General features: G+C 44.3%; 1 protein-coding gene across 1 annotated transcript; it reads left to right on the plus strand.

Annotated features, from left to right (window-relative positions):
- The first annotated feature begins 9,656 nt into the window (after positions 1–9,656).
- On the plus strand, positions 9,657–36,994 carry LOC126199628 (uncharacterized). Its single transcript, XM_049936554.1, has 3 exons — positions 9,657–9,747; positions 23,213–23,347; positions 36,671–36,994. Exons 1-3 carry the CDS (start codon positions 9,657–9,659, stop codon positions 36,961–36,963), a joined length of 519 nt encoding a protein of 172 aa, XP_049792511.1. The 3' UTR covers positions 36,964–36,994.
- Positions 36,995–72,089: the final 35,095 nt, after the last annotated feature.

The following is a 72,089-nucleotide window of genomic DNA, read 5'->3' on the forward strand; positions in this document are numbered from 1 at the left end:
CTAGTGTATATTTAATTTCAGATAAAATTTTCAGTCATAGTCCAATGCCACCAATTTCTCTATCTCTCGGCTGTATTGCTTTAAACTTCGGCATTACATTAGGAAACGAGGGTGCCAAGTAGAGACGCCTCTACATCGTCAGGATGGTGTTGTGGACCCTGTAGTGCACCTTTTACCACTAATAACACATGATTAGCAAGTCAACATTTATTCGCTCAGATATACAGTTCTGTCCCCCCTCGTCGCTTTGGCTGGCCACTCACCAAAGTGCTACAACAGCAGTTTGGTTGAAAGACTTACGAGCTGCGGTCGGCCTGTCTACAGGCGAAGCTGTAGCGAGAGATTATACCCCCCCCCCCCCCCCACATACACACACACACACACACACATTGTTAGAACGTCATCCATCCCATTCCAGAAGATGACGATGACATATGATGACCTATTGGGATGTAACATACTGTCGGAAGTTATGTAATTGGCTGACCCTGCCCCACTGAAGATGTAGATCTCGACACCTGGAAGTGCCTGTAGCACTGATCAGGAACAGCCACCACCTTCACATCCAGCAGTGACGATGATGTTAGTGCAGTAAGCACTGTGAGATGTACTGGCGTTGGAAGACCCTCAGTCTGTCCATCAGTGATGTGGATGTAGGCGGCCAATGCCAAGTCCCACGAGCGGCAGGGGCAAGTTACTTCGATATCGTCATCTTAGGAACGGCAACCAGCATGTTCAAGAAAAGTGCTTTAACATCTAACATGAGGATGTCACTACACTGTATCAATCATTGAATCGAGTGCTCCGGTATTAACGCCATACATCCTAATGACCAACTGTATTCAGAGCAGGAAAACCGCGGTATTTATGGAGACATGTGGGAGATAATAACGTAAAGCTCTGTTCGTTATGACCGAATGTAGCCCGCTTCTTTAATTTTGTTCAGTGGCCCTCGTTCTGTTGTCGCCTTCCTTCAAGAGAAGAATGACATCTGCATTTTTCCATGAATTTGGAGTCTCTCCTTCCTGAGACATCTATTTTATCTCACTCGCGACCTGATCTTCTCCTGGCGCCTTACAAGTCTTGGGTTGCTTCAGAGCCGTTTCCATTTTATTTTTATCGATAGGTTCCAGTTCTTCCGATCCCACATTTATAACAAATGTTCATGATTCATCATGCGGCTTTTGCTTGTCAGTGACTCACTGTAGAGCTGGTGAAGAAGGTTCTCGACAGTTTTTATAATTCTGTCTGTTTCGGTAACAACTTCTGCTCTGCCATTTCCAATGTTGTGAATGACACGATTCTCATTTTATGTACAAGAACGAAGGAGTTTCGTGTTAATACCGATTTTGATGGTCATCTCCATCAGTCTTGTGTTTTGCAGCAACTAATCTCCTCTGATCGTCTTCATTACGGTTTTGTTGATGGCTCTAGTTTTTCTTGCATCTCTGTAAGTGTTTCACCTTTCTTTTGTAAGTTGTTCTGTTTCGAGCACAATTCTAGGATTTTTCTGTTATATACTTAAATTAAATAGGTCATGTATCTGAAATATATTAATTAATTACCCTCCAAAATAATGAATTAGGAATCCAGTGACTATTAAATAGAACAAGAGTTGCAATTACTTCTGTTCGTTCTGTTCAAGTTATTCGTAAGATATTTGACAAACAATGACAATATTACTACACACATCAAAGAAAGTTTTGCATCACCTCGGTTCAGAGAGTTCCGGAGCCTGTACAGATAATTAGAATAGAGATCAACATAAACATCATTTCCGCCCTTTTTATTGTACATGAAAACCACACATTGCATGTTGTACCACCATACAGAGAGACCTTCAGAGGTGGTGATCCAGATTGCTGTACAGACCACTACCTCTAATACCTAGTACCACGTCCTCTTGCGTTGATGCATTCCTGTATTCGTCGTGGCATACTATCCACAAGTCCATCAAGGCACTATTGGTCCAGATTGTCCCACTCTTCAACGGCGATTCGGCGGAGATCTCTCAGAGTGGTTGGTGGGTCGCGTCATCCATAAACAGCCCTTTTAAATCTATCCCAGGCATTTTCAATAGGGTTCATGTCTGGAGAACATGCTGACTACTCTAGTCGAGCGATGTCGTTATCCCGAAGGAAGCCATTCACAAGATGTGCACGATAGGGGCGTGAATTGTCGTCCATGAAGAAGAATGCCTTGCCAATATGCTGACGATATGGTTGCACTCTCGGTCGGAGGATGGCATTATTGTGTCGTACAGCCGTTACGGCGCCTTCCATGACCACCAGCGGCGTACGTCGGCCCCACATAATACCACCCCAAAACAGCAGGGAACCTCCACCTTGCTGCACTCGCTGTACAGTGTATCTAAGGCGTTCAGCCTGACCGGGTTGCCTCCAAACACGTCTCCGACGCTTGTCTGGTTGAAGGCATATGCGACACTCATCGGTGAAGAGAATGTGACGCCAATCCTGAGCGATCCATTCGGCTTGTTGCTGGGCCCATCTGTACCGCGTTGCATGATGTGGTTGTAAAGATGGACCTAGCCATGGACGACGGGAGTGACGTTGCGCATCATGCAGCGTATTGCGCATAGTTTGAGTCGTAACACGACTTCCTGTGGCTGCACGAAAAGCATTATTCACCATGGTGGTGTTGCTGTCAGTGTTCCTCCGAGCCATAATCCGTAGGTAGCGGTCATACACTGCAGTAGTAGCCCTTGGGCGGGCTGAGTGAGGCATGTCATCGACAGTTCCTGTCTCTATGTATCTCCTCCATGTCCGAACAACATCGCTTTGGTTCGCTCCGAGACGCCTGGACATTTCCGTTGTTGAGAGCCCTTGCTGGCACAAAGTAACAATGCGGACACGATCGAACCGCGGTATTGACCGTCTAAGCATGGTTGAACTACAGACAACACGAGCCGTGTATCTCCTTCCTTCCTCGTGCAATGACTGGAACTGATCGGCTGTCGGACCCCCTCCGTCTAATAGGCGCTGCTCATGCGTGGTTGTTTACATTTTGGGCGAGTTTAGTGACATCTCTGAACAGTCAAAGGGACTGTGTCTGTGATACAAGTGAACATCCTCAGGAGTTCTGGGAACCGGGATGATGTAAAATTTTTTAAATCTGTGTATAATAAATCTTTGTCACATCTGACAGAGTGTTTGGGGGATAGAGATTCTGATAATTGCAAAACTGAAATAACTGCAGTCCAAAGTCCGCATAGTGATTGTTGTGATTTTAATTGTAGAGGCAGATAGTACTACAGAAGGAAAGACATTGCACCTGTGGTCGGAGTTGAAAGCAGACTGTTCATTGAATTTAAATGCAAGCGAAGCGAAACGAAAGACTAAGAGTATAAAATGACTTTAGTGTCCCTACACATTATCTCGTGCATGCGGCTGTATCTCACTAAAGTAAATTGTAGGTGGAGGCTGAAGTGGCTGCAGAATCAATCATCAAATGATCCTTGCCAATGGCAAAGTGCGTATCAGCATGAAATTTCTTTTTAAGTCCCTCAGTACATCAGCTCTGGTGGCAGCAGGTCAGTAGAGTCTATGTGTAGAAATTGAGGCTCCCAAAAATCAAGTCTCTTGAGGACTAAGTAATTCCTGATCAAATGGTTACTGGAAACCTCTCATTGCCTCATTTTGCATCTCTTACTGCATTCAGAACGGCTGGGCTTTGGATCTTCCGAGTGCCAAACAGTAAATATGCTCATCATAAAACGCTTATGCCCTTTTCCTAGGCTACCCCTCTAGCCTGTTAACCAGTAACAAGGATTTTATCATTTAGCAGAGAAAAAGCTTGTCTCACTCTCTCCCTCCATCTGTCTCTCTCTCTCTCTCTCTCTCTCTCTCTCTCTCTCTCTCTCTCTCTCTGTGTGTGTGATCAGTGAGGCAAGTCCCCGTTGGCACAGTCGAGCTTCTCTTTCTGACCTCTGTTTTATTCATTTAAGCCAATCACTGCAGTTCTTATATTGTGTTAACGTCAGGGATCCAGCGGCATCTCACGCTTTCAAACGCCCAAGACTGCAGCTTCTGATTCCATTTTCAAGATGTTTAACTGTGGCATCTAGTGCTTTCCAGAAAAAACATCAGCTTTCTAATTTTATGCACAATAGTGCCTTCTGCTAAAAAGCGTTCCTCCTCTGTCGACTCCTAGATTGTAAGGTGGTTGAGGCTGGGGGACTTGTACCACAGCAGATCCTATCTGTATTTGTCTATGTTACTCCGGGTGATGCTGAGGTAATTAGATTAGGAAATGAGACACTTAAAGTAGTAAAGGAGTTTTGCTATTTGGGGAGCAAAATAACTGATGATGGTCGAAGTAGAGAGGCGTTTCTGAAGAAGAGAAATTTGTTAACATCAAGTATTGATTTAAGTGTCAGGAAGTCGTTTCTGAAAGTATTTGTATGGAGTGTAGCCATGTATGGAAGTGAAACATGGACGATAAATAGTTTGGACGAGAAGAGAATAGAAGCTTTCGAAATGTGGTGCTACAGAAGAATGCTGAAGATTAGATGGGTAGATCACATAACTAATGAGGAGGTATTGAATAGAATTGAGGAGAAGAGGAGTTTGTGGCACAACTTGACTATAAGAAGGGATCGGTTGGTAGGACATCTTCTGAGGCATCAGGGGATCACCAATTTAGTTTTGGATGGCAACGTGGAGGGTAAAAATCGTAGAGGGAGACCAAGAGATGAATACACTAAGCAGATTCAGAAGGATGTGGGTTGCAGTAGGTACTGGGAGATGAAGAGGCTTGCACAGGATAGAGTAGCATGGAGAGCTGCATCAAACCAGTCTCTGGACTGAAGACCACAACAACAACAACAACAACATCTCCGGGTGTCCCGCGTCGACATTACAAAAGGCTGTCTGGTGGCCTGCAAAGCATTGACCTGCGCCTCTCGCGGCGTGTTCTTCAGCGTAACAGCTCCAAGGGTGGCAGCCTATGTAACTCCCCTGGCAGCCCGGGTTCTGCTGCAGCGCTCCAAATCTGCTTTCAGCGTCCTCTCATTTATACAAGGCACCACAAATCTGAATGAAACAATACAAGAAGAGTAACATTACGTTAGTCAACTACTAACAGTCACAAGCACTGTTACGTATCACATTCCGTGGCATCGATTAAATATTCTGATCTAATGGATCTTCCATTAATTTCCTCTTAACACAAAACTTTTCATAAAAATGGCACGATTCCCCACAGCTCAATATTGAAGTAGAAAGGGAAACTGTTGCACATCACAAGTCCCATGCGGGAACTGCGAGCACCAACATTTGACAATCTTCGCTCTGTCCCTCAGGAATCACCATCACTCTCTCCCCGTCCTGACTTTTGGTTGTGGAACTGCTTGCAGTTACAGCATTTTTGTTGCGCTCTTAAGTCCAAAGACTGGTTTGATGGAACTCTCTGCGAGTTTCTTCATCTCTGCACGACCACTACAACCTCCATCCAGTTGTACCTGCTTATTATGGTCAAGCCTAGGTCTCGTTCTACAGTTTTTACGCCCTCACCCTTCCCTCCTTCGTCAAATTAATTATCACTTGATGCTTTTCGATGCGTTCTATCCGCCTGTGCCTGTATGTCATTTTTTTCCGATTCCATTCCATACTTCTTCATTAGTTATCAAATATGTATAACTAATCTGCAGCATTTTTTCCGCAGCATAACATTTCAAAATCTTTTATTTTCCTCTTGTTTGCAGTAACTACTTTCGACGTTTCACTTCCATATACGACTACTCTCGAGACAAATAGTTGCAGGAAAGACTTCCTGACACTTAAATTTATATTAGATGTTAACGTATTTCTCAATTTCTGAAAATCTTGCTATTACCATTAAACATTTTATATCCTCTTTACTTCGATCATCTGCCGTTGTGCTGCCCAAGTAGGAAATATCGTCTATTACTTTTAGTGTCTCATTTCATAAACTCCAGTTAAAAGAGCACAAACGTCAGCTGATGTCGTTGCCCTTCTTCAAAAAATGTATTGGACATCAAGTTTTGGGATTAACTGTCGGAATCGTCTCCAGTGTCCTACGGTGTGTAGGGTCACGTGCGGCAGCTGGGCTCACGAATGATGTTTGCCACAAGGACCGCTTGGTTACTAGCTGCTGTACAATGTTCTAGGCAACAATTTTGTCATCAACATTATCGTTATTTTAACTTTCTGCGCACTCCTTTGAAAACAGCGTCATATTACTGACACAACACGAATAGTTAGCTTTGTTGTTTAGTCTGCTTCATATACTATCTGGACATCGTTATGTAATGCGGAGTTGAGCAATAGGAGCCAGTAAAGGTGGGCCCGTCAGTATAAAAGGACACGGGGAGTACTTTGTTGTCAGTAAAGAAGAAGTAACAACAGAACTGGCTGCTCAGCAAAGTGACTTCTAATGTGGACTGGTCACTGCATGTCACCTGAGTAACAAATCCATCAGAGACATTTCAACCCTTCTAACTGTTGGTAATGTGATTTTGATGTGGAAACGAGAAGAAAGAACCACCTAAACCAATAACAGGCAGGTCTCGTGTAATGACGAACAGGGACTATCGAACATTGAAGAGAATGCTTGCAAAAAATTGCATGTGATTGGCCAAAGGAATCACTCGTGGATTCAAAAGTGGTACCAGTAGTTCAGCTAGAGAGCTAACACGATGGCAGTGCGTAAGAAGTTGAGAAGAATGCAGTACAATTGTCGAGCAGCTGCTCAAAAGGCACACATTTCTGTAGTGAATGCTAAGTGACACTTGAACTGATGTAAAGAACGACGCCACTGGGAAGTGTATGACTAGAAACAAGTGACTTGGAGTCTTTAATCACGCTATCCATGCGGCAATCTCACGGAAAAGTTTGGTTCACGAATGTCTGGAGAACGTTATAAGCAATAATGTGTAGTGCCATAGTGACGTACGGAGGAGATGGTGATAAGGGTACGGAAGTGCTTTTCAGGGATAGTGTGTGGTCCTCTCATTGTACTTAAGAAAATGCTAAATGCGGAAGGATATGAACACAATTTACAGCATTGTGTACTGCGATCAGTATAGAAGCAGTTCCGAGACGATAATTGTTCGTATCACCTTGACAATCCACCCTTTCGTAAAGCAGTATCAGTGAGACAATGATTTAACGACAATAACATTCCTGACATGGACTGGTCTGCCCAGAGCCCCGACCTGAACCTAATGGAACACATATGGGATGTGCAAGAACATCGATTTCGCTCCAGACCCCCAACGTCAAACTTCACAACCTTCTCTGGGTTCGGCTCTTTCGGAAAAGTAGGCTCTCAATCCTCCACAGACATTCAGATACCTCACTGAAGTGTCGCTAGTGGAGTTAAATCCCTCGTAAAGACGAAGGTTGGATACATCCCACACAAATGTCTATTAACAGGTGTCTGGATACATTTGATCACATAGTGCATATCTAGGTATTCCTCGAGGAAATATCTGCTGGTTGTGGCTTCAGGATTTCCTCAACCGAGACGTTATAAATGAGTTGTATATGCCGGCGGCTGTGGCCGAGCTGTTCTAGGTGCTTCAGTCTGGAACCACGCGACCGCTACGGTCGCAGGTTCGAATCCGGCCTCGGGCATGGATGTGTGTGATGTCCTTAGGTTAGTTAGGTTTAAGTAGTTCTAGGTTCTAGAAGACTGATGACCTCAGATGTTAAGTCCCATAGTGCTCAGAGCCATTTGGACCATTTTTTTTTTAGTTGTGTTTTTCTTCAGTGTGAAAGTTCTCGAGGTGAAGGTCGGATGAAGACATTATAGTCACAGACGGCTGCTAGTATTCCTCGTGCGACAAAAAAAATGGTTCAAATGGCTCTGAGCACTATGGGACTTAACATCTATGATCATCAGTCCCCTAGAACTTAGAACTACTTAAACCTAACTAACATAAGGACAGCACACAACACCCAGCCATCACGAGGCAGAGAAAATCCCTGACCCCGCCGGGAATCGAACCCGGGAACCCGGGCGTGGGAAGCGAGAACGCTACCGCACGACCACGAGATGCGGGCTGCGACAAAACGCAGAAAAGCTGTAATATACCGTGATACAGTTACTAAAGAGAAAACAGTCTCCGATTTTTTCAGAAATGTAATTCATTACAAATAATTTCATGATTAGTTGAAAATGAACGAAGACAGCCACTATCGTCTGCCATAAAAACACTGAGGTGACAAAAGTCATGGGATATCTCCTACCATCCTGTCGGACCTCCTTCTGCTCAGCGTTGTACAGCGACTCGACGTGGCAGGGACTCAACAAGTCGTTGGAAGTCCCCTGCAGAATTACGGAGCCAAGCTTCTCTATAGCCGTCCATAATTACGAAAGTCTTGCCGGTGCAGGACTTTACGCACGAACTGATCTTTCGACTGTGTCCCATATGTTCGGTGGGCGGCCAAATCATTCGCTCGAACTCTCCAGAATGTTCTTCAGATCAATTGCAAACAATTGTGGCAAAGTGACATGGCACATAACAATCCCATCAGTGACCGGAAAAAGAGAAGTCCACGAATGAACACCAGTTAGTCGAAGATAATCATTTCCAGTCATGATCGGTTCCATTTCACGTAAACACAGTCCACCATTACGGCGGCACAACCAGCTTGCACAGTGCCTTGTTAACAACTTCGCTCCACGGCTTCGTGGAATCTGCGCCCCACTCGAACCCTACCATCGGCTCTTACCACCTGATATCGGGACTGATATGACCAGGCCACTCCAGTCGTCTAGTCCAACGGACATGTTCACGAGCCCAGGAGAGGCGCTGTAGGCAATGTCGTGATGTTAGCAAGGCACTCGCATCGGTAATCTGCGGCCACGGCCTTTTAACGCCAAATTTCGCCGCATTGTCCTAACGGATACGTTGGTTGTACGTGCCAGACTGATTTCTGCGGTTATTTCACGCAGTGCTGCTTGTCTGTTTAGCATTAAGAACGCTACGCAAACGCCACTGCTCTCGGTCGTTAAGTGAAGGCCGCCAGCTACTGAGTTGTCCGTAGTGAGAGGTAATGCCAGCAATGTGGTATTGTCGGCACTATCTTGACATTGTGGACCTCGGAATACTGAACCCCGAACGATTTCTGAAATGAAATATCCTATGCATCTAGCTCCAATTACCATTCCGCGTACAAAGTCTATTATTCTCGTTTTACGGCCATAATCATATCGGAAACTTTTCACATCAATCACCTGAGTACAAACGACAGCTCCGCCCCTTTATTCCTTGTGTACGCGATAGTAGCGCCATCTGTATATGCGCATATCGCCATCTCATGTGTTTTGTTACCTCAGTGTAGTAACTCCCTACTCGACTGGAACCGGAAGAAACCCTAATACGTGGAACAGTGGCAAGTACCTTGTGCCATGTACTTCTCGGTGGCTTACACAATACAGATGTAGACGTAAATTTCGAACGACGGAGCAAAATGTCTTTTGTATTCGGCAGCAGCCTTGCACGCGGAATGGCGCTGTGTATTTTGGTCGTTAATCAAGGGATCAGCAGTAATCCGTAGCGGCGATCAGTCTGCGCGACAGGCGAGGCAATCAGAGCCCCGCGGGGGAGCCGTGGCCGGCGTATATAAAGGGGTGGCGCCCGCCCCCGGGGGCAGACTCTGCAGCCAGACATGGCCGGAGCTGCCGCCCCAGCCGCCGCCGCGCTCGCCGCCGTCGCCGTACTCGCCGCCGCCTCTGCCGCCTCCGCCGCCTCCAGCCACGGTGAGTCCTGCCGCGGGAGCCCACACGCGCCTTGCCGTGATAGTCCCTTCAAGGCACCGACTGAGGTAATGAGGTGTCTCGAACGGAATGACAACCTCTTTGCCAAACAGTATGGATTCCGGAAGCATTGATCATTTGAAACCCAAGTCCAGCTATTCTCACAAGACATCTGGAAGTCGTGGATCAAGGTAGTCTGGCAGATACTAGCGAAAAGCATTTTCTCAATATTACACCTACGCTTATCGTTATCGAAAGTACCACTGTCTGTGGTATCAAGCGAAATTCTACATCTACGTCTATAATCCATAAGCCATCTTACGGTGTGTGGGGCAGGTTACTTTGTTACCATTGGCACTTCCCCCTTTCCCTGCTCAAAGGAAGAATGATTGCTGGTAAGCCTCCGTGTGGGCCGAATTTCTCTAATTTTGCGGTCTTTTCGCGACATTTACATAGGAAGAAACAATATATTGGTTAATTCTTCTAGGTATGTACGCTCTCTGAACATGAACAATAAACCAAACAGTGATGCTAAACGCCTGTCTTGTAAAATCTACCACTGGAGTTGACTGAGCATATACGTGATGCTTTCGCAATTACTACTGGAGACTAGAAATCTACTCTGTAGGAATCAGCATGGGTTTCGAAAAGATCGTGTAAAACCCATCTCGCGCTATTCGTCCACGAGACTCAGAGGGCCATAGACACAGGTTCCCAGGTAGATGCCGTGTTTCTTGACTTCCGCAAGGCGTTCAATACAGTTCCCCACAGTCGTTTAATGAACAAAGTAAGAGCATATGGACTATCGGACCAATTGTGTGATTGGATTGAAGAGTTCCTAGATAACAGAACGCAGCATGTCATTCTAAATGGAGAGAAGTCTTCCGAAGTAAGAGTGATTTCAAGTGTGCCGCAGGGGAGTGTCGTAGGACCGTTGCTATTCACATTATACATAAATGATCTTGTGGATGACATCGGAAGTTCACTGAGGCTTTTTGCGGAAGATGCTGTAGTATATCGATAGGTTCTAACAATGCAAAATTGTACTGAAATGCAGGAGGATCTGCAGCGAATTGACATGGTGCAGGGAATGGCAATTGAATCTCAATGTAGACAAGTGTAATGTGCTGCGAATACATAGAAAGAAAGATCCTTTATCATTTAGCTACAATATAGCAGGTCAGCAACTGGAAGCACTTAATTCCATAAATTATCTGTGAGTAGACATTAGGAGTGATTTAAAATGGAATGATCATATAAAGTTGATCGTCGGTAAAGCAGATGCCAGACTGAGATTCATTGGAAGAATCCCAAGGAAATGCAATCCGAAAACAAAGGAAGTAGGTTACAGTACGCTTGTTCGCCCACTGCTTGAATACTGCTTAGCAGTGTGGGATCCGTACCAGACAGGGTTGATAGAAGAGATAGGGAAGATCCAACGGAGAGCAGCACGCTTCGTTACAGGATCATTTAGTAATCGCGAAAGCGTTACGGAGATGATAGATAAACTCCAATGGAAGACTCTGCAGGAGAGACGCTCAGTAACTCGGTACGGGCTTTTGTTGAAGTTTCGAGAACATGCCTTCACCGAGGAGTCAAGCAGTATATTGCTCCCTCCTACGTATATCTCGCGAAGAGATCATGAGGATAAAATCAGAGAGATTAGAGCCCACACAGAGGCATACCGACAATCCTTCTTGCCACAAACAATACGAGACTGGAATAGAAGGCAGAACCAATAGAGGTACTCAAGGTACCCTCCGCCACACACCGTCAGGTGGCTTGCGGAGTATGGATGTAGATGTAGATGTAGAACCTGTAACGAAACGTGCTTTTCTTCTTTGGATCTTCACTACTTTCTCTGTCAGTCACTGTCTGGTATGGATCCAAGACTGACGAACAATATTAAACCCTATCAATGAATGTTTCGGATATTATTAGTGCATAGAATAACAACTACACACACCAGAAATCTCTCAGACTATTTAGTCACAAATAATTAGTACCTGTATATAAACGAACAGGAGGAATACATAAAACAGCACACCTGCAACGTACTTTAGGATAAATTGCCAGCAAATGTAAGCGGAGAAATGACAAGGGTGCGTGAACGAGTGACATTTACCTTTTTAGGTTCTGTGTACTCATAGTCCAACCACACGTTTTCGACCTGCCCTTGGTTTGCAATCGTTTTTACGCTGCACCCCAAATAGAGTGGCTTAGTTAATCTTTACGTAACCCAACACAACTCAGGAAGAGGTTCATACACCACGAAATAAATAACATGCTGATCTCTTAAAAACACACTATATTCTTGAGCTACTATATCCTCTGACAAGTTTTGATAGCAACAAGAAGTATGCACACATCCAATAGCCACACATCAGAATTCACAGAACCTCTATGACAGGCGCTAATTCTACTTGACAAGAAACACTTTTAAATTTATCTCACTAGCGACTCCCGTTTAAAATCACGATACTATTTCTGCTACCCCGCGGGACTTGGAAATCGAAACGCCAGGTTGGTTCTGAATCTGCTTGGTAACAAGGCGCGCGATATTCTCCTGGACCAGGTCATCCGCGACGATTTCATAAAACAATCGAAAAGCCCACAACAAATAATAAACATCGCCCGACTTGCCGAAAGCAAGATAGATGACACAATGACGTCACGTAAGCTTCCTTAAATTACGCTGCCAATGTCTAAGTCGGTAGGTACAGTCAAAATCAAAGTGCCAAGTAGGTACTACCTGACCTATTGTTCATATTCCACATTGGTCAACATGAAGTGAACAATTCCAAAGCTTGTTGTGTCACTGAGCTGAAACTGTCATCACCTAAAAGCCCCGTCTCTCTCCAACGTTCGACGAGTTCTGCCTCAAACAATGGTCCGCTACCTCCGTTTATAACTTTACTGTCTACTATGACATCAAACGCTTCACTTTTCCTAATATTTACACTTCTGATGTTATTAACGGCTACACTGGTTCCTCCAGTGATAGATCATTCGTAATGCAGCCTGAAATAGTTTTACAATCATGTTAATGTCTTAAAAAATGTAGCTTTCTTTTTCTTCTCCGTGGCTCCAGGGCTTGAGACGAGACCAACCGCTTGTTGCACAGAAGTGTCTGCCCACGCAAACTTCGTCTTACTTTCAGTTCCTTCCCTTCGTATCCATACGCCAAGACTTCAGGACCCCCTCCGACGTAGCGCTCTGGTACCTCCATCGGTGACTTGCGGTTTACCGGGACCTCAGCGGACCACTGCGGTACAGTGGTCGGCCAACGTTCTCTTCAGCGAATCCTGATCCTAGTACTCAATTAAAACATTAATATCTACCGAACCAAATGTTGGATTACGATGCAGTTTGCACCAATCAGTCCCAAATTAGAGAAAAACTTTTTGTTCTGCCTTACGGCAGGTCTTGTCATGGGGGGAAGCCTCGTCAGAGAGGGCACCGCATGAGTGTCTAGGGAAGTGATTCCAGTGGTGGTTTCCCGTTACCTTCCACTGATGATGATGAAATGATAATGAGGACAACACAGCACCCAGTCCCTGAGCAGAGAAAATCTCCGACCCTGCCGGGAATCGAGCCTGGGCCCCTTGGCGTGACAGACCGCCGCGCTGACCTCTTAACTGTCGGGGCGGACTCAAAGAGATCACACATTAATGATATGCTCCACTATCCATCCTTCCCTTAATCTGCTGACTTGACTACGAACTTAGTGCGAATTGAGCGTGGTCAGTGAGAGCACAGATCTCAGCCACGTCTTAGGCCAACAGCCGTTTACTGTTTTTTCTGACATGTCACCAGAAAGATGCGCCCTCTGCCAACCAGGTACGAATTCATCACCCCCACTTTTAAAGTGGCTACGATTATAAAAATTATAGCAATAAATTATATTATATGATTTAATATCCTCGCAATTACAATAATAATTATTATTATTATTAAAATATTATACTATTGCAGATATATAACACTATATAATTACATGTAGGTTGCGGTAGGTACTGGGAGATGAAGAAGCTTGCACAGGATAGAGTGCATGGAGAGCTGCATCAAACCAGTCTCAGGACTGAAGACCACAACAACAACAACAACAACACATAATTACATAATATTATATAATTATAATTTATTCTACTCGATTGTATATTTTTATTATTGTTATTATTATTACTATTATTATTATGTGATTGTATCAGTGGTTGGTGCATCGGTTTCGTATAGCATCCGTCCAAAACATTTTAAGAGAGAGAAAATCCTAGGACGTTCTGGTCTTACGTTAAATCAGTAAATGGCTCGAAACAGCATATCCAGACACTCTGGGATGATGATGGCACTGAAACAGAGGATGACACGCGTAAAGCTGAAATACTAAACACCTTTTTCCAAAGCTGTTTCACAGAGGAAGACCGCACTGCAGTTCCTCCTCTAAATCCTCGCACAAATTAAAAAATGGTTGACATCGAAATAAGTGTCCAAGGAATAGAAAAGCAACTGGAATCACTCAACAGAGGAAAGTCCACTGGACCTGACGGGATACCAATTCTATTCTACACAGAGTACGCGAAAGAATTTGCCCCCTTTCTAACAGCCATGTACCGCAAGTCTCTAGAGGAACGGAAGGTTCCAAATGATTGGAAAAGAGCACAGGTAGTCCCAGTCTTCAAGAAGGGTCGTCAAGCAGATGCGCAAAACTATAGACCTATATCTCTGACGTCGATCTGTTGTAGAATTTTAGAACATGTTTTTTGCTCGCATATCATGTCGCTTCTGGAAACCCAGAATCTACTCTGTAGGAATCAACACGGATTCCGGAAACAGCGATCGTGTGAGACCCAACTCGCTTTATTTGTTCATGAGACCCAGAAAATATTAGATACAGGCTCCCAGGTAGATGCTATTTTCCTTGACTTCCGGAAGGCGTTCGATACAGTTCCGCACTGTCGCCTGATAAAGTAAGAGCCTACGGAATATCAGACCAGCTGTGTGGCTGGATTGAAGAGTTTTTAGCAAACAGAACACAGCATGTTGTTCTCAATGGAGAGACGGTAAAGTAACATCTGGCGTGCCACAGGGAAGTGATATGGGACCATTGCTTTTCACAATATATATAAATGACCTAGTAGATACTGTCGGAAGTTCCATGCGGCTTATCGCGGATGATGCTGTAGTATACAGAGAAGTAACAGCGTTAGAAAATTGCAGCGAAATGCAGGAAGATCTGCAGCGGATAGGCACTTGGTGCAGGGAGTGAAAACTGACCCTTAACATAGACAAATGTATTGCGAATACATAGAAAGAAGGATCCTTTATTGTGTATGATTATATGATAGCAAAACAACCACTGGTAGCAGTTACTTCTGTAAAATATCTGGGAGTATGCGTGCGGAACGATCTGAAGCGGAATGATCATATAAAATTAATTGTTGGTAAGGCGGGTGCCAGGTTGAGATACATTGGGAGAGTCCTTAGAAAATGTAGTCCATCAACAAAGGAGGTGGCTTACAAAACACTCGTTCGACCTATACTTGAGTATTGCTCATCAGTGTGGGATCCGTACCAGGTCGGGTTGACAGAGGAGATAGAGAAGATCCAAAATAGAGCGGCGCGTTTCGTCACAGAGTTGTTTGGTAAGCGTGATAGCGTTACGGAGATGTTTAGCAAACTCAAGTGGCAGACTCTGCAAGAGAGGCGCTCTGCATCGCGGTGTAGCTTGCTGTCCAGGTTTCGAGAGGGTGCGTTTCTGGATGAGGTATCGAATATATTGCTTCCTCCTACTTATACCTCCCGAGGAGATCACGAATGTAAAATTAGAGAGATTCGATCGCTCACAGAGGCTTCCCGGCAGTCGTTCTTCCCGCGAACCATACGCGACTGGAACAGGAAAGGGAGGTAATGGCAGTGGCACGTAAAGTGCCCTCCACCACACACCGTTGGGTGGCTTGCGGAGTATAAATGTAGATGTAGATGTAGAACAACATGGGCTGCTTGAACTAGGAACTGTACACAACAGGTGTGCATTCGACCAGTCAGCTGCGAACAGGCAGCTCCAAATAGTGTACGTGTCTGAAGTATGTCAGTACTGCTGGTTCATAAGCCATAATGGAGAACATCTCTAAATCAAGTGTTCAAGACATTCTCCAGAATACTTGAAGAAGAGAAAAGTCTGTGCAAAGTTTGTCCTGTATACCTAGACTTCCGAACAAAAGCGACGACGCGTGGACGCCTGCAGTGAACTGACTGAAATGTAATGTCCAGATATATCTTTTCTAGAGAAAATAGTCCGGTCCCGGTAGCTGAGTGGTCAGCGTGACAGAATGTCAGTCCTAAGGTCCCGGGTTCGATTCCCGGCTGGGTCGGAGATTTTCTCCGCTTAGGGACTGGGTGCTGTGTTGTCCTAATCATCATCATTTCATCGCCATCGACGCGCAGGTCGCCGAAGTGGCGTCAACTCGAAAGACCTGCACGAGGCGAACGGTCTACCCGACGGGAGGCCCTAGCCACACGACATTTCATTTCATTTCTAGAGAAAATAATTACGTGTGACGAGATTTGGTGTTATCAATAAGACTCTACCACAAAACGACGAAGTGCAGAAATTCAGATGAAAGGTGAATGCTTTGAAAAAGTAAATGACATTTAAGTCAGTGTGATGCAGGAGTTGAACAAAATCCCAAAAAAGCACTTTTCTGACATTTTCAGATGGTTGTATGAACGGTCTGCGTGTTGTACTCAAGTGGTAGAGGGGGGGGGGGGACTACATTAAAACTAGAAACATTAAAATCGCCGTCTTTACTTTTCCTTTTTTTATGAATCTAATCCCGAAACCTTTTATGCTCACTACCAAGAAACGGCGTTTCAGAGGACTCCATCATTTAAAATGCAGTCGACCAAAAATTTGAGAAATATGTGAGTCGCGCAGTTGATTTAAGGATTTAATAGCTACAAACTCTCACAACTTTGTCAAAATCAAAATTTGCGAAATATAAAATCGAAGCGCCCATTCACCATTATCAGCATGTCACTTAGCGCTACGATTGTGTACAAATATCTGCAGATTATTGTTATATGAGCATGTAAATGAGGGGAACGCAGTCTCAGTGCGTCATTTCCGTCTTCAACCTGGCAGTCAGCCTTTCTGTCTTCTTAGTTGAGATCGGGCGGAGGGGGAGGGAGGTGTTACTCAACGTCAAGTTCAAAAATGGTTCAAATGGCTCGGAGCACTATGGGACTTAACATCTATGGTCATCAGTCCCCTAGAACTTAGAACTACTTAAACCTAACTACCCTAAGGACATCACACAACACCCAGCCATCACGAGGCAGAGAAAATCCCTGACCCCGCCGGGAATCGAACCCGGGAACCCGGGCGTGGGAAGCGAGAACGCTACCGCACGACCACGAGATGCGGGCTCAACGTCAAGTGATTTGCGGTCCTACTGGCGTATCTCGAAACTCCTCAGCAGCCGGCACGGGCACCTTCACGTGACTGAAATGTTTCCTACTAGGGCTTAGGCACGTAGGCAAACAAATACAAGGTGTTCTGTGTTAAACATAGCTTTTTATTTTCTAGAATTCACTGCCGTTGTCAAAATTCTTCAGTTTTCCTGTTACTGGATTCCTCGAGAGTTATTCGACAAATTTTGAAATTGATAGATGTAAACCGTAAAGTTTTATTGAAAAGCTTAATTTGGAGGGGGAGTTCGTGACCTCCACAAATACCCTCCCCTTCGCGCCCGTTGCCATCAGCAGTGGACGGCGAATCTTTGACAGTGCTAGCCACTCGTGCTGGCGAAACAACAGAAAAACCAATAAACGACCGTCGACCAAAGATCCTGAGACGAGGGCCAATAGGCAATATGTCAAAACAAAGATGCTTCAGGTACTCTATCTGATCATAACTATCTGGGCTCCTCTTATTGCACATTAATATAGGGTGTGTCCACTCTTTGTCTTCATAACTACTAGAGCTCTGCTGGAGATATTTGCAATGAGATACTTGAACATCTTGTAACACCCCACCCGTCACTTATCTGGTTTTGGCGTGTGTTCACCCCAGCTAATTGACTAACAGATCAACAGAGAGTGCAAAACTGCCGCAATATCGGATAACGCAAAGAAAGTAATAAGACCCTGTGACTCCTGATTGAACTGCGGTGGCAGTGTTGACATTAATTCATTCAGAATTGATCACTTTTAATTAAAAAGGGGTGCACATTGATGTTATATGACGCTATTGAACACCAGATGCAAAAGTTGAACATAAAATTAATTAAGAAAGTGACTTGGGATTTCAACTACTTGATTGAAAACAGATGCAGTCGCTTATCACAAATTTATTTTAACTCACGACCTTCAATCATCACATTATATGACTCTCCTACCAGGCAGTGGTAATAAATTGCGTTTGCGTGGAGTAAAGCTCGATAACTCAAAAGTAATTCCTATCGACTGACCCAGGCATAATGCGAAGTGCGAGAAGAATTCTACAGTACACGGCCCATGAAACCCTCGTGGAAACTTTGCCGACATGATCCAACAAATTAATCAGTGGCCGGAGCGGGCGCAATATCACCGAATACAGTGTGGTGGAGCGTCGTCGTTGTGTGGACGTCAGCCGACCTCGTGGTGCTGCAAGCGTGCACTTGTCTATTCACTCCTTGCTATCTTGCTCAGTACATAGCTGAACCAAAACTTTCTATCTCCAAGCTCAATCGTTCCATTTGCTAAGTCCTAAACTGCAGAGATGCTCACTCTTTCTCAGGCAAACTGAGTAAAGAACGCCACGTCCGCACTCTAGGCAAGCTGGGAAAGGAAGACCTCTACGGAGACTTCTCACAGTCCGCTCTTTGCCTCGGTTTCCCCTCCAGCAAAATCACTTACGCCAATTGCAGCGCAAGTCGCGTTAATTATGCATCGCTTCCCAGTGCCGACCAATGCCTGCTCTGGGAAGTGAACAAATTACCACAAAATTTCCCTTCCTCTCAGCTTCTGCTATTTAGCTCCTCCCAGGCAACCCATCAAGGTTAGCGTCTGCACAAACACCAATTTTTCCGGAATTCTGACTCCCAGGAGAGTACTTCAAATTCCTTGGTCCTACGTTCCCATCAGAGGGCGGCGTATTTCATGCTGTCGCTCTTCACCTGATTTACTTCAGGCTCTGCGGACCGTGAATTCAGTGTGAAGTTGCTATAGTCACTAACATGCATATTTTGGCCTCTGTTGACCGCTCCACCGTAGCTTGCACGGCTTTGTCGCATGTTTCACAGAAAACGGGACGACGGACATTTATCAACAGGCGAACAAGTTCTCCATCTGTTTCCCGGTACACCAGTATGGAGTCGGGGTCAACAACCCACTCACTGTCACTCATCTTAAGGCGGCTGGAGGCCGCGCCGCATCACCGCTTTCTCAGAGCTTGAGCTGCCCTAAGCTGCCTATTGTCGCTTCCCTTCGCCGTTCCCCAGCTGGCCACGGTCAACTCTAAATGTTTCCCTGGGGTAAACTAGCGTCCAGTAAATCGACTCGTTTCCACAAAGTTTTCATGTCGTGTGAATTACTTTAAAACCATCACCCGACATTAATTATTCCAATACGTCCATACTATACCCTCTGCAAGATGCATTGTGCCTTGTCAATCATTTTTTGTTCAGCCCTACTGTTCGCTCAACGTCAGTTAAGTGATCTTTAATGACTTCATGTAAGGGGCATAGTTCTTGCTATCTTACAATCTGTGGAGCAATGGCAACCCATTCTTTCTCAACAGCCGAAGTGATGTTGGAGATTGGGGTCTGGAGTGAAGCTGACGTTCCAACTCATCCGAAAGCTGTTCCATTGGGTTCAGATCAGGAAACCGGGCAGGCCAGTCCACTTCTGGAATAATATTGTGAACCAATGCCTCACGTTTAAGATACTACTTTACGATGGGGAGCATTGTCATGCTGATACAAACAATCATGGTCTTTGAACTATTCCTCCATTGTACACAATCCCCAATACTGTAAAATTTGTCCATATCCTTCCGCATTTAGCGTTTTCTTAAGTGCAGTAGGGGGAACCACACTCTAACCACAAAAGACACCCCCATACACTAACACCACCTCCTCATTATTTCAATGATGAAACAACACATGATTGCAGATAACGTTTTCCAGTCACTCGCGTTTTGACTTGAGATGTGAATAGGAATGGTTCAAATGGCTCTGAGCACTATGGGACTCAACTGCTGAGGTCATTAGTCCCCTAGAACTTAGAACTAGTTAAACCTAACTAACCTAAGGACATCACAAACATCCATGCCCGAGGCAGGATTCGAACCTGCGACCGTAGCGGTCTCGCGGTTCCAGACTGCAGCGCCTTTAACCGCACGGCCACTTCGGCCGGCCATGTGAATAGGACCTTTGGTTACAATTTCTCTGTACAGTTATTATAATGCGATGAAATTTTATTGATGCAGGTGGCCTGCAACAGCGACTTGTAACAGTTTACATCATGGTACAACATTCCTGCTACTTATGTTCGCTAAGTTTGAAAATGGCCTATGACCGAAACTAGAGCAGTGTGCAAAATAAAATATGAATTTCAACCAAACCGTTCCATCGGATTTCTCCATCATGGACTGTGCGGCTGGTCCCGGCGGAGGTTCGAGTCCTCCCTCGGGCATGGGTGGGTGTGTTTGTCCTTAGGATAATTTAGGTTAAGTAGTGTGTAAGCTTCGGGACTGATGACCTTAGCAGTTAAGTCCCATAAGATTTCACACACATTTGAACTTTTCTTTATTTCCACATACATAGCGGGATAGCGTGATCCATATCACTCGTTTCCAGTCGTTCAGTGTCCAGTGGCGTCACTCTACACCGCCTCAAGCGTCGCTTAGCACTGGCTATGGAAATATATGGCTTGTAAGGAGCTGTTTGGCCATTGTATCCCATTATTTTTAACCCTCCACGCACAGTCATTGTGCTAGCTGGATTGCTGGTAGCACTTTAGAACTCACAAGTGATTCCTTCCGCTATTTTCATGTGACTTTGTACAGCCAGCCTACACGATGTTCGACGGTCCCTGTCTGTCAGCACATGAGGTGTGCAGGGTCCCGGTGTAACTGGGTGCTCCTTCATGTTTCCATTTCACAGTCACATCACCAACAGTCGACTCGGGTCATCTTCTACATCTACATCTACATCCATACTCCGCAAGCCACCTGACGGTGTGTGGCGGAGGGTACCTTGAGTACCTCTATCGGTTCTCCCTTCTATTCCAGTCTCGTATTGTGTGTGGGCTCTAATCTCTCTGATTTTTAACCTCGTGGTCTCTTCGCGAGATATACGTAGGAGGGAGCAATGTACTGCTTGACTTCTCGGTGAAGGTATGTTCTCGAAACTTCAACAAAAGCCCGTACCGAGCTACTGAGCGTCTCTCCTGCAGAGTCTTCCACTGGAGTTTATCTATCATCTCCGTAACGCTTTCGCGATTACTAAATGATCCTGTAACGAAGCACGCTGTTCTCCGTTGGATCTTCCCTATCTCTTCTATCAATGCTGTCTGGTACGAATCCCACACTGGTGAGCAATATTCAAGCAGTGGGCGAACAAGTGTACTGTAACCTACTTCCTTTGTGTTCGGATTGCATTTCCTTAGGATTCTTCCAATGAATCTCAGTCTGGCATCCGCTTTACCGACGATCAGCTTCATATGAGCATTCCATTTAAAATCACCCCTAATGCCTACTCCCAGATAATTTATGGAATTAACTGCTTCCAGTTGCTGCCTGCTATATTGTAGCTAAATGATAAAGGATCTTTCTTTCTATGTATTCGCAGCACATTACACTTGCCTACATTGAGATTCAATTGCCAATCCCTGCACCATGTCAATTCGTTGCAGATCCTCCTGCATTTCAGTACAATTTTGCATTGTTAGAACGTATCGATATACTACAACATCATCCGCAAAAAGCCTCAGTGAACTTCCGATGTTACCCACAAGGTCATTTACGTATATTGTGAACAGCAACGGTCCTACAACACTCCCCTGCGGCACACCTGAAATCAGTCTTACTTCGGAAGACTTCTCTCCATTGAGAATGACATGCTGTGTTCTGTTATCAAGGAACTCTTCAATTCAATCACACAGTTGGTCTGATAGTTCATATGCTCTTACAATCTTTACAAGATTTGGAGTGTCTCTGATGGAATTGTCATTCAGGTGTCATCTAGGGACTAGTCCATGACTGAAGTCACTGAGATATGCTGAGCCGCGCGGAATGCCCGCGCGGTTAGAGGCGCCATATCACGGATTGCTCGGCCCTCTCGCCGGAGATTCGAGTCCTCCCTCGGGCTTGGGTGTTCAAAAATGGTTCAAATGGCTCCGAGCACTATGGGACTTAACATCTGAGATCATCAGTCCCCTAGAACTCAGAACTACTTAAACCTAACTAACCTAAGGACATCACACACATCCATGCCCGACTCAGGATTCGAACCTGCGGCTTGGGTGTGTGTGTTGTTCTTCACATAAGCTATTTGAAGTTACTTTAAGTAGTGTGTAAGTATAGGGACCGATGCCCACAGCAGTTTGGTTCCTTAGAAATAATAATAATAACAATGGCGTGTGATGAGGTCCTCCCGTCGGGTAGACCGCTCGCCTGGTGCAAGTCTTTCGATTTGACGCCACTTCGGTGACTAGCTTATCGATGGGAATGAAATGATGATGATTAGGACAACACATTACCCAGTCCCTGAGCGGAGAAAATTTCTGACCCAGCCGGGAATCGAACCCGGGCCCGTAGGATTGATAGTCCGTTGCACTGACCACTCAGCTACCGGGGGCGGATTCCTTTGGAATTCACACACATCTGAACTTTTTTTTTTAATATGCTGATCTTACCATTCTCCTGTTACTGCTTCTCAACTGACAACACAGTATTCGTGCGCGTCGGTAGTTGGGAGGTCAGCAGATTCCTAACCAGAGAAGCCGGAAGGGAAATTTTCTCCGATTGGAAACTTGGTGTTGTGTGGTCTTTATCTTCGTACTGTCTTAACTGACACGAAAATCGCCTGCATGGCGTCATATGAGAAGTCTAAGTCTATGTAAATCCGTACTGGAATACATCGTCGTCCCGATGAATGTTCTGAATTGTCGAGACAAACTGTCGCCCCTTCCACTATTGAGATGGTGTAAGGGTGCGTCCCGAGAGCCAATTTTAAAAATAAAAATTAAAAAAGTAACACAGTACTAGCCACATCCTTTTATACTGGCGGGTCCAACACTTGTGACACTTAATTGTCAATTCCACGTTATATATTTTTGATCAGATACTGTATGTTTTATTACACGTATTCTTTCTTATTTTCTTACAGTTTCATCTGAATACTTCGTGTGGTGCTTCTGCGAATAGTTTCGGTGGTGTTACCTAATGGCGAAAAAACCTGTGATCAAATCGATATAATGTTCTCAGGAACGACGGACGGTGGACGTCCCCGCGTGACGTGGGACTGGGTGCAGGCTTCGCCGCGCATGCGCCGTGATGTCCTGGGAGACATGATGCTGGCGCACGTCATCGAACACCCTTGGATTATATTTCCCCTCGCAGGTACGTGCCCACCACCTCAACGTACCACGTGTAACTCGGTATGTGAGCAAATTACATCCTGTCAGATAACTGACACAACTGCTACAGAAAAAATATAAAAACTAATGACTTCTGCAAATTAATTGTATCAGGAGACATTTCATCACATGTAACCTGTAATAATAATAAAAAAAGAATTAATCTTCAAGCGACCCATTCAAAGTGCTGGAATGTATTGCCTGTTGGACTGCTTGTGCTCCTGTTTAGATCTTCTTCTTGTTTTTCTTCTTCTACTACTGCTTCTTCCTCTCACAGAATTTTGTGAAAAGCATTCGTAAATCACAATATCCTCTTAAGAAAACTAAAATATTACAGTGTAACAGAAAATGTTGCAAAATGATTCAGATCCTATATCTTTGATAGGAATCGAGGGTGACAATAGAGAACAGACGTGTATTAAGCTATCAGGCATCATCAAACGACGAACTAACTACAAGGTTCGACCTTAGGGTCCTTATTTTTTCTCGTATGTCAGTGACCTTCCATTAGTAGCGTTACCAGATGTCAAGTTTGTTTTATTTGCGCATGACACAAACATTGCAAGAAGTAGCAAATCAAGTTCAACTTTAGACAGATTGGTTAATGAATTTTTCATGCACTTTAATAAGCGGTTCATAGCCAATTCTTTGCCACTAAACATTGGAAAAACACACTATATGCAGTTCAACAGTTGTAAGTGGTTTCGCAGCAGTTTCACAGCTGCATATGCCTAAAATATGGTGACAAGGAGACAGAAAAAGTTGAAAGTGTCGAATTCTTGGTAGCTTGATAATGAATTCAATTGGGAGGAGCATAGGACAGACCTGCCGGATTGCCTAAACAAATCTCTATTTGCAAGGTGAATTTTGTTAAAGATATATGGTATAAAAATAAAATAGCTAGCATACAATGCTTAGTTTCATTCTATAACGTCGTATGACGTTATTGTTTGGGGTAGCTCATATAAGCGAGGTCAACTTATCTGAGTCCAAAAACATGTAATACGAATTATTTGTGGTTTAAACTCAAGAACATCCTGGAGAGGCTTGTTTAAGGCACTAGGTATATTAACATTGCTTCTCAATGTATTTATTCGTTAGTGAAATTTCTCATTAAAAACATGTGATGTTGGAGGTATAAGAGCAGATGTTTCTATTGGGGTTGATGACAATGTATTGAATAACATTACATCAGTATGTATTTCATTTGCAAACTAATAAATTATGGCTATTACGAGTAGTGTGTTTTTAGGTTGGTTAGTATGTCCAAGTACATGTGGCACAAGCAAACCCTTAATATTTATTTCCCCCTGGGCAGTAGATCAGATATAGAAGTATGGGCACGTGGATGCAAACCCACTGTTTATACTGACAGGCATAGTGCACTTCCCAGTGCAGTTTAAAACATGCCGAAACTATCACATAGTATATTATGTGATGTGTTTGAGCGAAAACTGTTACATGCAGAGAGAAAACAACTAACTCACGAAATTAAGTACACATTAAAGTACCTATGTCCTTGATACCCTGTGTATCTGCTTCTCAAACCACCAACTCAGTTCATGGAATCAGTACTAAAACCAAGAATAATCTTCACAAAGATTCAAAGTCACTTACGTTGGCCCAAAAAGGAGTCCATCACCCAGAAAGACACATATCCAGTAACTTCCCATCGACTACAGAAAAGTTAACTACTAATAAAATTCAGTGTAAGTGGAGCTTAAAGAATTTACTTGTGGCCAACTCCTTCTACTCCAATGATGAATTTCTCACCATAATCGACTAACATGTATGTGTTACTAATAATATTAAATCAAAGCGAGTGTTACATACAATTTGACTAGTGTAAAAATTGATAGCAGTAATGTGATCCTTGTAAATAAACGTTGTAAAAAGATTTTTTCTGTTTAATGATGCATATCTACAGTTTCTTCACAATTATCATATGCACCTAAGTGTGTTGAACAATTAACATGTTTTGTGACAAATTTTTATTACCCTTCAAATGAAAATATGTGTAAGATTTTTTCTTTTATTCCGCATCCACGCGGACCATTTCACCTGAGATTTACGGAAGGTACATTAATACAACTGTTTTTCTTTGTAAATATTTATTGTGTATTTTTGCTTGTTCACATGTTATACATCCTGGAGGACCTCCTCACTAAGGATCTATTGAAACGCAAAGTACATCTAATCTAATTTCCAAATGGCCGAAGTTACGTACAATCCTTCCACTATCATCGGATTCCAGTAAGGTGAAGGGAGATATCCGCACGCCGAAACGAAATTGTATTTGCGTCAGCTGTGTCTCTAACCGCTTTTACAACATGTGGCCCGAACGATCATATCATAGACAATTTCTGTCCTCAACTGTTAGGCCTGAAATTCCAAACCTAGCGGCTGGCCTCCCATTCCTGTCCAGGTATCCACATTCGGATTTTCCGTTTATGGGAAAGAAAGAACGGCTTCGTATAGGTAACGGAGGTTCTAAGGAGCTTCGAGCGCTGTGTATACTAGACTTCCCTATACAGAATGCAGCAGCTTGCAATAGACGTGGCATCCCCATTACCGTTACCGATTGCGTAATAACATCTCACCAAAAATGATGTATGAACTGCGTGAAATTTCAGCACATTCAGTCCTAACCTATGTGAAAGTACTGCAAGATTACAATATCTGCAGTAAATTCCAATGCTCCGAAGTCATCTTCCATTTGATTCAGTGATAAGTAATTAAACTTTGAAGCTGTAAAATAAAAGATAATGTTACCCTTATTCAGACTCTAGAGTACGCAGTAGTTTAGCTCAAAACCCCACTCACGAAAAGAAATCATTGGAAGAGTCATGCACTGCTTGTTGTATCATATGACGTGGGAACACTACCCCAGGGCGTCAGCCGAACAGACATACCCCTGAAAGCGACGCCAAGAAGTCGCGGTGGTGACGGCAGTAGACGCTGACAGGGTAAAGGCTAGGTGAGCGGTATTCAGTTAGATGAAGAAAGAATGATACTGATGACGGTGTTAGGACAGGCTAATAAGGGTAAAAGACAGTGCTGAATATTGACTAGAGAAGTGAGAGAGCAAATTTAATTTTGACGGAGTGCTACATAGCTTGCACAGATTGTGGAAGAGGTAATTCCAGTCTAAACAGTTGGTGTATCAGTTGAAACAATAAGCCATAATGTAAAAAGAACAAGTGTAGATCTCTCTTATTTAACTGAGTCATTTAAGTACAAAATATCGCAAGAAATAATCGACCCAACACAACGCAGCGTGAGCACACCGAAAGGTAACAAAGAGCCGAATAACACTGTATGTGTGAAAAACGTTTCGACAGACGAAGAAGACGACGGAGAAATGTTACTGATTTACATACCGCAGCGTGTTGAATAACTCTCCTTGAAGTCAGATTCAAATCGCAGAGTGGTATAACTTTCCTTGAAGTGATATTCCAACGGTAAACGCAGTCAGATAAGAAAACATGATTATACGCATAAATTCTGTCGCGCAAACAGTAAAATTCAACAGGCAGTTGTGGAGACATTCTTGTTAACATGTGCCAGTGTCAGATGGCAAGCAGCTATACGTAATTGTTAATCAATACATTCACAAACAGTGATATAACTGTTGTCGTCATAACGACAAATAGTAGCTACATTATAGGGGAGATTGTTTTCATTTGCAAGAACACGTGTTCCATGGTAAAAGGCTTTCTTCTGTTTCAAGGTTCAAGATGGTGCCCGAACGAACCAGTGTTGCTTAACTGTCAACATGTAGAGTTGGTTCAGTTTTCTCCGCATTTAAGACCACCCTTCTGTTCAATGGAACACCCTCCATCCCCACCCCCGGAAGAACAGTGTCATAATTTAACTTTGCTAATTAATGAACAATTATTAGTTGCTCCACGATGTGCATTGTAACATGCTTGACTACTCCGTAGCATGCTGCCCACAGAGTGGTCTAGATGAAGTTTCTCGAGCCTATCCTACTCTTTCACAGCGGTCGTCTTGAGGTCAACCAATGTGTGAGGAGGGTTTCTGTGACGACGCATTGTGAGTTTCAAATAGCCCCAAGCGTGCTCAGTCGGGTTCACTTCAGCTCATACCGCATGCTATCGTAGGCCATCCCATTTGGTATATTTCTGGCGTTTCGAGGAAGGTGCTCATGAGGTGGGCGTAATGTGCTCGTAGAATTATCCTCTTCAAAGATTAACCAATGGCTGAAATATGCTGTGTAGTGCTAGACAATAGTTTGGAGGATCCTGCCCCAATACTGCAGAGCCGTCAAATTATCCTAATGAAACGGAAAGGTAGACAAGTATCCAGGCAATTAAATGGAGTTTTATGGAGCCCACATATTAGATCAGAAACGAAGACCAGAATACTTAATTTCAGAAAGTGTAGCAACGTATGGAACAGAAACAGTTATTTAAATAAAATAAATTTTCAATTAGCAGTCTTTTAAATTGGACTAAAAAATATAAAACAGTTTCTCCTAGCCCTATACAGATTCCGAACCCTGTACAGGTATTTCTGAAAATTTGTGATTGTGAATTTTTAATAGCTACGAAAATACTTGCAAAATTTATAACAAAAATCTAGGGGCACGAGCAACAGATTATGAACAGGATGTGAAATATTCATGCACTAGTCCCACGTTTTTCGCTTTAAATCTTACAAGTATTTTCGTGGCTATTAAACATTCACACTCACAAATTTTCAGAACTATCTGTATTGGGATAGGAATCTGTATGGGCCTATGAAAAATTGTTTTACACTTCTTACTTCGATTTAAAACGTGTTATATTGAAAATTTATTTTTATTTAAAAATTTTTTTCTGGTTTTTAGTCTTATGCGTGCGAAATTTCTTAGAGGATTTTAAACATATTGATGAGATTATGAAAGAGACTTACGTTTAATTTCGGGTTGATTTTAGTTTCTTTTCACCTTTTGATATATGAAATAGTAAAATATTACACCTGCCTACTAATAATATATCAATCTGTTTAATTGTTACTTTCTTGAAACAGAAAATAAAGAAGCTTGCAAAATTAATTTTATATGATTTTTTACAATATTTTTATTTCAATACTAGTTTTACACTTGCATCTTTACCGTTGCATGTTATGTCACATACACTGCACACATCTCTTCCCCCCCTCTCTCTACACCACTAATCATCCCCCTCTCTTTGTCCACCTCATCCACCTCATCCATTTCCTCTCTGCCGCACTCTGCCCATCTCCGGCTCCCTCTCTCTGTCCAACGCCTCCTTCCCCTCTCTCCTTCTCTCTGCATCACCTCCTCCCTCCATCTCTTTGACCATATCCCGGCCCTCCTCTCTGTCCATTTCCTCCCTCGTCCACCCCCTCCCCCCCTCTCTCTCTCTCCAATCCCTTCTGCCCCCCCTCTCTTCCATTTTCTCCTCCCCCTTCTCTCTTCCATCTGTTCCTCCCCCCATGTCTTTGTCCATCTTTTCCTACTCCCTCCCTCTGTCTCTGTCATCCACTGTCCTCTTGCTCATCCATCCCCTCCTCACCCCTCTTTCTGGCCAGCTTCTCCTCTTCCCTCTCTGTCTGTCCATCTCTTCCTAGCCCTCCCTCTTTGTCCATCTTCCTCTCCCACCTCTATCTGCCAATCTCCTCCTCTGTTTCTCTCCATCTCATCCTCCCCCCTCCCACCATCCATCTGTCCTCACCCATCTCCCTGCTCAGCTGGCCGCAAGTATACCCCCTGAAACGCATTCCGATACTACCCACAATACAAACCAGTCTTGCAGGATAGCCTAATGTCAGGAGCTACCAACCGTTTTCACCTCACTCACGTCCCTGCCGAACAGGCCGACAAGAAAGCGATTTAATATTGCATTTTTACCTACTACTGAGATATGTTTGAAATGTCAGACCTCTAGCTCATCAGGAAATTATATTAAAATCAAATGCAAAATTTACACTGAACAGACAAACAGGAAAGACACTTAATAAAAACGTCAAACAGGAAAACAACTGAACGAATTAAGAGGAACTTATTCTCAATGTAGATGGGATTTCGGAGGTTTTGCTATAAGTTGACACTTCGAGATAAAATTAAAAATTAAAACATACACAAGAATGAAACTTGGCACAACTGTAATGCATACAATCCAAACAAAACAATTGAGGTGGTATGGGCATGTATACAGTTTGTTGAGGATTGATGACCTAAGAAGACGAAGAAATGTCAATGAAATTCTTGTCCTTCCTCAGTAAGGCCACTTGCAATAGTGGTCAAAACGTCGGACGGTTTACACATTGACGTTGCGGTCATAGATCCAGAAGAATTTTATTGATTGTGATTATAGCCGCGGAAGCCTGCTCTTACAAGATGGAATGCACTAAAACTGCTAGAAGAAGAAGACGAGGACGCTCTTAAACAGAGCGGGAATGAGGAGCCAGAAGAGCTATGTTAGAGAGAGACATGTGCTTGCGGGGAAGTTTGGTAATGTAAGACACAACTTTGGAACGTATGTTGCGAGAAACAACTATAATGTTGATTTATATTGCAGTTAAGAAAAAAAGGAAAGCTGTTATGACGTCATGGTAAACTGAATTCTTCGCCGGTGTATGTGGTCGCTCTTTCTCGTGAATGCCTTACCATGTGTAGCACTACATTGTTCCTTTTATCTGTCACAGTACTCCATTACATTTAACGTAATTTTTCTGCCAGTACTGCGGATTACAGTCGAGGGAATTGACGGCGAATTGTGGGAAGGACCAGATACTTCCTCGTGGTCCACTTTTGTGAATAATATTATTGAGTATCAATACACCGCACACTGGAATGAACACTGCCGTACACAGTGGTTGCTGTAATGCTATATAGCTTGGATGCACGACATTGTTTCATAGCAAAGGTTAGCAATGAGCGGATACAATTTGTATCCGCTCAAAGTCACTCGACTCTAACACAGCCATCGCTCCCAGAAAATTGTCATATTATTATCTGACAAAGCGTAACGTAGACCCTCGAGCTAACTTGTTCACGTTACCAGATACAGCGGCGTTACACTACCAAGTAGAGGACGTTGTTGCCTCGCATTGCAAGAACCGAAAGTGATCACGAAAATGTATTCACAGGCAGTTACAGAGGCTTGCTGTTAACAGCACTTTTATTGACAGTTAGAAGCGGTAGGGAGGGGCTATGCTGACGAAAACGATAACTGAATGTGTAAGCAAAATGTGAAAGTTGAGTAAGTCAGTGGTGTGCAAATTTGGGCAGGAGGCACATGTTGATGAGCAGAGTGAATTTCAAGTATCTGCCACAAAGAAGATTTAGCAAAGTACACACACTAAATATCCCATTCACAATATCAATAAATGTGTCATTCAGCAGCAACTGCTTCGAGATTAGCAAAAATACAACGAAATACCAACTTTGCGAAAAGTTCACATATTTTATGCGACAAAACTGGACTTCAAGGCTAGCAAGAAAATTCTGACGAGGAAACTGCGTGACCTCGATTGCTCAGAACCGCATGAAAATGTGCTTAGAGTACAAGTTGCTCATCGCAGAAACAGCGGTTCGAGCAATTAGCAGTCAGAACTGCGCGTCTCAGCACGCGAGACATTTGAATGATGAGCTATTCAACGCCTAAGATATAAACATTATTAGCCAGCCGCAGTGGCCGAGCGGCTCTAGGAGCTTCAGTCGGGAACTGCGCGACTGCTACGGTCGCAGATTCGAATCCTGTCTCGGGCATGGACGTGTGTGATGTTCTTAGGTTAGTTAGGTTTAAGTAGTTCTACTTTCTAGGGGACTGATGACCTAAGATGTTAAGTCCCATAGTGCTCAGAGCTATTAGAGGAACTTTAGTACCATGAAGAAGCAAAATATCGATGTAACAGGACCAAAAGCAGTATTTCAATGTAGTGACTTCTTGCTGTGTATTCCTTTGCTTAAAATAATTGCGCTGTCTGAACAGCAAACTTTTTCTAATGGTCTGATAGCGTCACGCAGCTATTCAGTCTTGAAAGTGCAGGTATGAGTTCTCAAAGAAAGGGCTAAAGCAAAGTGAAACAGAACAATATGTACATATGACTAAAACCACTTTTTCACATTCAGCATCACTTCTGTTAATTCCCCTATAGAACACGTGTCGGGCCAGCTCGGACTTTAACTCCCTCCCAGTACCAGCAATCGGGATATCAAGAACCAGTTACAACAGCTGTGGTCCGTCTAGCATCAGGAAAGGATACAATGGCTTTATGGGAAGCTTCTCAACCGAATCAGTGCATGGATCCAGGCCAGGTAGGGCGCCGCGGCATATTGATGATTGGGCTGATACTGCCAATTCCTTTGTAAATTTCTCTTGATATTGTAATCACTGAAATAACATTTGATACCGTCTCAATCTGCGGAGTTTCATTTCGTTACCTCCTCCACTTCTAGACATCTCTCAGTAGCTACTGCAACCTACATCCTTCTGAATCTGCTTAGTGTATTTATCTCTTGGTCTCCCTCTATGATTTTTACCTTCCACGCTGCCCTTCAATGCTAAATTTGTGATCCCTTGATGCCTCAGAACATGTCCTACCAACCGATCCCTTCTGCTTGCCAAGTTGTGCCACAAACTCCTCTTCTCCCCAATTCTATTCAATACCTCCTCAGTTACGTGATCTACCCATCTAATCTTCAGCATTCTTCTGTAGCACCACATTTCGAAAGTTTCTATTCTCTTCTTGTCCAAACTATTTATCGTCCATGTTTCACTTCCATACACTCCAGACATATACTTTTAGAAACGACTTCCTGACACTTAAATCTATACTCGATGTTAACAAATTTCTCTTCTTCAGAAACGCTTTCCTTGCCATTGCCAGTCTACATTTTATATCCTCTCTACTTTACTACTTCAAGTGTCTCATTTCCTAATCTAATTCCCTCAGCATCACCCGACTTAATTTGACTACATTCAATTATCGTCGTTTTGCTTTTGTTGATGTTCATCTTACATCCTCCTTTCAAGACAAAGTCCATTCCGTTCAACTGCTCTTCCAAGTCCTTTGCTGTCTCTGACAGAATTGCAATGTCATCGGCGAACCTCAAAGTTTTTATTTCTTCTCCATGGATTTTAATACCTACTCCGAATTTTTCTTTTGTTTCCTTTACTGCTAGCTCAACATACAGATTGAATAACATCGGGGAAAGGCTACAACCCTGTCTCACCCCCTTCCCAACCACTGCTTCCCTTTCATGTCCCTCGACTCTTATAACTACCATCAGGTTTCTGTACAAATTGTAAATAGCCTTTCGCTCCCTGTATTTTACCCCTGTCACCTTTAGAATTTGAAAGAGAGTGCACTCTAAGATAAAGAAAACGACACACCGCGAAGGAATTAGGCGAATGGGACAGAAATCGGTAGATATGATGTACCAATAGAGATAAGCAAATGATTGCAGTTTCAGAAAATTTGATAATTTATTCAAGAGAAAGAGTTTTACAAATTAAGCAACTTAATGACGTGTTTGTCCACCTCTGGCTGTTATCCAAGCAGTTATTCGGCTTGGCATTGATTGATGGAGTTGTTCGATGTTCTCCTAAGGGATACCGTGCCAAATTCTGAGCAACTGGGGCGTTGAATCGTCAAAATAGCGAGATCGACCAAGGCAGGGTTTAGCAACCACGAAGGCAAACAACAGAGACACTCGCTGTGTGTGGGCATATCTTGCTGAAATGAAAAGCCAGAATGACTTGCCATGACGAGGAACAAAACGGGATATAGAATATCGTCGACGTGCCGCTGCGCTGTAAGGGTGTCGCGAATGACAACGGAAGGAGTCCTGTTCTGAAAAGAAATGGCTCTCCATAACCTCACTTCTGGCTGTCGCGCCGTTGGCGGGCGACACTCAGGTTGCTATCCCACCACTGTCCGGGGCACCTACACGTACGTCTTCGGACTGGAATCTCATTTACTGGAGTATAATTGTCTTAGTGACGATCCTCGCTTCGAAGTGAGCGACGATGAGCAGCGAAGACTTTGGAGATGCCCCGGACAGCGGTTGGATACCAACATCACTGTGGCCCACCACATGACAGGACAACCAGGAGTAATGATTTGGGGTGTTATTCCATTTCATTTCAGGACCTCTTCGGTTGCCATCGGCGATAGCCTTACAGCAGAGCGGTACGCTGACGACATTCTACGCCCGATTTTGTTGCCCTTCGTGACAAGCAATCCAGGGCTTACATTTCAGCAAGGTAATGCCCGCCCTCACACGTCAAGTGTTTCAGCTACTTGTTTCCGTGCTTGCCGAACTCTACCATGGCGAGCAAGTCTGGCGTATCTCTCCTCAATTGAGAACGTTTGGAGCATTATGGACAGGACTCTCCAACCACCTCGTGATGCTGACAGTCTAACGCATCAATTGGACAGAATTTGGCACTATATCACTCGGGAGAACACTCAACAACTCTGTCAATTAGTGCCAAGACGAATAACTGCTTGTAAAGATAGATTAACGCGTTATTGACTTGCTCAGTATGTGAAGCGCTTTCTCATGAATAAATCATCCAATTTTTCGGTAACTGTAATCATTTGTCTGTACAGGTACATCACGTCTACCAATTACCGCTCCACTCGCATAGTTCCTTCGTGATTCATCTTCCTTTTTTAAGAAAAAAAGTAGATACGAGGATTGGAACTTTAATAGCGGCAGCTATTTATTTACAGCTCGTATACAGGTAAAATACACTCCTGGAAATTGAAATAAGAACACCGTGAATTCATTGTCCCAGGAAGGGGAAACTTTATTGACACATTCCTGGGGTCAGATACATCACATGATCACACTGACAGAACCACAGGCACATAGACACAGGCAACAGAGCATGCACAATGTCGGCACTAGTACAGTGTATATCCACCTTTCGCAGCAATGCAGGCTGCTATTCTCCCATGGAGACGATCGTAGAGATGCTGGATGTAGTCCTGTGGAACGGCTTGCCATGCCATTTCCACCTGGCGCCTCAGTTGGACCAGCGTTCGTGCTGGACGTGCAGACCGCGTGAGACGACGCTTCATCCAGTCCCAAACATGCTCAATGGGGGGCAGATCCGGAGATCTTGCTGGCCAGGGTAGTTGACTTACACCTTCTAGAGCACGTTGGGTGGCACGGGATACATGCGGACGTGCATTGTCCTGTTGGAACAGCAAGTTCCCTTGCCGGTCTAGGAATGGTAGAACGATGGGTTCGATGACGGTTTGGATGTACCGTGCACTATTCAGTGTCCCCTCGACGATCACCAGTGGTGTACGGTCAGTGTAGGAGATCGCTCCCCACACCATGATGCCGGGTGTTGGCCCTGTGTGCCTCGGTCGTATGCAGTCCTGATTGTGGCGCTCACCTGCACGGCGCCAAACACGCATACGACCATCATTGGCACCAAGGCAGAAGCGACTCGCATCGCTGAAGACGACACGTCTCCATTCGTCCCTCCATTCACGCCTGTCGCGACACCACTGGAGGCGGGCTGCACGATGTTGGGGCGTGAGCGGAAGACGGCCTAACGGTGTGCGGGACCGTAGCCCAGCTTCATGGAGACGGTTGCGAATGGTCCTCGCCGATACCCCAGGAGCAACAGTGTCCCTAATTTGCTGGGAAGTGGCGGTGCGGTCCCCTACGGCACTGCGTAGGATCCTACGGTCTTGGCGTGCATCCGTGCGTCGCTGCGGTCCGGTCCCAGGTCGACGGGCACGTGCACCTTCCGCCGACCACTGGCGACAACATCGATGTACTGTGGAGACCTCACGCCCCACGTGTTGAGCAATTCGGCGGTACGTCCACCCGGCCTCCCGCATGCCCACTATATGCCCTCGCTCAAAGTCCGTCAACTGCACATACGGTTCACGTCCACGCTGTCGCGGCATGCTACCAGTGTTAAAGACTGCGATGGAGCTCCGTATGCCACGGCAAACTGGCTGACACTGACGGCGGCGGTGCACAAATGCTGCGCAGCTAGCGCCATTCGACGGCCAACACCGCGGTTCCTGGTGTGTCCGCTGTGCCGTGCGTGTGATCATTGCTTGTACAGCCCTCTCGCAGTGTCCGGAGCAAGTATGGTGGGTCTGACACACCGGTGTCAATGTGTTCTTTTTTCCATTTCCAGGAGTGTAGATACGTGTTTCAAAGTTTTACTGACATTCAAAGTAGTCACCAGGATTGTGTATAACCCGTTGCCAGCGATGTGGAAGCCGTAGGATACTCTTAGCAGTGTCAGTTGTGTTGACAGTTCGAGCGGAGCGGTCTATTGCCCGATCAATTTGTAGCAGTTCTGAAGCGAATGCCGTGAAGTGTTTCCTTTAGTTTAGAAATCGAGTTGAACTCACGAGGGCTTAAGTCAGGGGAGTGCAGTAGGTGGTATAGCACTTAACAGCCCCAACGGCCAAACAAATGAGTAATAAAGAAACTTCCTGGTAGATTAAAACTGTGTGCCGGGCCGAGACTCGAACTCGGGACCTTTGCCGTTCACGGGCAAGTGCTCTACCAATTGAGCTACCCAAGGACGACTCACGTCCCGTACTCACAGCTTTACTTCTGCCAGTACCTCGTCTCCTACCTTGAAAACTTTGCAGAAGCTCTCCTGCGAACCTCACAGAACTAGTTTGGGAGGTAGGAGACGAGGTACTGGCAGAAATAAAGCTGTGAGGACAGGACGTGAGTTGTGCTTGAGTAGCTCAGTTGGTAGAACATTTGCCCGCGAAAGGCAAAGGTCCCGAGTCCGAGTCTCGGCCCGGCACACAGTTTTAATCTGCCAGGAAGTTTCATATCAGCGCACACTCCGCTGCAGAGTGAAAATCTCATTCATCTGATCACGATGGGACTTAACTTCTGAGGTCATCAGTCCCCTAGAACTTAGAACTACTTAAACCTAACTAATCTAAGGACATCACACACATTCATGCCCCAGGCAGGATTCAAACCTGCGACCGTAGCGGTCGCGCGGTTCCAGACTGTAGCGCGTAGAACCACTCGGCCACCACTGCCAGCCTCATTCTGAAATCAGTAATAGCTTGCACTGTACGTGCTTGAGCATTGCCTCCAAGTGATGGTCAGGTCCTTCAGAAAGTGTCATCACTTCTGCCTCTAAGCTGTAGTAGGTTGTGTTCCAAAAATGGACAGAACCCTCGTATATGTAAACAAATGGAGCCCTTCCTCTAGAAGAGACTGTCTTTTTGCCTTTTATTCCCAGTTGCATCTTACAATTCTACGCGGCCCTTCTTTGTAGGATCACTCTCTAACGGCGCTGTGTGTGTCTGGTTCCAGCAGTGGGCTCGACGCCAGTGGGGGCGGCGGCGCCCCCCGCGTCGCGGCGCCAGAGCATGCCCACGTTCACGCCGCGGCTGGGCCGCGACTCCGCGGGTGACGACCTGGCCGAAGAGGAGGCGGAGGGCGACGGCGACGCAGACGGCGGGCACGGCCAGGGCCAGCTGCAGCTGGCGCCGCCCTTCTGGCCGCGCCCCGGCCGCCACGCGCCGCCCCTGCCACTCACCCCCAGGCTGGGCAGGGCCGCCCACCACACCACCCCGGCCGTTTCCGGCGAGCCCACCAGTGCATAGCTCCTAGCAGCCCAGCCACTTATGTAGTCACACAATAAAACAGACCGTTGAGCACATTCTTTCGTCTTTAATTTCGACCCTCCCTCTGTCTCTAGGACACAGGCCAGCAAAATGTAATTTTGATTAAGAAAGGTTCCTTGGCTTACAGCCCATAGTAAGGGACCTCTCTTTAACCCTCAAATGGACAACCAGCGGATCCACTCCGCGATTGGTTTCAATCCAACCCGTAGAAGAACCTCTGGCAGCTATTTCTAACTGTCGAAACTTACTGGCAAATTAAAACCGTGTGCCGAGACTCGAAATCGGGACCTCTGCCTTTCGCGGGAGAGTTCTCTACCGACAGAACCACCTAAGCACGACTCACGACCCGTCCTCACAGCTTTATTGTCGTCTTCGCGGGAGAGCTTCTGTGAAGTTTGGTGGTAGGAGACGAGGTACTGCCGGAACTAAAATTGTGACGATGGGTCATCAGTCGTGCTTGTATAGCTCAGCTTGTAGATTATTTGCCTGCTTAAGGCAAAGGTCCCAAGTTCGAGTCTCGTTCTGGCACACACTTTTAATCTGCCAGGTATTGTATTGTATGTTAACGGGGGACGTAGAAACTACGGAGAGGCTCCGTCTCCGCCGCAGCCGCAGTGGTCCACAACCCCACGACGACTACCGCAGTCCACTCCACCCCTCCACCGCCCCACACCGAACCCAGGGTTATTGAGCGGTTCGGCACCCGGTGGACCACCCCCCCCCCTCCCCCCCAGGGAACGTCTCACACCAGACGAGTGTAACCCCTATGTTTGCGTGGTAGAGTAATGGTGGTGTACGCGTACGTGGAGAACTTCTTTGCGCAGCAATCTCCGACATAGTGCAACTGAGGTGGAATAAGGGGAACCAGCCCGCATTCGCCGAGGCAGATGGAAAACTGCCTAAAAACCATCCGCAGACAGGCCGGTTCACCGGACCTCGACACAAATCCGCCGGGCGCCTTCGTGCCGGGAACCAGGCGCTCCTTCCCGCCCGGAAAGCCGTGCGTTAGACCGCACGGCCAATCGGGCGGGCAATCTGCCAGGTAGTTTAATAACATCGCACTTTGAAGATGCCTAGCATCCCATCTTCAGATATTTACAGTTACTTACAATGATTAGGTTAATTTACATGTTGTGAAAATTGTTTCTTTACTTATGGCATTGAAAAATTTTACAACATATGTTTTTAGACCGCTATTGCAAAACGTCGTAAATAAAATTTAATTATTCATGATGTGCAAAAATCTGAAGATGGAGGGAACATAAAATGCTCATGCTCTCAAAAACGTGTGTTTTGAGACGCAATTTGTCGGGATGGCATGTCGGGAATGGTGTGTCATTTATATCGGCGCATTAACCCATACACATTAGCGTCACAGACTCTATAGTTTTGAGTCTACTGACTATGCGGTAGCAGCCGTGGTGTCACGTCACGTAACGAGGCGACCCGTGAGCCGGAGTACATACGTGAATCAGGCCTGTAAGTCACCAAACGCTGCCCAAACCTGCTTTAATCTAAGGTGAATATAATCCGTGACTTAAAGATGTTCGCTTAACCGAAACTGTTCGTCTGTAAATAAATGAACATTACAGCAGCTCCTGATGGCTTCGTGATTCTGTCCTTTAAATACATTGACGCTGTGCAGCACTGTTTACAGAAAAAAATTTGATTGTTATGTTAAAGTGGCTGTGATGGTATAGTATGTACAGCACTAAACATCAGCTCTGGAGGGGCTGGGTTTATTCCTGGATAGGGGTGGGGAACTTTCGTCTATCCAGTCCATCCAGGATGGTCCCAGACCCACCCAGCCCTCCATCAAATGAGCACTGGGGATCTTTCTCGTGGGTAAAAGGCAGCCGGAGTGATGGGACTGTCACTCTCCCACTCACAGTGCCGCAGCGAAGAAAGACTGTACTCTACCTACACTTCTTAAACTTAGGTCAGTAAGCCACTGCAATGTTAAACTTGTCCCAAATAGTCCAGTTAGGATGAGTGGCCTGGCAACCATGCATGCTGCACCAGCAGGGAAAATTCATGGTCATGTGCCTGCACCACCGAAGTTTCTTTTATAATAGCTCAATCCCATATGTATAATCAGGTTTATACGATCATTACTGGAGGGGTGGAAAGCCATTCTTTAGTTTATCAGGAGCGTGGCTGACCCAGCCTATGTATTTCTGGTTCAAACGACAGTCAAGGAGATCTAGGGCCAGTGAGCAAGACGCCAATTGCTGTGTTGAACACTTTTTATTAGCAAGAGAATTTCCATTACTAGACTACGCACAGAGGAACGATACGTGTGCATTGACGAGAACCGTTATGGCGTAAAGGGTGAGTAGCATGCAACTGCCAAATCTGGCCCTTGCTACATTGCTGGCAGATTTCCAATGACATCACCCAGACAAATGACGCAACTTCGCCAGATTTACGACCGCTCCTCCCTCTACACCTCTAACATCACAGTCTAAGATGACAGACCTAATACACTACTCGTAAGTTTAAAATGGCAGGAAATTCAAAGAATTCGAGATGTTGGAACCAGGTCACTTGTACTGAGATTAAAATGGCGGCAAGTTAAAAAAAATCCCAATTTAATAAAGTGAGCAAGTCAAAAATGCTGAATTTTCCCTGCTGTTGCAGACTACATGGTTGCCAGATCGCTCATATTAAGTTCAGAATCCAAGATGACAGTAATGGACTCCTAGAGCGAAGTTTAAAATGCTGTTAGCCCAGTTCCCCTAAGTTTAAAATAGTGTAAATTCAAATAGCCCACTGACCTACTATTTTTAAACAATTACCCCAAACTGTTGTGTTGTGTAGTAAGATAGGAATTCTTTTATTTATTTGTTTGTTTGTTTAAACAACTGCATTCCCCGCCATGCTGCTGCTGGCCGCTGAACCGCACTGTACCAAGAACGCTAATATTGCTCCAGGCCGCTGCAGGAGTGAGCGACATCAGATGGTGGCTGCTGTGCCACAGAGCAGACGAGTTGACCAAACCCAAACGGGCTGATCAATAAGACGACTCTGAACAGTTCTGTACTAAGCAGCGTTGCGAGTTTCAACATTCTCACTCCTCATACAATGTGGAAAGTGGGCTAATGCTTGTCACCTAACAGCTATCACATGTTGTAGCTATTAATCGATGCACCGTCAGAGCTTTCACTACTCCTTCTGTCTGCAGGATGTGCAAATGAGGAGCCTTAAGAAAGACTTCAAGACATATGAAAGTTCTGACGTTATATAGAGATGGAGTGTGCAGGTGCAGTAGTAAAATTAAGTACTTACTAACAGAAAAAGCCATAGTCATATTCTCGTTTGGCAATTGTGATTTTTCCATATTCTTCTCACATATTATTGTAAGATTTTAGAGTTCTGGCAGGTTGTGCACATCACAAAACCTTTTACTGTAACCAAGTATGATATCCGAACAAAATACTTTCACCTCATTGTCTATAATGCACTAATACTAAGTGTTCAATGTACTGTCTTAGAAACTTATCAGCACATAATGGGATCACAACTACATCTTCGTGATCAAAACTACACTCTTAGCACATCAGCACATAATGGGATTACAACTAAATCTTTGTGATCAAAACTACACTGAATAGCCAAAGAAGCTGTACACCTGCCTAATATCATGTAGGGCCCCCGCGAGCACGCAGAAGTGCCGCAACACGACGTGGCATGGACTCGACTAATGACTGAAGTAGTGCTGGAGGGAATTGACATCATGAATCCTGCACGGTTGTCCATAAGTCCGTAAGAGTACCATTAAACACATTATTATACGAATAAAATTCACTAATTTCAAAAACCATTGTTAACGTATCGGAATGATCACAAATTAAATATAGTATACTTTCTTGGTCTTCACAACCAACATGTGTCCACTCTTTACGTTTAGAGCATTGCATCCAGTCTTCTTCAAACTATGCACAGTATTTACCCTCATTGTCCTCTCGTCCGCTGTAGAGTGTTCTCACCAAATTCCAGCTTATTATGACGCTTCCTATGTGTCCCATCACTATTTTAACTATTTATGCATCTGTCGTTTCTCTATTGAGCGCTTGACCTGACTTCAAGCCTCTTTCTGAGTTCCTTTTCTCTGCTATTTGTCTTTTACCTTTGATTAATTTCTTTCTTTCCTCCAATTGTTGCTTGTAGGGCGACGAAGTAAGAACTTCACTTCTCTATACCAGCTACTTTCTTTTTTGGACTTTGACTTCTGAGTGTTTTGCTACAGGAGAGATTTCCTCAACTAAGTTCATGAAATTGGAGGATACTGAAATAGGACGAACAGGAGTGTTCAGAGTTGACAGAGTAGCGAGTGATATATGACTGGTAGATGGGGGTGGTGCCAGAATATTCTGACTGGAATTCTCAGGCCAGAAATTAGTTGCAATAGTTGCCGAAATTCCTGGTTTACATGTGTTACCTGATGGAAATCCTGGTTTGAAAGGGATAGCTGACGAAAGGTCCTGGTTCTGAGCTAATAGCGCTGAATTTCTGATCATTTATAGGTGCAGGTTCCTATAAATGCTCAGCAGTAATAAAATCCAAATCAATTAACACACTTGGGTTCAAGGACCAAAGAAGTGTGTAAGCAATTACAGACAGCGTTAGATCCATTCTGCACACAGAGTAATAGGCAGTATTCACCAGTCTAGCAACATCTTTTTGGGAGATTTTCAACAACTGACATTTTCTCATCCACATTCTGCAGGCATGATTATATCCCGCTTTAAATGGTCGCATTATTGTTCGATCTAATGGCTGCAATTTGTGCATTGTGTGAGGAGGCAAGCTAATCATGTGTACATGATGTTGTCTTGTGTACAAGATTACGTCGAGATATTTGTGGCTTGCTTGGCCATCCAGTATGAGAAGCACTGATGTTCATCTTTAGTAGAATTTGTTCTATCCACAATCAACATCGACCACTTCAGAAATGATTTGGCAGCCAGTCAGCCACTTTGTTCAGCTGTGAAAACACTTCCTGAGCGAGCATCCTTTTTCAATACTTCGCCTTTTCTCGATTTATTGGGGAAGACAGGCAAAGGAAGACCGAAATATATCCAGCAGCATTTATGAATAGGACGACGGTAACGTTCCTTCCTCTCTCTCCCGAAATGACTTTGCTCACTTGTTTTTTCGCGTTTTGTGGTACGGCTTTCATGTCATTCCCGTGAACTACTGACATTCCAGTTTCGTCGTAGTTATGAATCCTGTTAGCAGAGAAACTGTATTTCGAAATCAGCCCTTTTTCTTTCATAAAGTAAAGCACAACTTGATGTCCGTTGAAGCCCAAAGCCCTCTGAAGGCTAATACATTCAGGACATCTAAGTGACAGTTCAGGACACCGTGCCATTTAGTCATAATAAAACTGCTTGCCAGCAGTTTTCTGTTCTTTATTCAGTTGGTGAGGAACTTAATAAATGTTCAACCAATGCAAATCCTAACCTCAAGAATTCTTTCCAGTAAGTGGCATGAACCTGATGTGTACATCTTTCATGTACAGAACTAACTGTGTTTCCGCATCATCGTTGGATGTTTTCTTAAACGCGCCTATTTGAGGTGTTAGATCCATAGGTGCATCTGTTCTAATTACTTTTATTCGATCACCTACAGCGCTCCTCAGGATGAAAAGATTCAGCTGCCTGCCTTGCTGTCATTGTCCCCAATGTCATTTCATTTATTGCCATCCTCATATTCCTTTCAGTCCATTTTCCTTTACTTTCCCCTCATTCTCAGCCATTTCACACCGAACTGTGAACAGAAAGAGTTATTATTAATTTTCCCAAATGTTCTGTCTGGTGTGTAGTGGAAGACAATTATTCGACCGGTACTACACGACGATTACTCAATAAAATGACGTCGACAGTGTACTGTTTAATAGACGATGTCTCCAAAGTTTTACGGCTACAATATTGTTAAACAAAACAGTTAAAATAAATGTAGAAATAAATTCATTTACTCACCTCATAATCGTGTACCACAGTCTTAAAAAGTAACTTCTTGCGCGATCCTCTCACACAAAAAGTAAACTCTCACAACACAAAAAACAGAACACAGGGCGTAATGTCCACTGTATCATGAGTGGGATCATGACGTCTTTCAGCTCACCCCTTGTATATGATGCCACCTAGTACCAGAAACAAGAATTAGCAATGGCCGATACTGTAAGACGGTCAGTACTATAGGACCCTCCCCTACATATTATTTTTAAGATTAAATGTTTACTTCTTTAAGAAATACTTTTCTTACTTAATTTTATAGGCCAAATACTAAACTAAATAAATGTGTTTTCAGAATAAACGAAAACCATGAACCTTTTTAAGATCCTTTTCAACAAATCGACCCCTCCCCCCCCCCTTTTTTGACAAAATCCTGGCTACATGCTTGCGGCTATCGAATATCAAAGGACGCCGACTTCTGGTCCACCGCCGGTGGTATTTAGTATCATAATGCTTAATTAGGATATTGAGCGGTTTTCAACCTCCATGGCGTGCAGATGTGCATGCTCAGATACACACATTGGCTACCCAAAATGTTGGCTAATATACTGCACTTCATTCAATTCCTCAGTGCTTACTGTTATTACTTCATGCAAAGTAGGAACGCGCGGGGGGGGGGGGGGGGGGGGCGGCAGGGTAAAGGGATTCAGGCATGAACACTACCCAAGTGGGGAGCCCTGTTTCCTGCAAACTGATTAAATAAAGTCTGGCAGGCAGCGAAAGACTCTCCGTGGGGCCAATCGTAGGGCCTCCCCAGTTCGATTGAAGAACAGTTTTCGGACGTTATCTGTGGCTGACGAAGTCTCTGTACCGGATGCAGTCGTCCACCCTGTTCCAGAGGAAGCTTCTCGGCCCGCAAGGTCTGGGCATTCACAGAGAGTGGGTTTGCTGGTAGTTGGGAGCTCCAACGTTAGGCACGTAATGGGGCCCCTTAGGAACATGGCTGCCAAGGAGGGGAAGGAAGCCAGTGTGCACTCCGTATGCATACTGGGGGGAGTCATTCCGGATGTGGAAAGGCTGCTTCCGGATGCCATGAAGAGTACAGTCAATTGCAGATGGTGGCCCATGTCGGTACCAATGACGTGTGTGGCTTTGGATCGGAGGAGATTCTCTCTGGTTTCGGGCGGCTAGCGTAAATGCTAAAGACTGTCAGTCTTGCTTCCAAGATTAAGGCGGAGCTCACCATCTGCAGCATCGTCGACAGAACCGATTGTGGTCCTTTGGTGCAGAGCCGAGTGGAGGGTCTGAATCAGAGACTCAGGAGGTGCTGTGACCGTGTAGGCTGCAGATTCCTTGACTTGCGTCATGGGTTTCCGGGTTCCGCTTAATAGGTCAGGAGTCCATTACACACAGGAAGCTGCTACACTGGTAGATGTGGCTGTGTGGAAGGGACTGGGCGGTTTTTTAGGTTAGAGGGTCTCAGGAAACCACAGAAAGGGCGTCCGCCTAGAAGGGGGGCAGGTTAAACACAGAAAGGTAGTTGTAGAAACGATCGGTATTGTAGTTGTAAATTGTCGTAGCTGTGTTGGGAAAGAAACAGCTATCCAAGCCCTAATAGAAAGCACTGAAGCTCAAATAGTTATAGGGACATAAAACTGGCTAAAGCCGGAAATAAGTTCAGCCGAAATTTTTTCAAACGATCTAACAGTGTTCGGGAAGGATAGATTACATACAGTTGGTGGTGGAGTATTTATTGCTGTCAGAAGTAGTTCGCCTTGTAGTGAAATTGAAGTAAGTAGTTCCTGAGAAATAGTACGGGTAGAGGTTATACTTGACAATTGGATCGTTTTACCGATCCCCCGACTCAGAAAATATAGTTACTGAACAGTTCAAAGAAACAAGAACTCATTTCAAATATGTACCCCACTCATACAGTTATAGTCGGTCGTGACTTTAATCTACCCTCGATATGCTGGAAAAATTATACGTTTAAAGCCGGGGGCAGGCATAAAATGTCATCCGAAATTGTACTGAATGCTTTCTCGGAAAATTATTTTGAACAATTAGTTCATGAGACTACTCGAAGCGTAAAAGCATACTTGACCTGTTAGCAACAAATAATCCTGGACAAATAGGGAGTATCATGACGAATACAGGGATTAGCGACCACAAGGCAGTTGCTGCTAGGCTGAATGCCGTAACACCCACAACCACCAAAAAGAAACGCAAAGTACATCTATTTAAAACAAGCTGGTAAAAATGCTCTTAACGCCTTTTTAAGATACAGTATCCACTCCTTCCGATCTGATCACGTAAGCATAGAAAAGATGTGGAATGATTTCAAAGAGATAGTATCGAAGGCAATTAGCAAAAATTAATAAGTGATGGTACTGATCCCCATGGTACACAAAACTGGTCAGATCGCTGTTGCCGAAGCTACGAAAAAAGTATGCCAGATTTAAAAGAACGCAAAATCCCGAAGATTGGCAAAGTTTTGCAGAAGTTCGAAACAGGGCGCGTGCTTCAATACGAGATGCTTTTAATAATTTCCGCAACGAAACTCTGTCTCGGAATCTGGCAGAAAACCCAAAGAGATTCTGGTCATATATAAAGCACACCAGTGGCAAGACGCAAACAGTACCTTCACTGCGCGATAATAACGGTGAAGTCACTAATGACACTGCCACCAAAGCGGAGTTATTAAACACGATTTTCCGAAACTCCTTCACCAAAGAAGACGAAGTAAATATTTCCGAATTCCAATCAGGAACAACTACGAAGGTGAGAAACATAGAAGTAGATACCCTCGGCGTAGCAAAGCAGCATAAATCACTTAATAAAGGCAAGGCTTCCGGTCCAGGTGGTATACCAGTCAGGTTCCTTTCAGAGTATGCTGATTCAATAGCTCCATATTTAGTAATTAAATACTACCGCTCGCTCACAGAAAGGTCCGTACCTAAAGACTGGAAAGTTGCTCAAGTCACACCAATACCCAAAAAGGGAAATAGGAGTTATCCGCTGAATTACAGGCCCATATCACTAACGTCGATTTTCAGTAGGGTTTTGGAACATATACTGTATTCAGACATTATGAAGTACCTCGAAGAAAACGATTTACTGACACGTAGTCAACACGGATTCAGAAAATATCGCTCTTGCGGAACACAACTAGCTCTTTACACTCACGAAGTAATGAGTGCTATCGACAGTGGACGTCAAATTGACTCCATATTTTTAGATTTTCGGAAGGTTTTCGACACCGTTCCTTACAAGTGTCTTCTAACCAAATTGGGTCTCTATGGAATATCGCCTCAGATGTGCGACTGGATTCGTGATTTCTTGTCAGAAAGGTCACAGTTCGTAGTAATAGACGAAAAGTCATCGAGCAAAACATAAGTAATATCCGGCGTTCCCCAAGGAAGTGTTATAGGCCCTCTATTGTTCCTAGTATACCAGTCCCTGACCCTGAATAAAGAAAAGTATGAATTTATTCACATGAGTACTAAAAGAAAACAGCTAAATTTCGATTACGCGATAAGTCACACAAATCTGAAGGCTGTAAATTCATCTAAATACTTAGGGATTACAATTAGAAATAACCTAAATTGGAACGATCACATAGTTAATGTTGCGGGTAGATCAAACCAAAGACTGTGATTCATTGGCAGAACACTTACAAGGCGCAACGGATCTACTAAAGAAACTGCTTGCACTACACTTGTCCGCCCTATTCTGGAGTATTGCTGTGAGGTGGGGGATCCATGTCAGGTGGGACTGATGGATGATATTGAAAAAGTTCAAAGAAGGGCGGCTCGTTTTGTATTATTGCGAAACAGGGGAGATAATACTACAGACATGATATGTGAATTGGAGTGGCAAACATTAAAACAAAGGCGTTTTTCGTTCCGACGGGATCTTCTCATGAAATTTCAATCACCAGTTTTCTCATCCGATTGAGAAAACATTCTGTTGGCATCCACCTACATAGGGAGAAACGATTATCACGATAAAATAAGAGAAATCAGGGTTCTCACAGAAAAATTTAAGTCCTCGTTTCTCCCGCGCGCCGTTCGAGAGTGGAGCGGTAGAGGGACAGCATGAAGGTGGTTCATTGAACCCTCTACCAGGCACTTAATTGTGAATGGCAGAGTAATCACGTAGATGTAGATGTAGAATATTCAAACCGAACTGAACAATATATTGCTGACGTTGATTTGAATTTCGTGTCATGAGATCCTTCCCCTCCAGCAGCTCAGCACAGACTGCGTCTTTTTCCCACCGATTTCCGGATGGGCAATGGGTCATGGGAAATGGAGGAGAGGAGTGGAGAAGCGGTGGAGTAAAGGAGTGGGATGGGGGATTTCCCAGGAGAGGAAAAAGAAGCTGAGAACTGGGGCAGGTGACAAAAGAAAGTGCCCCTTCTCCCAGAGGATTGGAGAAGGAGAAGGGGGAGGGAGAGGGGTGGGGGTTACTCAGAAGGACTGACTATCCCCACGGTGTCATAAATCAACCCCAAGGGGTCATCTGTCAGTTAGCATAACAATAAGTTAAAAAGAGGTAGAGGGATGGTTTAATTGATCAATTTAATTAATTAGAATATTAATTTGATATCAAAAGCCTGCGATGATCAGCTTTATGATGTTACTATTAACGCAGACACATTCTTAATAATAACCAATCATCATTAGCTTAACAAAATAAACTTCAAAATGTGCTGGCCTACAAATCTTCAGGACGAGAGTAACTTTTCTATGATGTTTTAACTTGGGCCATACGTAGAAAGAACTGTTACGGTATAATACAGAAGGTAAGTGGAAGAACTGCGCAATGAGACAAACTGAAATGACATTTTTATTCAAATATGATTGACAGGAAGTGCAAAATGGCCAAGCAGGGATGGCTAGAGGACAAATGTACGAATGTACAGGCTTCTCTCCCTAGGGGTAAGATAGATACCGCCTACAGGAAAATTAAAGAGACCTTTGGAGAAAAGAGAATCACTTGCATGAATATCAAGAGCTCAGATGGAAACCCAGTTCTAAGCAAAGAAGGGAAAGCAGAAAGGTGGAAGGAGTATATAGAGGGTCTATACAAGGGCGATGTACTTGAGGACAATATTATGGAAATGGAAGAGGATGTAGATGAAGATGAAATGGGAGATACGATACTGCGTGAAGAGTTTGACAGAGCACTGAAAGACCTGAGTCGAAGCAAGGCCCTGGGAGTAGACAACATTCCATTAGAACTACTGACGGCCTTGGGAGAGCCAGTCCTGACTAAACTCTACCATCTGGTGAGCAAGATGTATGAGACAGGCGAAATACCCTCAGACTTCAAGAAGAATATAATAATTCCAATCCCAAAGAAAGCAGGTGTTGACAGATGTGAAAATTACCGGCTCCAAAATACTAACGCGAATTCTTTACAGACGAATGGAAAAACTGGTAGAAGCCGACCTCGGGGAAGATCAGTTTGGATTCCGTAGAAATATTGGACCACGTGAGGCAATACTGACCTTACGACTTATCTTAGAAGAAAGATTAAGTAAAGGCAAACCTACGTTTCTAGCATTTGTAGACTTAGAGAAAGCTTTTGACAATGTTGACTGGAATACTCTCTTGCAAATTCTGAAGGTGGCAGGGATAAAATACAGGGAGCGAAAGGCTATTTACAATTTGTACAGAAACCAGATGGCCGGCCGCGGTGGTCTAGCGGTTCTGGCGCTGCAGTCCGGAACCGCGGGACTGCTACGGTCGCAGGTTCGAATCCTGCCTCGGGCATGGGTGTGTGTGATGTCCTTAGGTTAGTTAGGTTTAAGTAGTTCTAAGTTCTAGGGGACTTATGACCTAAGATGTTGAGTCCCATAGTGCTCAGAGCCATTTGAACCATTTGAAGAAACCAGATGGCAGTTATAAGAGTCGATGGGCATGGAAGGGAAGCAGTGGTTGGGAAGGGGGTGAGACAGGGTTGTAGCCTTTTCCCGATGTTATTCAATCTGTATGTTGAGCAAGCAGTAAAGGAAACAAAAGAAAAATTCGGAGTAGGTATTAAAATCCACGGAGAAGAAATAAAAACTTTGAGGTTCGCCGATAACATTGTAATTCTGTCAGAGACAGCAAACGACTTGGAAGAGCAGTTGAACGGAATGGACGGTGTCTTGAAAGGAGGATATAAGATGAACGTCAACAAAAGCAAAACGAGGATAATGGAATTTAGTCGAATTAGTCGGGTGATGCTGAGGGAATTAGATTAGGAAATGAGACACTGAAAGTAGTAAAGGAGTTTTGCTATTTGGGGAGCAAAATAACTGATGATGGTCGAAGTAGAGAGGATATAAAATGTAGACTGGCAATGGCAAGGAAATCGTTTCTGAAGAAGAGAAATTTGTTAACATCGAGTATAGATTTAAGTGTCAGGAAGTCGTTTCTGAAAGTATTTGTATGGTGTGTAGCCACGAATGGAAGTGAAACATGGACGATAAATAGTTTGGACGAGAAGAGAATAGAAGCTTTCGAAATGTGGTGCCACAGAAGAATGCCGAAGATTAGATGGGTAGATCACATAACTAATGAGGAGGTATTGAATAGAATTGGGGAGGAGTTTGTGGCACAACTTGACAAGAAGATGGGATCGGTTGGTAGGACATGTTCTGAGGCATCAAGGGATCACAAATTTAGCATTGGAGGGCAGCGTGGAGGGTAAAAATCGTAGAGGGAGACCAAGAGATGAATACACTAAGCAGATTCAGAAGGATGTAGGTTGCAGTAGGTACTGGGAGATGAAGAAGCTTCCACAGGATAGATTAGCATGGAGATATGCATCAAACAAGCCTCAGGACTGAAGACCACAACAACAACACGATTATTACAGTGAAGGCATGGAGATTCATTGCAGTCACTTCGACACTGCAAAGCAGGCGGACACGCTTCTTAATAGGATGTGCGATCACCATGGACGGCAATGTATGCTGAGCAACGTGTTCCCATGCTGGCCACTAGGTTGGTTACGAGTTCTTGTGGTAGGCCATTCCAATCCTCTATCAGCGCAGTTAATAACTGCTGGGTAGTCGTTGGTGCATGTTGGCGTGCTTCAATACGTCTCCCCAACGCATCCCACACGCGGTCGATGGGATTTAAGTCAGTGCAACGGGCAGGCCAATCCATTCCCCGAGTATTCTCTCATTCCAAGAGCTCCTCGACGACCTCGCACATTGGCAGGCATAAAAATGAAGTCAGAGCTGATGTAGCTCTGGGAAGACGCACGTGGTGAAGGAATACAGTGTCACATTTACGTTGACCACTGAGCGAAGGATGTTCAAAGATTTGCAGATTAGCGTCCATGCAACATCGTGCCTCCCTGCATCACAACACCTGGACCACCACAACGGTCATGTTCGACAATGTTCCTTGGTACATTGTTTGTTCCCACTCCCCACTATTGCCTCTGGATCACAGGTTCCCGGGTTTGATTCCCGGCCGGGTTAGGGATTTTCTCTGCCAGGGGACTGGGTGTTTGTGTTGTCCTCATCATTTCATTCTCATCATCATTCGTGACAGTGGCTAGATTGGACTGTGTAAAGAAATTTGACTGTGCAAAAATTGGGACTTTGTACGGGTGCTGATGACAGCGCAGTTGAGCGCCCCACAAACTAAACATCATCATCACCCCAGAAATATGTGGAAACGTCCCGAATTGTCGAACACGACGGTTTTGGTGGTCCAGGCGCTATGGTACAATGTTGCATGGACCACTGAATTCAAAATTTTTGAACGTACACTCAACAGTCAATGTTATTGTGAAACTGTGCTCCTAGCCTAGGGGTTTCTTTTCAGGGGTACATTAGGCAAAGATTTTATTTTTATGGATGACAGTACGTGACCACATCGAATGGGGCAAGTGGTGGAACTCTTCGAACGAGAGGGTATTCAGAGAATGGGCAGGCCTGCTCGTTCCCTCTACTTCATGCCATCGAGCACTAGTAGGATGCGTTGGAAAGACACTGCAGTAAGTCCTCGCTCAGCAATGACCATCAAGCAGTTTCCCTCCGCGCTGGTGGAGGAATAGAAAGCCCTACCACAAGAACTCTTACCAAACCTTGTGGTCAACATGGGAGCACGTTGTATGACATGCATTGCCGTCCGTGGTGATTACACAGTCTATTAAGAACCACGTTCCGTCTTTTGTAATGTCCAGGGGACCATCATGAATTACAGTGACTTTAGTGCAATTATTGCATTTGAATGAAAGAGTCATTTCTGTTCGTCTCATTGTGTATTTCTTTCAGTTACCTTTTGCACTATACTGCAGCAGTCGTCCAAATTTCATCGAATTATGTTACCTGGCAGTGATACATCGCGTGAAAGTTACTTTCGTTCTTAAGTTTTGCGCACTGGTATGTATTCATACTGCATCACTAAATTTGCTTATAATATTGATAAAGTTTATGTTAACAATCGTTGTTGGTCAATAAGAGTGACTTAACAGTTGCAGAACTGACTGAAGATCTTAAGTGTTGAAATGAAAAGGTAAACATCCGCATTAAAGTAATAGAAAGTTAGTTTCTTTGTTACAAATATATCCTGCTAAAACTTAGTCATTCTTTTTTATGCATACGTGTGCTTTTACTGAACAAATCTCTTTGTTGCTTGGTGTGCACTATTCTGATGTGTAGTCATTATTCCGAGCGCAACACTATTGTTCAAAAAAAGGGATTTTACTTAGTTTTGGTCAGGTCAGGCAGAGAAAACTTATCAAGGCGGCGTGACGCGTTTAAACTATCGTGTACATGTTATCTGAGTATCAGTATCACGTACAAAATTAACAAGAAGTGTGTTTCCTTCAGTAACATAATTTTCATTCGAGCAGGGAAATTTTGGCTTTCGCCACGAGGCGCATTTACGTATTCATGGGTGCATGTGTATTTCTATATTATGGGGGCCACCATTCGGATGTCTAATAGGTCATACAGTGGAACTGTTCATAGATGGTTGGACACAGTATTGTTTTGAAGTAATTATACAGGGTCTCAATAAAGTTCCGCTATCTTTTTAAAAATCACAGCTTGGGAGCTATCGTGGTTTGTTGTTTAGCAGCTCTCAGAGCTCTTCTTCTCTTTTTTTTTCACCTTTGCTGCAGATGTGGTGTGCATCAGAATGATGACCAGGGGAAGCCACAATGTGTCACTTGGTATACAGAATCGAAATCAGTGAAAACGGTACTACGGTATTATCGACACCAGTACGGGAAGACACCACCTGCAAAAACAAGCATAATGGTGTGGTTCAAAATCTTTAAAAGGACAGGCAGTATCAAAGAGTTTCCTCGAAGTGGACATCTCCCTGTGTCTCAAGCACGCGTTGACAGAGTGCTAGCCGTATTTCAGCGCAGTCGACGGACGTCAATTCGTCCTGCATCACGCGAATTAATTGCAGGAAACAAGAGCAAACGTCCGTAAAGTGTTACGTAAGTCGTTACATCTTTTTGTAGTCCAAATGATATTCATTGGCGTGTTCCATGCTGGTCTCCATAGATTCTGACAATCATTAGCGGGAGGAGCGCCAGTTTTCATATGAAGCAACGTTCGAAATTTCTGGAGATGTTAATCGCCACAACAGCAGGATTTGGGGCTCCGAAAATTCACACAGCACATGTGAACACATCCGTGATAGCCCGAAGCTCAATGTCTGGTGTGGCCTAATACAAGATAGGGTGACAGACCCACTTTTTTTCTCAAAGAAATGCTTACTTGGACCTGCTGTAACAGTTCCCACTATTCCCACTACTACAGATCGAAAAGCTGCAGCAATCCAACATCTTCCAGCACGATGGTCACACCGGTCATTGACGTAGATACTCTTCGTGCATGAATCAATGAAGGATTGAGAACTGAGTACTGACCTGTACTTGGGCAGAACTCTACTATCGCCTTGACGTTCTACGAGTGACCAAGTGGGCATAAATTGAAACTCTAGCATAACAAAAGAAGTTAACAACAAACCACGATTATCGATCTCTCATAGCGGGACTCTATGAATACCCTGTACTCGTTCTCCCCTTGTCTTGATAATAGTAAGCACTTCTGTCCTTTCAGCCTCATAGTAATTTGCACTATATTTAAACCAATTCATTATATATTGTTTTAGTTGAAGCTGGGCAGTAGAGGAGACTGTCGTTTTTGACAGCACATGTACATTTCCTCGTCTTTGATAACAAATGTGAACCCACATACCACTGTTCAAATGGTTCAAATGGCTCTGAGCACTATGGGACTTAACTTCTGAGGTCATCAGTCCCCTAGAACTTAGAACTACTTAAACCTAACTAACCTAAGGACATCACACAACACCCAGTCATCACGAGGCAGAGAAAATCCCTGACCCCGCCGGGAATCGAACCCGGGAACCCGGGCGTGGGAAGCGAGAACGCTACCGCACGACCACGAGCTGCGGACATACCACTGTTATTCAAGCAATATTGAGGATATTTATCCCAGTTGTCAACCGCATGATTATTACCACAACATGTTTTGGGGACAATGCTATCCCATTTTCAAGTACTAAATACAAGGAAAACAGATTCAACAATACCCCTATACCGACAAACATAAAAGGATTATAGACGTCCTGAGCTACAACCTACCGTAAAATTTTTTTAATACCATTAGACCTCGTTACAACCTAAAAACAAGCTGCACAGATGCACTTTTCAACTCAAACCACAAAACATAAAACTTCACAAGCCGGTGCAGCCAACGTTCCCGAGGCACAGTTACAAACTGAAAGCCGCTGCCATCACCTACTCAGCACCAACGATACTATCGTCAGTCACAAAATCTTTCAGAAATGCCTGTCTGGTCCCACGCCATTCTAACTTAAACTACCTCTACGCCGGAATCTGAACGGAAATACACTGGAGCGCCGAAGAAACTGGTATAGACATACGTATCCAAATACAGAGATGTGCAAACAGGTAGAATACGGCTCTGCGGTCGGCAGCGCCTATATAAGACAACAAGTGTCTGGCGCAGTTGTTAGATCGGTTACAGCTGGTACAATAGTAGGTTATCAAGATTTAAGCGAGTTTGAAAGTGGTGTTATATAGTAGGCGCACGAGCGATGGGACACAGCATCTCCGAGGTAGCAATGAACTGGGGATTTTCCGTACGACCATTTCACGAGTGTACCGTGAATGTCAAGGATCCGGTAAAACATCAGATCTCCGACATCGCTGCGGCCGGGATAAAAATCCTGCAAGAACGGCACTAATGACGACTGAAGAGAATCTTTCAGCGTAACACAAGTGCAACCCTTCCGCAAATTGCTGCAGATTTCAATGCTGGACCTCCAACAAGTGTCAGCCTGCGAACCATTAAACGAAACATCATCAATATGGACTTCCGGAACCGAATGGCCACTCGTATACCCTTGATGACTGCACGACACAAAGCTTTACGCCTAGCCTAGGACCGTCAACACTGTTGATGACTGGAAACATGTTGCCTGGTGGGACGAGTATCATTTCAGATTGTATCGAGCGGACGGATGTGAACGGTTATGGAGACAACCTCATGAATTCATGGACCCTGCACGTCAACAGGGGACTGTTCAAGCTGGTGGAGGGTCTTTTGCTACGGTCGCAGGTTCGAATCCTGCCTCGGGCATGGATGTGTGTGATGTCCTTAGGTTAGTTAGGTTTAAGTAGTTCTAAGTTCTAGGGGACTGATGACCACAGATGTTAAGTCCCATAGTGCTCAGAACCATTTGAACCATTTTTTTTTTTGGAGGGTCTTTAATGGTGTGGGGCGTGTGGTTCAGATGGTTCAAATGGCTCTGAGCACTATGCGACTTAACTTCTGAGGTCATCAGTCGCCTAGAACTTAGAACTAATTAAACCTAATGACATCACACACATCCATGCCGGAGGCAGGATTCGAACCTGCGACCGTAGCGGTCGCTCGGCTCCAGACTGTAGCGCCTAGAGCCGCACGGCCACTCCGGCAGGCTGGGCCGTGTGGAATTGGTGCGATATGGGACCCCTGAAACGTCTTGATACGACTTTTAAAAGTGATACCTACGTAAGCATCCTGTCTGATCACCTGCATCCATTCACGTCCATTGCCCATTCCGACGGGCTTGGGCAATTCCAGCAGGACAATGCGACACCCCATACATCCATAATTGCTACAGGGTGGCTCCAGGAACACTCTTATGAGTTTAAACACTTCCGCTGGCCACCAGACTCCCCAGACATGAACATTATTGAGCATATCTGGGACGCCTTTCAACGTGCTGTTTAGAAGAGATCTCCACCCCGTTGTACTCCTACGGATTTATGGACAGCCCTACAGGATTCATGGTGCCATTTCCCTCCAGCATTATCTCATACATTAGTCGAGTCCATGCCACGTCGTGTTGCAGCACTTCTGCGTGCTCGCGGGGGCCCTACACGATATTGGCTCTGCAGTAAATCCTATGTCAGTAGGTAAAATCCGTTGTTGGCTGCGTCTTGAGGAGGGTATCGCTAAAGTGTGCCCAGAAATGCCCTTTAGACACTTCCGTCCTTTCATTTAAAACGCGGACGCAATCCTCTTTCAAGGCACAATAAATCTCTACCTCCTCTAAATTTAATAGCAGCCACCCTTTTTCTTCAACGTGCAACACCCTCGTGGTTTTCGTTGTGTCTGATAGCATAACCACATAAAAAATTTTTTAAGGTAGGTTATAACCCAGGGTCCGCCCCGACACTCCTACGGATTTAGGGACAGCCCTACAGGATTCATGGTGCCATTTCCCTCCAGCATTACCTCATACATTAGTCGAGTCCATGCCACGTCGTGTTGCAGCACTTCTGCGTGCTCGCGGGGGCCCTACACGATATTGGCTCTGCAGTAAATCCTATGTCAGTAGGTAAAATCCGTTGATGGCTGCGTCTTGAGGAGGGTATCGCTAAAGTGTGCCCAGAAATGCCCTTTAGACACTTCCGTCCTTTCATTTAAAACGCGGACGCAGTCCTCTTTCAAGGCACAATAAATCTCTACCTCCTCTAAATTTAATAGCAGCCACCCTTTTTCTTCAACGTGCAACACCCTCGTGGTTTTCGTTATGTCTAATAGCATAACCACATAAAAAATTTATTAAGGTAGGTTATAACTCAGGGTCCACCCCGATAGCTGAGTGCTCAATGCGGCGGCCTGTCACGCCAAGGGGCCCGTGTTCGATTCCCGGCTGGGTCGGGGATTTTCTCCGCTCAGGGACTGGGTGTTGTGTTGTCCTCATTACCATTTAATCATCACCAGTGGAAGGCAACGGGTAACCATCACTGGAATCACTTCCTAGACGCTCATGCGGTGGACCACTCAGACGAGGCTTCCCCCATGACAAGACCGGCCGTAAGGGAGAACACAAAGTTTTATAACCCAGGACGTCTGTAATCCTCATATGTCTGTCGTTATAGGAGGATTGTTTTATCTGTTTCCCTTGTTTTTAGCACTTGAAAGTGGGATAATGTTGTCCCGAAACACGTGGTAATAACCACACGATTGACAATAGGGCTGAATATCCTCCATATTTCCTCGCCTTGTTTCGGTTGTAAATCAGAACTAGTTGCCGAGCTGCTAGGATTTAGTTAACACAGTCATTATGATTTAAATAATCAGGGTTTGTGGGTGCCACAATTTCTCCAGTTAAATCGTAGGAGGTGTCTGGCGAAGCGGCTTGATCAGTTCCGCCGCTGGCTCGGCTGAGACCGACGCAGTGGCGGCTAGTTTACAGCGTAAACGTGGCTCTAATTTTAATTTAGGATCGTGTCGGCTAGCGCAGCCCTGTGCCCAACGCAAACAGGAATCCCTTGGAAGCGTTTTACGAGGCCGGCAGCACCGGTGTCTGGCGTGCGGCGTCTGGCGTGCGGCGGACCGCTTGCTGGCGACTCGGTGCTCCCCTCCCGCACCTCCACGCACGTACTCTGCGGTACAGCGGTATTAGAAATATGCAGCTGACCAGTAAAGCATGGAGAAATACGAAGGACAAACGCATTTAATTATGAAGGAGTATGTACGTAATCACATTCACAGTCTTCCTGTGCACTTCCAAGAAACGTACACAGGCAAGCAAAATGACGAGAACTGGAATGAGTGCAGCTTCCCAGAAATCTAGTAAAACCAATGCAAGCATGTACACAAGAGATAGTATGCACGATGAAAGTGAATGGAAACATGCCAGAGAAGCCTAAAGTGAGGTCAGGAGAGCAACAGAGAGATTGCCTCTCCCTCTGGTTCTGGAAAGAACACTGACAAAGGCAGAGTGAGGAATTCGGCTGAGTAGAAGAATCAACACCTGGCCTTTACGAAAACGTATCTTTAGTAGCACACAATGAGCAAGATGTGGTACAGACGGCAAGAGTGTTAATGGAATAGGCAATAAGAGCAGGCTTGAAGATGAATATGGATAAGACCAAATTCTCGTAGTGAGCAGGAGAAACGATGACAGACTTTTAGAAGTAGTGCATTGCTGCATAAGTTGGTGGCGTTTTTGTTTGGCATGTTGGTATTCTGGTTGCTATGGGTTTATTAACAGAGTGCCATTTTTTAGTTGTAGTTCACTGTTGCTATTTGACTCTGCATACTGTCATTATGTCATCTGGAGATAGTGAATGTAGCTGTGGACGCTAGAAAATGGAAATCCAAGTGGAGAAATTGGTATGATTTTGAAATATTCTTCTGTTCTGAGTTCAGTGTAGGGATGACTGCGACGAAGGCAACAAGAAACACTAATGCCATTGGACAGAGCACGCCAAGACAACCACGTCCTCAACAACCGTGTACTCGAGAACGGGCAAATGTGATGAAGTATGATCATTCCACAATCGTGAGACATTTTCCTGCAATAGGGAGAGTTCAAAAATTGGCTGTATAAGTGCTCCAAGCCAAGCCCATAAGAAATCAGCACGTGGTCATATGTGCATCGCTGCTTGTTCGTCATCAATTGGCTCATGAACCATTCCTATCCTGTATCGTTATTGGCGACGAGTCGTGGTGTCTTTATGTTAAAATAAGGAAAAGAAAGGAATAAAGCAATAGTTGAGCCCAAAAAAGCAGCAACTCCCCATATACAGATCTGCACGCATCCACAAAAGACAATTTTATACATCCGGTGGAACAACGACGACGTGGTGTTCTATGAATTGCTTCCTGTTGTGTAAACATCACTGCTGACATTTACTGTCACCTACTGTGCAATCCAAGAGCAAATACTATGAAGACGTCGTGAAGTGATGGTACTCCACGATAACGCCCGCCCCCATTTTGCTACACTGACGAAAACCGTAGTACAGCAGTTGTGTTGGGAAGTCATTCCGCATTCACCTTATTCATCTTGAGTCCTCAAATTTTCATCATCCTCTTTCTCTAACGAACAACCTTCAAGGAACTTCCTTACGGATGAAAATGCGCTCCGAACATGGCTTGACGAGTCCTTCACATGATTTTTACAATCGCGGAATCGAAAAGTTAACGCAGCGTTGGCGAGCTATTGCGAATATAGTGAAGGATAGGATATTATTGAAGATTAAAGTCTCTGTTATGCGTGTCTGTTGTGTTTATTAAACTTATGATAAAACGCTACGAACTTGTGCACCAATACAACAGATAGTAAAATCTTGGAAAGGGTAAAAGAGTTCAGATGTCTTGGGGCAGCAATCACTGAAAGGAATGAGATAAACTTGTAAATAATGACAAGAATTCAGGCAAGAAAGACGTGAAAGTTTGCTCTTGGAAACCTGCTCAAGTCCTGTCTTTTCTCTAAATCCACGGAGATTAGGATCTACAGATCTGTCATATAGTCTTGGTTCTGTACGGAGCAGAGACCAGCCCTGTCGCGTAAAAGATATAAGGAAAACTGACATTTGAGAATGTTGTTCTCAGATAGATTTCTGGACCAGTGAAAGATGAAGAAGACAGGAGAAAAAGGAAAAACCACGAACTGCAGGAGCTGCACAAATCGCTGGACATGTAACTGTGATTAAAGAGAGGAAACTGAAATGTTGTGGGCATGTAAGGCGTCGAGAAGGCCAGATCACTGGGCAGGTGGTGGAAGAAGACGACAGATGTAATAGACCAAAGGGAACACTACAGCTGAGATGGGTTGACGGGATCAGAGAGGACAACAGTACAATGGGACTAGCTGGAGAAGAATACATCGACCGAAGATGATGGAGGATGCTAGTTGGCGAGGCCAAAGAGGGACTGTGTTTGCATGGCCAGCCTAGTAAGTAGTAAGTAAGCATGTACATAATATGTCATTTCCTGGGCTATTCCAAATGGCACTTACTCCTCTGTCGATGTCCTGATGTTGACACTGAAAAGATATGTGTCTCTTCTGCGTACCTGTTCCAGTATTCTCGAGTAAACTCTGAAATCATGTTTGGGCAGGACCAGCGAATTATTCTTAGATCTTCTGCTTTAGTCTACAAATTCTTCTACACTGGACAGTCACATGACTCTGAGCATATGTCAAAAGCCTGAATAACGACCTCTTGCAGCGCGGACTGCTGCTACACTTGCAGAAGAAGACTCAGTGAGGTTCTGGAAGGAACGACAGGGGTGTGGAGCCATTGAGTTTAAATCCGGAGAGTCTGGTGGCCGGGGGAGTAGGCAAAATCTTCCTGCTGCTCTTCGAACCACACACGTACACTGCAAGCTGTGTGACACGTTTCGATGTCATGCTTGTAGATCCCATCATGCCGAGGAAACACTGCACGTAGGCCTGGACATGGTCTCCAGGGTTAAATGCGTGCTTGTGTTAATCCACTGTGTCGTCCGGAATGACGAGGTCACCCACGGAATACCGTCCAGTATGGACTATTCCGTCTACTGTTACAGGGCTTTTCCTTTCAGATATTTCACGCCTTACACGCCAACAGGCACCTGTCCGATGGAGCATAAAACGTGATTCATCTGAAAAGACCATCTGTCGCCATTCAGTACACGTCCAGCTGTGGTATGGTGGGCAAATTCCGAACGTGATTCATCTGAAAAGATCATATGTCGCCATTCAGTAGACTTGGGCAAATTCCGAACGTGATTCATCTGAAAAGATCATATGTAGCCATTCAGTAGACCTCCAGCTGTGGTATGGTGGGCAAATTCCGAACGTGATTCATCTGAAAAGACCATCTGCCGCCATTCAGTAGACGTCCAGCTGTGGTATGGCGGGCAAATTCCAGCCTTCATAAACGATTAATAGCAGTCAGCATGGGTGCATGAACCAGGAGCCTGCTGCGAAGGCCCACAGGCAGCAACGTTCACTGAACGATTGTTGAGGACATGCTGTTGGTAGCCCCTTGGTTCATCTGGGCGGTCAGTTGGTCAACAGTTGCACGTCTCTTCATCCAGACACATCTCCGTACTCGCCGTTCACCCCTGTAATCTATGACCCATGGTACACCACAGTTGCCTCGGCGTCGGTTTTGGATAGCGCCATGAACACGAACAGTTTACAAATTTTGTCGTTTCGGTAATGCTTCCAACATGACAACGACTGTATTGTCTCCTGCGTACCCCCGACACGCTTTACCATTACATACCCCTCCACTGCTAGTGCTGCCGCTTGCCGTCTGTGAATGGTTGCTGTGCATTGACGTCGAACATAGGTGGTTACATTAACGTTACTGCACCTTGTATAATATCTGTGATAGATTTTGGCATTTGTCTCGTAAATATCGAGAGCAGTAGATCTCTAAGAACGTGGAGTATTTCCGTATGACGTATGTGACCTAGGTTCCAGGTTGTAAGCCCATTTTCCAGTACACAACTGATTCCAAAGATGACAATCAAGCAAAGATAAACACTATCAGCTTCTTAATCTATCGCGTCTCGATTTAAATTATAATAGGATCTACAGTCTCTGTTGACTATTTTTACACAGCTTCATCTTCATTGTACAACCTCACGACATTCATTAGGATAATATGAATGTCATGCAACTGTATTCAAATGGTTAACAGAGATACTCTTTAGTCGTGAAACGATAGATAAAAAATTGGTGTGAGTTTAACTTCGCTTGGTTGTCATCTTTGCAATCAGTTGAGTACTGGAAAACCTATGTTGGACGAAACTAATAAACGTTTGTGAAACAAGGCAAAAAGGTCTCTTGTAGAATTCTCTGGTGTCCGGCTGAATCGCGTCGTACTTTCTCCTTGGCATTCAGGCAAACAGACTCGTCATCTTCAGGTGCTTCCTGATGACTGCTATTCTGCGCAGCTACCCCCACCACCGCTACCACCCATCTCGACCGTTGTACACACAGCGACAGGAGCGTACCTCGTCGAATATAAGGTTTCCGACTTAATAAATGAATATTACGTTTAATTTAAAGTCCCTTTCACGTTATTATGATGACCGTAACTGCTGAAATTATGTGATTCGAGAACAATTTGCTTTCTTCACAGCCTCGTCACTGTCTGTCAGCTTATTCTGCGAACACGGAAATCTGTGGGGATTAGTAGTGACTGTTAAATGATATATAGAAAGATTTCTTTACCTTTTGGTATCATTTTTAATTCCTTCGAGCAGTATACATTGTCGATTGCCAACATGCAGTCATACACTCCTGGAAATGGAAAAAAGAACACATTGACACCGGTGTGTCAGACCCACCACACTTGCTCCGGACACTGCGAGAGGGCTGTACAAGCAATGATCACACGCACGGCACAGCGGACACACCAGGAACCGCGGTGTTGGCCGTCGAATGGCGCTAGCTGCGCAGCATTTGTGCACCGCCGCCGTCAGTGTCAGCCAGTTTGCCGTGGCATACGGAGCTCCATCGCAGACTTTAACACTGGTAGCATGCCGCGACAGCGTGGACTGAACCGTATGTGCAGTTGACGGACTTTGAGCGAGGGCGTATAGTGGGCATGCGGGAGGCCGGGTGGACGTACCGCCGAATTGCTCAACACGTGGGGCGTGAGGTCTCCACAGTACATCGATGTTGTCGCCAGTGGTCGGCGGAAGGTGCACGTGCCCGTCGACCTGGGACCGGACCGCAGCGACGCACGGATGCACGCCAAGACCGTAGGATCCTACGCAGTGCCGTAGGGGACCGCACCGCCACTTCCCAGCAAATTAGGGACACTGTTGCTCCTGGGGTATCGGCGAGCACCATTCGCAACCGTCTCCATGAAGCTGGGCTACGGTCCCGCACACCGTTAGGTCGTCTTCCGCTCACGCCCCAACATCGTGCAGCCCGCCTCCAGTGGTGTCGCGACAGGCGTGAATGGAGGGACGAATGGAGACGTGTCGTCTTCAGCGATGAGAGTCGCTTCTGCCTTGGTGCCAATGATGGTCGTATGCGTGTTGGGCGCCGTGCAGGTGAGCGCCACAATCAGGACTGCATACGACCGAGGCACACAGGGCCAACACCCGGCATCATGGTGTGGGGAGCGATCTCCTACACTGGCCGTACACCACTGGTGATCGTCGAGGGGACACTGAATAGTGCACGGTACATCCAAACCGTCATCGAACCCATCGTTCTACCATTCCTAGACCGGCAAGGGAACTTGCTGTTCCAACAGGACAATGCACGTCCGCATGTATCCCGTGCCACCCAACGTGCTCTAGAAGGTGTAAGTCAACTACCCTGGCCAGCAAGATCTCCGGATCTGTCCCCCATTGAGCATGTTTGGGACTGGATGAAGCGTCGTCTCACGCGGTCTGCACGTCCAGCACGAACGCTGGTCCAACTGAGGCGCCAGGTGGGAATGGCATGGCAAGCCGTTCCACAGGACTACATCCAGCATCTCTACGATCGTCTCCATGGGAGAATAGCAGCCTGCATTGCTGCGAAAGGTGGATATACACTGTACTAGTGCCGACATTGTGCATGCTCTGTTGCCTGTGTCTATGTGCCTGTGGTTCTGTCAGTGTGATCATGTGATGTATCTGACCCCAGGAATGTGTCAATAAAGTTTCCCCTTCCTGGGACAATGAATTCACGGTGTTCTTATTTCAATTTCCAGGAGTGTATAAGCTACTTTTATGGGCTAAATACGTTAGAAGCCGCAATAATGATTAATCGTAGTATGTTTCCACGAAATGGCGGCTGAAGTTATTACAAGAAGCGTCAATCTGCTACGAATAATTGTCAGGAACTAATCTCTGATAATGACCGCTCCTTCGCCGAGAGGAAGATAAGTGCTCAACCAGAGAGTAAAAAGAACACACATCGCTACCTTGCTAAGAATCGCAGAGGGCGGCATATTAAAGTATATCGCAATAAATTTACTTTTACGACATTGGAGTCTTTAAAATAAACATAAGATGTTATACAACGTATATAAGACGGTTATACGGGCAGAGCAGCAGTCATCAAGAACCACCTGAAGATGGCAATGAGTCTGTTTGCCGAAATACCGTGACTCAGCCGGACACCCGGGAATTCTAAAAGTTAGCAGTACGCCAAAAATTTACTGATCACAAATGGTTCAAATGGCTCTGAGCACTATGGGACTTAACATCTGAGGTCATCAGTCCCCTAGAACTTAGAACTACTTAAACCTAACTAACCTAAGGACATCACACACATCCATGTCCGAGGCAGGATTCAAACCTGCGACCGTAGTGGTCGCGCGGTTCCAGACTGTAGCACCTATAACCGCTCGGCCACTCCGGCCGGCCTACTGATCACAAGGCAATAAATGTTTAATATAATCCAAATATAAATCTTCATGAAGAACCAACAGTTGAATCAATTAAATAAAATTGGAGTATCTTCGGAATGAACAGGCTAATGAGAACAGAATATGAATTGAGAGTAAATCGAAGAATGACGAAAGTAATGAGAAGTAGCAGAAATGAGAACAGCGAGAACCAGAACGTCAAAATTGGTGATCACAAAGTAGATGACGTTAAGGAATTCTGCTACCTAGGCAACACAATAACCCATTACGGGCGGAGCACGGAAGGTATAAAAAGCAGATGAGCACACGCAAAAAGGGCATTCTTAGCCGAATTAAGTCTACTAATAACAAACACAGTCCTTAATTTGAGGAAGAAATTTCTCAGAATATATGAGCAGCATTGTGTGGTAGTGAAATGTGGACTGTGGGAAAACAGGAACGGAAAAGAATCGAAGCATTTGAGAGGCGGTGCTACAGAAGAATGTTAAACATTAGGTCGGCTGATAAGGTTAGGAAGAGGAGGTTACCCGCGGAATCGGTGAGGAAAAGAATATATGAAAAACATTCTGGAAAAAGGGAGAGGATGATAGGACATGTGTTAAGACTTCAGGGAATAACTTTAATAACTTTCATTTTACTAGAGGGAGCCGTAGTGGGCAAAAAATGAAGGGGAAGACGGAGACTGGAATACACCCAACAAATAATTGAGGACGTAAGTTGCAAGTGCTGCTCTGAGATGAAGAGGTTGACACAGGAGAGAAACTGTTAGTGGGCCGCATCAAACCAGTCAGCAGATCAGTGCATACATACAGGCTAGAGGAGCGCAACGTCCTGCCAATCAGTGGGCACATGCTGCCAAGGTCTGCGTAAAGTTAGATCGATTTTGTAATCACTGGAATAGCATCGTATACGCTCTCAAACTGTGAAGTTGCATTTTGCTACCTCCTTCCCTTCTGGATACTTCACTTTTTTTTGTCAGGCAATGCGCTTTAGATCGTCGAACCCATATTCTGGTGCTCCTTTATTTTGTGTTGCACACTTATTCCAGCCATAGTCATATTCTGGATTAAAACACAGACACTGTAAGGAAGAGTACCGTAAGCAATGGGAAGCAAAGGCAGACAACTACAGTATGTTTTGTTTATCTTTCTGGTGACGGTATTCTAGAGAGTGTTCGGAAAGTTCCTCTGCAATTACAACATAGTCGGAAATGACGCCCACGCAGTGAATTTTTTTTAACACACTGGAACAAGTCAGCACTCGACATTTAAAATAAAACGCGTACATTAAATCGCAGCGTAACTACAAATTGCCACTGCACCGTCGCCAGTGAACGTGACAATGGGTGACAAACGTGATAACGTGATATCAAAGGCAAGGGGCATGGGGCGAGGTATTGTGTGTGTGTGTGTGTGTCTGTCCAATGTACCCGACATAAGTTGAGGTTCGGTCTGAAGTTGTAACCGTAAGATCAGTGACATAACTCAAAAATGCAATCTACATCTACGTGTTTACTATGAAGTTCACAATGAAGTGCCTGGCAGAGGCCGGCGGGGTCAGGGATTTTCTCTGCCTCGTGATGACTGGGTGTTGTGTGCTGTCCTTAGGTTAGTTAGGTTTAAGTAGTTCTAAGTTCTAGGGGACTGATGACCATTTCTCCCTATCTAGGTCGGCGCTAACAAAGTATTTCCACACTCTGCACAGAAAGTTGGTGATTGAAAGCGCACGGGAAAAACTCTTTCCCTGTGAGCTCTGATTCCTCCTATTTTGCTATGATGATCATTTCTCCCTATCTAGGTCGGCGCTAACAAAATATTTCCACACTCTGCACAGAAAGTTGGTGATTGAAATTTCATGAGAAGGTCCTGCAGCAGCGAAAAACGCCTTTGTTTTAGTGACTGCCACCCCAGTTCGTGTGTCACTCTCTCTCTCATTTCGTGACGATACAAAACGAACTGTCCTTTGAATTTTCTCGACGTCCTACGTCATTCCTATCTGATGTGGATCCCACACCGCACAAAAGTACTCCAGAAGGCAGATACGTGCAGTGTAAGCAGTCTCTTTAGTCCACTTGTTACATTTGCTAAGTACTCTGCCAATAAATCACAGTCTTTGCTCTCCTCACAACATTATCTATGTGATCGATCCAACTTAAATTATTCATAATCGTGTGTGTGTGTGTGTGTGTGTGTGTGTGTGTGTGCGTGTGTGTGTGAATTCCTAAGGGACCAAATTGCTCAGGTCATCGATCCCTAGACTTAAATACTACTTGAACTAACTTATGCTAAGAGCAACACACACACCCATGCCCGAGGCAGGACTCGAACCTCCGGCAGGAGGGGCCGCGCAGTCCGTGACATACGCCCTCAAACCGCGCGGCCACTCCGCGCGGCATTCGTAATTGTAATCCCGATGTATTTAGTTGAGTTTACAGCCTTTAGATTTGTGTGATTCATCGTGTAACTGAAATTTAACGGATTTCTTGTCGTATTCATGACGATAACTTAACACTTTTCATTATTTAGAGCAAATTTCCGCTTTTTACACCATAAATACAAGTCGTCTAAATAACTTAGAAATTGTTTTTGATCTTATGATGACTCTATAAGTCAACAAATGACAGCATCGTCCGCAAACAATGTAATAGGGTTGCTCAGATTGTCTCTTAAACAGTGTATGTACATTAGCAACAACACAGGGCCTATAACACTTCGTTGCGGAACGCCAGATATTACTTCAACATCTACATCTACATTTATACTCCGCAAACCACCCAACGGTGTGTGGCGGAGGGCACTTTACGTGCCACTGTCATTACCTCCCTTTTCTGTTCCAGTCGCGTATGGTTCGCGGGAAGAACGACTGTCGGAAAGCCTCCGTGCGCACTCGAATCTCTAATTTTACATTCGTGATCTCCTCTGGAGGTATAAGTAGGGGGAAGCAATATATTCGATACCTCATCCAGAAACGCACCCTCTCGAAACCTGGCGAGCAAGCTACGCCGCGATGCAGAGCGCCTCTCTTGCAGAGTCTGCCACTTGAGTTTGCTAAAGGTCTTCGTAACGCTATCACGGTTACCAAATAACCCTGTGACGAAACGCGCCGCTCATCTTTGGATCTTTTCTATCTCCTCCGTCAACCCGATCTGGTACGGATCCCACACTGACGACGACCGAGCGAGGTGGCGCAGTGGTTAGCACACTGGACTCGCATTCGGAAGGACGACGGTTCAATCCCGTCTCCGGCCATCCTGATTTAGGTTTTCCGTGATTTCCCTAAATCGCTACAGGCAAATGCGGGGATGGTTCCTTTAAAAGGGCACGGCCGATTTCCTTCCCCATCCTTTCCTCACCCGAGCTTGCGCTCCGTCTCTAATGACCTCGTTGTCGACGGGACGTTAAACACTAATCTCCTCCTCCTCCACCACACTGACGAGCAATACCCAAGTATAGGTCGAACGAGTGTTTTGTAAGCCACCTCCTTTGTTGGTGGACTACATTTTCTAAGGACTCTCCCAATGAATCTCAACCTGGTACCCGCCTTACCAACAATTAATTTTATATGATCATTCCACTTCAAATCGTTCAGCACACATACTCCCAAATATTTTACAGAAGTAACTGCTACCAGTGTTTGTTCCGCTATCATATAATCATACAATAAAGGATCCTTCTTTCTATGTATTCGCAATACATTACATTTGTCTATGTTAAGGGTCAGTTGCCACTCCCTGCACCTAGTGCCTATCCGCTGCAGATCTTCCTGCATTTCACTACAATTTTCTAATGCTGCAACTTCTCTGTATACTACAGCATCATCCGCGAAAAGCCGCATGGAACTTCCGACATTATCTACTAGGTCATTTATATATATTCTGAAAATCAATGGTCCCATAACACTCCCCTGTGTCACGCCAGAGGTTACTTTAACGTCTGTAGACGTCTCTCCATTGATAACAACATGCTGTGTTCTGTTTGCTAAAAACTCTTCAATCCAGCCACACAGCTGGTCTGATATTCCGTAGGCTCTTACTTTGTTTATCAGGCGACAGTGCGGAACTGTATCGAACGCCTTCCGGAAGTCAAGGAAAATAGCATCTACCTGGGAGCCTGTATCTAATATTTTCTGGCTCTCATGAACAAATAAAGCGAGTTGGGTCTCACACGATCGCTGTTTCCGGAATCCGTGTTGATTCCTACAGAGCAGATTCTGGGTTTCCAGAAACGACGTGATACGCGAGCAAAAATGATGTTCTAAAATTCTACAACAGATCGACGTCAGAGGTATAGGTCTATAGTTTTGCACATCTGCTCGACGACCCTTCTTGAAGACTGGGACTACCTGTTGAAAGGTGGCTACACTGAGCCACAGCGCCAGAGATCGCTAGAGAGCATTGTTCCGCCGCCTCCACTGGCAGTGATTATTGAGATGTCGTAGTGGCAGTGCTTGTCCAGGACTCGTAGTAGTCAGTTCGTGTTCAGATGTGCTAGTAGGGAGTGCTTGCTGAGATGTGATACTGAAAAGTTCTTGTTGAGATGTGGTAATAGCGAGTCGGTGTGGAGATATATTGTAATGATTAGAGTGATTTTGGTCAATATATGAAGGTAACGAAACTTGATTTATTTTTCATTATTTCCATGTTTTAAATAATGCGTCATTACAGGTTCAGTCAACAAAGCATCTGGCTTGTGTTCTTGGATTAGAGTGTAATTCTGGTTCTCTTGAGTAATTATGGTATTTTTATTTTCTTTAATTAATTCAGTATAAATGATATTTAAAATTTCTTGTGTTGTTGAAGAAGAACCGTGCCAGATGCGTACGTTGAGTCATACTTCCACACACAGAACAGTTATACTTGTGCTTTGATTTCGTAGGTTTTATAGTTGCTGGGGACTTAATTAATTAATTGTGTTAATGAAAATTTCCATTTCATTCTTTGTTGTTGTTCTAGCAGTCAGATTGCGTAATAATACTAGTCAGGGCCAACCGTTACGAGACTTCGTAACCGAACAGACAGTTACTGAAACAAAAAATTAAAATTATTTGCATTCTATTTTAATTAAGCCCCCATGCACGTGGCGACTGCTGCTTCGGATCGTCCCTTGGAATTCTTCTGATTGTAAAAATAGTAGACAGTAGTATTGTTGTAGTAATTTGTAGTTTAGTAATTGTAGTCTATTTTGCATGTGTAGATTTGGTAATTGTCATTCTTCTAATGGTATTTTTTTTCTCTGAATTTGATTTGTTGTCTTGTATACGCGTTTGACGATTTAGTGCAATTATTTCAATTGTTCGTTAATCGTGTTTGAGGGAAACATTTCGAGTGAATGGTATTGTTGGAGATAAAGAGTCATTGTGTATAATTTCCGTACAGTGACGAGTTTTGTATGTTTTGTAAATGATTACGCGATCAATGAAAAAGGCGAAAATGATGGATAGTGAGAATGACGAAATTGTTAACATGGCGAACTCGCCAACAGAGGAAAACAGTATGATGGATAATGAAGTGGAAAACAATGTAATAAGTCGGGAAAATAGTCCGGAACCATTTCAAAATTTTTCTCAATCAGAAAATTCACAGAATCCGAGATTAACGACAGAAGATTCTGAAATAGTATCGAACACAGATAGCTTTACAGCCATGACGAAAGAAGTTGGTTTCGCGGGAAATGTTGGGGGCGAAAAGAATTTCGAACCGGCTATTACGGAGCAGTTGATGAGTGCTATATTAAATTTGGGAGCACGAATGGAAACAATTAAAACAGAGATAGGAACTTTAGCAACACGGTTAGACTCACAGGGATCACAAATAGGAATAATTACAACTGGTATGGGAACAATGGAGCAGTTTCGATCTGAATTTAAAACAGAAATAGGAACAATTAAAACTGAGATGGGAACAATGGAAACACGGTTAGATTCACGAATAGGGACATGTTTCAAAAATATGAAAGATGAATTAAAGAAAGAAATCAGAGAAGAAGTACAACCGATTTTGAATGCTCACAATAATAGATTAATTGTAGTAGAGATTAGACAAAGGGAACAGGATAGAGAACAGGAGGAAAGAGATCGCGTGATAGTACAAAAATTTTCAGAGTTAAATTTACAACGTGCACACGATAAGGAAGAAATATTTGAGAGAATCGAGGAATCCGTACCAAATGACAGATTAAATAACCTAACACAACAATATGGACAGTTAACTACCAAATGTGTCAATACTGAAACCCGAGTCGCGACACTTACGGAAGACGTAAGTAAACAGAAAGAAAAAATAGGTGACTTATCGGAAAGAGTTGAGGAGGTTTCAGATAAATTGACAAATCTAAGTTTACATGGGGACAGAGATTCGGATGATACAGCTCCATTACCATTTGCAGAAACCGAAGAGTACCAGAACATAAATAAACATGTTGACAATCAGGGAAAATTTAATGAACGCGTTAAAAGGGAATTTGAGGCATTAAAAAACAAGTCAAACAAATTGAAGGCAAAATCGTAGGAAAAGACGGCAAAAGAAATTTAGAATCACAGATACCAGAGGGGTTTGAAGAAGATAATTTGTTTCATTTACGGGACGCAACAAGAGAGCGCCAGGCGCGCGAACTTGACAATAATCGACATTCAAACTGGGACAGACGCGGTAGGTCTTTGTCGCCACGAGGCGAAAACTTTGACTATAAACACTTTTTGACTGTTCGGAAATTTAAGATCTTCCGCAATTCTAAGAATGACATACATCCATGTGCATGGTTAGATCAATTTATGTATGCACTCCCACCAAATTTGCCACTAATTCACAAACTGAAATTTATGTGCAGCTATTAAAGTCCTCAGGGGATTCACTACACTAAGTGAATATGTGCCGTAGCGCTCACAGGTCCCCGAGCTGTAGTGGTGCTATTTTCCTTTTAGTTTTCTGCACCGCTGCCTACTCTTTCACTATTCTTTGCATCTATAAAAACAACTCTTCTACTATCCATCTATCTAGACAGTAGGTAAAGATTAACCGGATATGACGATTTTACCCCAAAGTGACTTTGGAAATTACCGTTTGGACTTACCATATTTTCTGCAGCATTCATTCGTAATTTAAATGAAATTTTACCTGTTTATCTTCGTGACAATATTACTTCATATGTTGACGATATTCTTATTGCTAAACGTTCTTGGAGTGAGCACAACAAAATTTTGGATTACTTATTACGTATTTTTGCAAGAGTTGGCATTACAGTGAACTTGGAAAAATCTGAATTTGGTCGTTCTCAGGTGAAATTTCTCGGTCACATTATTTCTACAGAAGGTATTCTCCCTGATCCAGAGAAACTAGACGCTATTCGTAATTATGCTGTTCCTACCACAAAACGTGATGTTCGTAGTTTCCTTGGTGTCTGTAATTTTCTTAGACGCTTTGTTAGATTGGATGATTTGGCCACACCTCGTTTACACATTTCAGTTATGCGCACTTTGGTCCCAGAAAATGCTTTCATAAATTACGGGAAAATTGCTACTTCAATAATATGGAAAAACGTATTCGATCTGTTCTGGCCAAATGCAAATTATGTCAAAAGGCTAAGCCGCCAACAATTTCTCACAGAGCACCGTTGTTTCCTATCATTCCAGCGAAATTAAAGGACATGGCTGCAGTCGATTTGTTCGGTCCAGTGGTTCGTTCTACTAATGGTTTTGCGTACATTTTCGTAGCAGTGGAATTAACATCAAAATATGTGTGTTTTACACCTTTACGCAAAGCAACAGCTCGTTCAGTATCTAATGCTTTCATCAAACATTTTCTTAAAGAAATTGGTCATGTTGATAAGGTCATATCAGATAATGGATCACAGTTTCGCTCTAAAATTTGGCTTCGTACTCTATGGCGTCGTAAGATTAAACCAATCTTTATTTCACTTTTTCACCCTCAATCTAATGCTTCAGAGAGATGGATGAAGGAAATCAATAAATTGTGCCGTCTTTATTGTCATCAGAATCACAGAACTTGGGATCAGTATCTTCATATTTTTCAAAACATTCTGAATGAACTTCCTAATGACTCAACTTCTTTACCGCCTCTATTGATATTAAAAAATAAAGTACCAACAAATCGCATTTCTGAAATCGTTCCATTTCCGCCTTCACGGAAACTGCGGCATTCTGAAGTTGTCAACCTGGCTCTACAAAATATTGCATCTGCGGCTGCTAGAAGAGAGAAATCAGCTAAACGTCCTGGTCGTTTAAAAATTTTGTCAGTTGGTCAAAAGGTGTTAATTAAGTATCATCGTTTGTCTCATAAACGAAAAGGCTTGTGTCGCAAATTTTTTCTGCTTTATAACGGTCCATATAGAATTCGCAGAATTATTCATGATAACACTGTTGAAGTCGAAACTCTTAAATCTCGGCGTTCTAAGGGAATACATCATATATCGAACGTAAAAATTTTTGTGGAATGACATACTTTTGAGAAACCAACAG

Source organism: Schistocerca nitens, chromosome 8, assembly GCF_023898315.1.
Source record: "Schistocerca nitens isolate TAMUIC-IGC-003100 chromosome 8, iqSchNite1.1, whole genome shotgun sequence".
In the NCBI taxonomy this organism is placed as follows: Eukaryota; Metazoa; Arthropoda; class Insecta; order Orthoptera; family Acrididae; genus Schistocerca; species Schistocerca nitens.

Coding starts and splice junctions, on each gene's coding strand:
- LOC126199628 (XM_049936554.1), top strand. CDS start 9,657: ATGGCCGGAGCTGCCGCCCCAGCCGCCGCCGCGCTCGCCGCCGTCGCC. Junction 9,748..23,212: donor CTCCGCCGCCTCCAGCCACG/GTGAGTCCTGCC, acceptor TAATGTTCTCAG/GAACGACGGACGGTGGACGT. Junction 23,348..36,670: donor GATTATATTTCCCCTCGCAG/GTACGTGCCCAC, acceptor GTCTGGTTCCAG/CAGTGGGCTCGACGCCAGTG.